This window comes from Chrysemys picta, chromosome 14, assembly GCF_011386835.1.
Source record: "Chrysemys picta bellii isolate R12L10 chromosome 14, ASM1138683v2, whole genome shotgun sequence".
Taxonomy (NCBI): Eukaryota; Metazoa; Chordata; order Testudines; family Emydidae; genus Chrysemys; species Chrysemys picta.
In genome coordinates this window covers 4460839-4518776 of record NC_088804.1, presented here as the reverse complement: position 1 = coordinate 4518776, position 57938 = coordinate 4460839, and the positions used below count along the sequence as shown (strand labels likewise).

General features: G+C 53.9%; 1 protein-coding gene and 1 non-coding gene across 8 annotated transcripts; both read right to left on the bottom strand.

The window, feature by feature from the left end:
* Positions 1–18622: 18622 nt before the first annotated feature.
* IL34 (interleukin 34) lies at positions 18623–57056 on the bottom strand. 7 transcript variants are annotated; one of them, XM_065567505.1, is made up of 7 exons: positions 56749–57056; positions 33054–33427; positions 32367–32470; positions 31447–31524; positions 30444–30614; positions 20114–20246; positions 18623–19564 (listed from the first exon to the last, which is right to left on the bottom strand). In XM_065567505.1, the coding sequence occupies exons 2-7, from the start codon at positions 33079–33081 to the stop codon at positions 19557–19559; spliced, it is 522 nt and encodes a 173-aa protein (XP_065423577.1). In that variant the 5' UTR covers positions 33082–33427; positions 56749–57056; the 3' UTR covers positions 18623–19556. The 7 variants fall into 7 exon arrangements, with proteins under 7 accessions (XP_065423577.1, XP_042716184.2, XP_065423574.1 ...); XM_042860250.2 differs by lacking the exon at positions 56749–57056 and adding an exon at positions 56301–56437; XM_065567502.1 differs by lacking the exon at positions 56749–57056 and adding an exon at positions 55926–56157.
* On the bottom strand, positions 28809–28879 carry TRNAG-GCC (transfer RNA glycine (anticodon GCC)). The gene has a single exon. It is a non-coding gene; the product is annotated as a tRNA-Gly (tRNA).
* Positions 57057–57938: the final 882 nt, after the last annotated feature.

Below are 57938 nucleotides of genomic sequence, written 5' to 3'. Positions count from 1 at the left end.
TTGGGTTTGCTCACAAGAGGCGGTGTGCACTTGAGTGCGGGGCAATCCCCAATCTGATTCTTCCCAGGCAGAGCTGATCTCAGTGTCTGTGTCTTTCTGCCGCTGGGTGTGTCCCTACGTGTGTGTGTGTGTGTGCGTGTGTGGGTGCGCACTGGAGGAGGCTTGAAGACCTGGCACAGCAGGACAGGGTGAGGGGCCCCAGGATGGTGGAACAGGCAGGTTCAGTGGGACCCCAGTACATCTGGTGGCACCCCGGAGCGGGGGGTAACCCGTCACAGGTGCTACCTCCCTGCAGCCCTCTAGGAACTCAGTCCTCTCCCGGCAGTAACAGACCCTTTTCTGCCCTGCGGCTCCCTTTGATGTGAGCCTGCTGGGCTCTAATTGGCTGCTCCCTACGCAGCCTCCCTTGGCTGCTTTTAACCCCTTCCTTGCTAGTGTGGAGTGAACACCCCATCACAGGCCCCATTCCTGGACAGTTCAGATATTATAGATCTGTTGCCCTTGTAAAGTTAACTGAACAAGCAGGACTTGGTTCGAGGTGAAATCCTTCCTCCATGATCCCAGCAACAAAGTTACCATGTTCACAAGTCATGACCTGCCCCTAAAGTCAAAGGGCTGGTTCTTTTGTCTTCTGAGGTACGAGAGAGAGAACTAGAGAGAGAGGTGACCTGGGGTGTTTTTGCCCCTCTCTTTTATAGTCCAGTCACCCTTTGAAGTGGATTCATCTAATGATTACCCCTCAAGCAATGTTTATTCAAAGAGTAAAGAAGGTGACATGGAGCCTTGTGGTGAAGGAGGTTCCATGCAGTGCTTGCCAAAATGTAAATCAATCTGCACCTGCTCCCCTTCCTGGCCAAAAACGGTCACTTGACAGGTCATTGCCAGTCAACTTTGATGACACCTGGCTGAAGGCATCAGCTTGTGCTTTGTGTTTGGGAAAGCCATTCCCCCCTCCCCAAACTTGTCTGGTAAACGCATACTCCTTGGTTCAAGATAGGCCTGTTTAATCCTTTGTGCCTAGGCAGGGTTGTGTGATTCTGAACATGTGCTAATAACACTGCTCTACAGCCAAAATGCTTCTGAAATAAATGTAGTCAAACTTTACTAATTCTGGGTGTGACGGGTTGGATCACAGAAACCCCCTTGGGAGCTGCCACCTGATGTGCAAAGACTACCCCTGCTTCTGCTTTCCCTGCCAGCTCAGGACTCCAGCACCCTGTCTTGCTGAGCCAGACACTCCCGTTTGGCTCCAGACACAGATCCAGGGTCTGAATCTCCTGTCCCAAAGCTGCAAGTTTACCTGAAAACAGCTCGCAGTAGTGCGCTTGTCTTTAGCACTCAGATGCCCAACTCCCAGTGGGGTCTAAACCCAAATAAATCTGTTTTACCCTGTATAAAGCTTATGCAGGGCAAACTCATAAATTGTTCGCCCTCTATAACACTGATAGAGAGATATGCACAGTTGTTTGCTCCCCCAGGTATTAATACATACTCTGAGTGAATTACTAAATAGAAAGTGATTTTATTAAATACAGACAGTAGGATTTAAGTGGTTCAAAGTAGTAACAGACAGAACAAAGTAAGTCACCAAGCAAAATAAAATAAAATGCGCAAATCTATGCCTAATCAAACTAAATACAGATAATCTCACCCTCAGAGATGTTTCAGTAAGCTTTTCTCAGACTGGACACCTTCCAGGCCTGGGCACAATTCTTTCCCCTGGTACAGCTCTTGTTGCAGCTCAGGTGGTAGCTAGGGGATTCTTCATGATGGCTTCTCTCCTTCTCTGTTCTCTTCCCCCCCTTTATATATCTTTTGCATAAGGCGGGAACTCTTTGTCTCTCTGGGTTTCCACCCCCCCCTCACTGGAAAAGCACCAGGTTAAAGATGGATTTCAGTTCAGGTGACATGATCACATGTCACTGCAAGACTTCATTACTCACTTGCCAGCACACACATATACAGGAAGACTCACAGGTAAATACAGCCATCTGCAGACAATGGGAGTCATCAAGATTCCAAACCATCATTAATGGTCCACACTTTACACAATTACAATAGGCCCTCAGAGTTACATTTTATATTTCTAGTTTTAGATACAAGAGTGGTACATTTATACAAATCAGATGATCACACTCAGTAGATTATAAGCTTTGTAATGATACCTTACAAGAGACCTTTTGCGTGAGGCATATCCCAGTTACTTACATTCACTTATTACCGTATTTTCTCTAAAACTATCCCAGTTACATTATATTGACTTATTATCAAGTTTTTATAAAACCATATAGACTGCACAACGTCACACTGGGTCACTGAGAATGAAAATGATGCTTAAAATTGTTGATTGGCTCTAGTTTTCAAGATGTGCTATTGGGTCAGTATATACGACCCTTGACTTGGGAATGGCAGGGGATAAGTGAGTTATAAAGGGAAGGGAACTCAATTTAAACCAGAAATGACTAAAATACATCTTTGACTGGATCTATGAATAAATCTATGACTGGGTTTGGACAGTACTTGCTTTTTAGGCAAAACAATGAATGATGCAATCTGAAGCTGGTATTGCGTCATACATGATATGAATTGCATCATGTTATTCCTAGAAGTCATGGATGATGCAATCATAAGGAAGCTTACATCACTCTGCTGAACAATTGCCCTATATCAGCTCTAGAAATCATACAGTGTCGGGCTCTCTTATTTGTCAGTGTTTGATTTTGCAAAGGGACACATTTCTGTTTAGCCAAAGTGAGCAGAGATGCTTCGTACTTGTGTGAACAGTGCAGATAACTTCTGCTATGTTTGTGGTGAAGTGACTTTTGCATCACAAAAGTGCAGTATAACCACTATGGTTAAGAAAGCCTATCGCCTTTATTTTGGCTGCAAAATTGGAGATCAGGACAAGAGGTGGGCCCCACACATATGCTGCAACACTTGTGCAACAAATCTTCGCCAGCGGTTGAACAGGAAAAGGAAATCTATGCCTTTTGCAGTGCCAATGATTTGAAGAGAGCCAACAGATCATACCAGCAATTGTTACTTCTGCATGGTGCCTCTAGTTGGGAAAGGTGTGTCAAAGAAGAAAAAGCGGACTGTGCATTATCCAAACATTCCATCAGCTATACGCCCAGTATCCCACAGAGAAGGAGTGCTGGTTCCTGATGCACCAGAATCATTCTCACTTGAGTCAGACGAGGAAGAGGAAGAGGATGAAACTTCTGGTCTTGAACCATCAATGTCACAGGACCCACATTTTCTCCCATCCTCCTCCTCTGAACGACACCTCATAACACAAGGTGAACTGAATGACCTTGTCAGGGATTTGGAACTACCCAAGAGTAAGGCAGAACTGTTGGACTCCAGACTACAGCAGTGGAATCTCCTGGCAGGTGATGTTAGGGTTTCCATGTTCCGTGATTGTCAAAAGGATCTTGTCCCATTCTTCTTCATGGAAGGTCATCTTGTAGCCTGCAACAACATCGATGGTGTGATGGCAGCCCTCAACATCATTCACGAACCAGATGAGTGGAGACTGTTCATTGATCCATCGAAGACGAGTCTTAAAGCTGTTTTACTGCATAATGGCAATGTTTTGCCATCAATTCCAGTTGGTCATGCAGTCCATATGAAGGAAACCTATGACAACATGAAACAACTTTTGAGGTGCATAAACTATAGCCAACATCAGTGGCAGATTTGTGGTGATTTGAAGGTTGTTGCTCTCTTGCTTGGTCTGCAGACTGGATACACAAAGTACTGCTGTTTTCTCTGTGAATGGGATAGTCGTGCAAGAGATTCCCACTACATCAAGAAAGATTGGCCACTCTGACAGTCATTGGAGCCTGGGAGGAAAAGTGTTCAGCATCCATCACTTGTTGAATCAAGGAAGATTTTGTTACATCAAGCTGGGTCTGATGAAGAACTTTGTCAAGGCCATTGACAAAACACAAGCAGCTTTCAAGTACCGCCGTGAAAAATTTCCAAGGTTAAGTGAAGCTAAGATAAAGGAAGGTGTCTTTGTTGGTCCTCAGATTTGTGAACTTCTTTGAGATGATGCATTTGACCATGCACTGCATGGCAAGGAAAAGACGGCATGGAAAGCCTTCCAGTTAGTGGCAATAAATTTTCTCGGAAACAACAAGGCAGACAACTACAGGTTGTTGGTGGAAAACCTCCTCAAGGCATACAAAAGCCTTGGTTGCAACATGTCACTAAAGATACATTTTTTGCACTCTCATCTAGATTTTTTTCCACTGAACTGCGGAGCAGTGAGCGACGAGCACGGCGAGCGATTTCACCAGGACATTGCAACAATGGAGAAACGCTATCAGGGCAAATGGAGTCCATCAATGCTTGCAGACTATTGCTGGACAGTGACAAGAGATGCTCCATTTAATGAATACAAGAGACAAGCCAAGAAGCGCCGAGTAGACACTGAATAGGACTAAGCTATGTACATAATAGTTTTTTGCCTTTTGTTTCATAATACATTTTATTTATATAACCCTTTTGCTGATTTTTAAAGTGTTACATAAACAGGACAGGTGAAATATTATCATGTAAAGCAACCATAAACACATGAAAAGACCTAGGTTTACAATTTATGTTTAAAACTCTATCTACACAATATACATAGACATAAAATGTAAAAACTTAAATATCTTAGAAACAGTAGCCAATCAGTTGTTTTAATTGTCATATTTGAATTCAGCACATCAAAATACATAATAAATAGCACATTTTATCTCTGAAGCAGACGACTTCTCAAAAATTGTAGACCAGTGTAACAGCATAGAGGGGATTTCGTAACTATATATAATGTTGCTACATACATGTCAACAGGATATTATTGACCTGTTGGTTGGTTTTTAAATGATACTTCATGAGCCACATTGTGTTCAAGGATTATTACAATCGTGTGTAGGGTGTGAATAGAGGGGTGTTTCGGTCACCGTTATATGGCGGTGTTGCAGTGTATGCTCACTCCGCCCCTTTTGGGGGTGGACCAGGGTTGTGAGGGCACTGCAGTTGCAGTCTACCAGACTGTCCTTGAACTCAAGATTTAGGCGCATTAAATCCAGAGTCAACATGGGGGTCCTTGGGTTCAGGACAGCGTGGCCTAATGGCCTGAGTCATTATGGCCACCCTTTGGGCTGCAAGGCCTAATGGCCAGATCCGGGGGCTGCTTCCAAAGGGGGGTAGTGGCCGGAGTAAGGGGACCTGGGCCCACCTGACTCCACTGGGTCCCAGCCCAAGGCCCTCTCAGGTTGAGTGCGTTCGCCACCCAGCCAGCCGGGATCCTACTGCAACATGCTGACCTTACATAGGTATGAGATACCACTCACTCCACCTCCCTGGGCCACTTCCTACCTTGTTTCCTGAATCTGTCGTCCATCTATCGTCGGGGTCTCGGAGTTCCCTGGCTCTGACAGCTCCATGGAACTTTGACTCCCACCAATTGACTGTAGGTAGCAGGTCTCCGGTCTGGTCCCTGGGATCTCAGGTTCCCACAGTCAGGGGCTGTAGCAGCTCCTAGCCTGGAGCCTCCACCAAGTGTGCTTCTTCCTCTGTGGCCACCCAGACTGAGCTGTTCTTCTTTATACTTACACAGCAGTTGGAGCATGCCCAGCAGAGTCTGAGGGGCGGGACTTCCTCCAGCCATAGTGTGGAATTAACCCTTTCTCGCCTAGTGCGGGATCTCCTTTCTCCTGGCACTGAGCCTTTAATGGTTCTTACACGTGCACGGTAGGCAAGAAGTAGGACTTTCTGCAAGGGTAATGAACAACCCGAAGGGCCTGGCTTCGTAGGGCACCCGTCGCACCAGTGCCTAAGGTTTACCTGATGAGTCTCTCAGGGAAACCTCTCCTTTTTTTCCTGATTCTACCACAGGCTCCCTTCCTCCTGGGGAAAGAGATGAAGGGATGCTGGTAATATACCGGTCGACACGGACAGGGTAACCAGATCCATGAAGGGTCCCAACAAGCTCCCACATAATGTTACCAGATGCTCCAAAGTCACTGGGTAAGCGAACCACTGGAAGTGTCTTCTCCCAAAATGTCACCCTTCTGCCAGGTGGAGCCAGCAGCATCAAGGGCCGGGTTCAGTATCTAGAGGTTCCTTCTCAACAGATACAACACAAAACCGTCTCCTGAGTGTAGTAAAACCTTTTAATAAAAGGAGGGAATTAACTCAGCATTAATTTGAGAAAACACCACAACTAGGGTTCATAAACACACACTGTGAGCAAAAGAGCCACCCCTGAGTAAGTTGGGCAGTGTCAGGGCCCCGCTCTCAGCCATTCCAGCTATTAATGGGGGAAGCCCTTGTAATAGACACTATCCCAAAGTAGCACCAATACTTAGACCTAGATATCAGTGATTTGAGCTCTCTATTGAGTCTAAAGGTGGAGATGGGAAATGAGGGCTACACAGTGACTAGAACCCTTAAACCAGCCCCACTCTACTAGGTACAAGTACTTCTCCCCCACACTCTTTAACTCACTAAACTTTGGAACCTATGTCCCCTGCCAAGTACGTGTCATTCAGTTCAGGTTGAGTCCCTCCATTGGGGTATGCCAGATACAGTTCTGCTGCCCTCGGTTCACACAAGAAGGCTAAGAACCCTTTAATACTCCTGCCCCAATAATAAGGAGACTGGGGATCCAACACCAGTCACAAGTGATCATTTGGGCAACCAATCCCATCATGCTGAGCACCTAGACAGGGTGGGTGTGTCCATGCAAATGAGATCAGCTTCTGAAGTCTTTTTCCACAGCTCACCACTAGATGTCAGGGGAGAGCTCATTCAGACTCTGCCGACACTGGTAAAATACCGGTCAACACAGGCAGGGTAGCCGGATCCACGAAGGGTCCCAACAAGCTCCCACCAGATGCCCCAAAGTCACTGGCTAAGGAACCGCTTGGCAAATCATGCCTCTGCATGCAAAATTCCAAGGGCAGAGGAGGCCAAGGCACAAGCCTCTAAGAGGTGACTGGCCTAACGCCTCGAGCTTGCCCAAGCTGATGCAGAAGTGCGTTCTGTCCCCACCCTCTGTCATTGGGGGGGCCTAGGCATAGGTCAGTGGTAGAAGGAAAACCGCCTTCCAGGACAGCAAGGGGAGCCGCAAAAAATGAGACACTGTTTCTCCCCAGTTTCGATGGGGGCCCTTTTGCGTGCCAGGCAAACGTGATAACCACTACAACACAGAAACTCTACTGAGCTCTTCTGCCATTCCCCTGAAATTCCACCCACTTGGGTGGCACTTGCTCTGACACGCACAGATGGGCCAACCTGGAGAGAGTGGCGGCCGCAGCGGCCAATAGCTGCCCTTCGATAGCTTAGCTGGTAGAGCGGAGGACAGCGAGATATCTCAGCAAGATATCCTTAGGAGGCTGGTTTGACTGTGGCTCGAAGGCGAGCTTCTTTTTCCACCCCTTCCTGAGGAAGAGCAAGAGAAGAAAGGAAGGGCATCTTGGCACAGCAGAGAGTCAGGCAACGTCCTTCCATGGAGGAACTGAAGATGAGGAATTCTCTCCAACTCAGAAGACATGGGGCACAGCTTTACCCTCGCCCCGAAAACCCCCCAGTGACAAAGGGCCCCGCTAAAGCTCAGATCTTCAGGCTAATGCTCTCCCAACCGAGCTACTTCAGCAGCTGCTGAATGCCCACCAGGCCAGCCGCATCTCTCCTGGGGATGTTTTCGTCAGCCATAGCGCACAAGAAGGAAGCTATTGCAAGAGGCCCATCAAGGCAAGATTAGTTTTGCCTGCTTGACTTGCTTCTTTGCCCCATTCCTGCCTTAGTACCCGGGTTGACCTGGTGGCCGAAGGGGACTGCAGCCTGCTGGAGGCAGGGAAGAAGGTGGGCAGCAAGACCCAGGCAGCAAGAGGGTCCGGCTGCTTCCTGGCTGCTTGGCCCCGGGTGTGACAGGTTGGATCACAGAAACCCCCTTGGGAGCTGCCACCCGATGTGCAAAGACTACCCCTGCTTCTGTTTTCCCTGCCAGCGCAGGACTCCAGCACCCTGTCTTGCTGAGCCAGACACTCCTGTCTGGCTCTAACACAGATCCAGGGTCTGAATCACTCGTCCCAAAGCTGCAGGTTTACCTGAAACCAGCTCACAGAAGTGTGCTTGTCTTTAGCACTCAGATGCCCAACTCCCAATGGGGTCTAAACCCAGATAAATCTGTTTTACCCTGTATAAAGCTTATGCAGGGCAAACTCATAAATTGTTCGCCCTCTATAGCACTGATAGAGAGAGATGCACAGTTGTTTGCTCCCTCAGGTATTGATACATACTCTGAGTAAATTACTAAATAAAAAGTAAAAAGAAGAACAGGAGTACTTGTGGCACCTTAGAGACTAACAAATTTATTAGAGCATAAGCTTTCGTGGACTACAGCCCACTTCTTCGGATGCATATGCATCCGAAGAAGTGGGCTGTATGACGAAAGCTTATGCTCTAATAAATTTGTTAGTCTCTAAGGTGCCACAAGTACTCCTGTTCTTCTTTTTGCGGATACAGACTAACACGGCTGTTACTCTGAAACCTGTCATTAAATAAAAAGTGATTTTATTAAATACAGACAGTAGGATTTAAGTGGTTCCAAGTAGTAACAGACAGAACAAAGTAAGTCACCAAGCAAATAAAATAAAATGCGCAAATCTGTGCCTAATCAAACTGAATACAGATAATTTCCTCACCAGTTCCAGAGTGCTCCCTTTTACAGGCTAATCTCCTTTTAGCCTGGGTCCAGCAATCACTCACACCCCCTGCAGTTACTGTCCTTTGTTTCAGTCTCCTTCAAGTACCCTGGGGGTGGGTGGAGAGGCTCCTTCTTTAGCCAGCTGAAGACAAAATGGAGGGGTCTCCCACAGCTTTAAATAGACTCTCTTGTGGGTGGAGACCCCCCTCCTCCCTCCTATGCAAAGTCCAGCTCCAAGATGGAGTTTTGGAGTCACCTGGGCAAGTCACATGCCCCTGCATGACTTAGTCTTTACAGGCCAACGCCATTGTCCACATGGTATCTTGCATGTCTCCAGGAAGACTTCTCATGTGGATTGGAGCATTCCAAGATACATTGTTCCCCAAGTGTTTCCTGATCAGGTACTTAACCTGGAGAATTCCTTCCTAAAGAAGCTGACCAAATGCCTCACAAAACTTACTTAGAAATCAAGCCAGCATACAGCCCATATTCTTACCCTCAAGTAGAAAATGATATATGTGTACAAATAGGATGAATAGATATAGTAGACCATAACCTTTACGGAGATATGTTACGTGGCACAGGCGGCACAAAACATATTCCAGCTATGTCATCCATACATTTATAAGCACCCCCTCCCCATAAAGCCTTATGGGGTACACTGTCACACCAGGGTCCTGGCTGATGCCTGGAGCCGCCCCTGGGTTAGGGGCACAGGAGGGGACAGGTGTTCTTACGTTATCTCCCACCAGACATTAGGAGACTTTCACTGCACCTTTCTAGATTTCCAGTTCTCACTTGTATCCAGTCTGCTAGTAGCTCGAGCTGAGGTAGATGGAAGCATGGTTCCTTTTGACTAACTCATCAATTCATCCAAAAATTACTGTAGTCCCCAGGCAAGGGGAGGACGGGGGGGAAGGAAAAAGCAAAAAGAACAATTGCAACAGGAAGAAAAAATGATAAAGAAAATCTGCCTATACCTCCTGGGATTCCCAGATGGTCTCCCAACCAAGTACTAGGCAGGCCCACGAGAGTTCAGCTTCCGACATCAGACAAGACCGAGCGCATTCAGCCTGGTATAGCTGTAGGCCCCTGACTCCCTCCCTCCTTACCAGCTTCCCTGTACTGACACACAAGTCTGCAAAAACCCCAACTAAACCAAACCCCACACACCCTGCCAGGCTGGGAGGGTGGGATTGGCGCCCCCTTCGGCTGGTCAAATCCCGTTCTCCCCGGGGAGCCAGGCGTGCAGGTTGTGGGAGAAAATACAGACTTCCAGGGGCCCGATCCTGGCTGAGAGGGAGGCTCCCCATTGTTGCTGCTGGGGAGGGAGAGCCCTAGACAGCTTGTTGGGTGGCAGGTAGCCTGTCCCAGGGGGCTTGACCTTTTTCCCCTTTGAGTTCTGGGGCTCCCCTGGCTCCTCCCCCCACCATCAGGCCAAGTGCCGCCAGCCAACAGGTCAACCGCAGAAAAAGGTGAAAACATTTTCTATGTCCGACTGGCCAACAGGTCAACCCCATTCTAGTCGTCTGGTTGACGTAATGGCTGGTAATATCACAGCTGTCCACAGGAGGCCACTCAAATACTGTTTGTCACTTGTTCAACCCACACAGGCAGATTCGTCCCCCTGCACATAGGGTGACCAGATCACCCAACTCAAATATCGGGATGCGGGGGGGGGAGGGAAGGAGGGGCGTGGCAAAAACAAAAAGCAAAAAACACACCGTTCCTCCACAAGCGCTGGAGGGAGGCCCCAGAGATGCAGGGAAAGCACGGGGCCGGGGTGAGTGAGAGTCCGGCCTGGCCCCGAGCGCAGGCAGGACTCCGCGGGGCCAGGCGGTGGCTGTTCTCCCCTCCGGGCAGCGGGACTCAGAAGCAGCCACTGCTGCAGCTCCCACTGCCGCGGGGGAGGAAGCGGCCAATGGCCAAGCTCGGCGGCTGCGGCTCTGGCGCCTGGGCCCGCTGCGAGGACCTAGCAGCGTGCACGCTGCGCCCAGCCCCTGGTCAGTTGCGTCTGGGCTGCTGCCCAGCTGGTGCAATCCCGCAGCAGCCCCGGAGTGGGGGCAGCAGGCCCCAGCCCCCCCATCCCGCTCGGGTCCCGCAGGGGAACAAATGGGCCTGGGCTGCCGATGCCCCCACTCCGGGGCTGCTGCGGGATTGCACCAGCTGGGCAGCAGCCCAGACGCGACTGGCCAGGGGCTGGGCGCAGCGTGCGTGCTGCTAGGTCCCCGCAGCAGGCCCAGGCTCGGGGGGTTCCGGCCCGGGCGCCAAAGCCGCAGCCGCCGAGCTTGGCCATCGGCCACTTCCTCCCACCACGGCAGTGGGAGCTGCAGCAGCGGCTGCTCCCAAGTCCCACTGCCCGGGGGGGAGAACAGCCGCCGCCTGGCCCCACAAGCCGCCCCCCTCCTCTCCCTACTGCCCGACTGAGTCCTGTCTGCTCAAGGCCAGGCCGGACTCTCACTCACCCCGGCCCCGCGCTTCCCTTGCGTCCCCCCGGGCCTCCCTCCAGCGTTTGTGGAGGGAGGAGGAATGGTGAGCCTGGGGAAGAGGCGGGGATTCGGGGAGGGGGTCAATGGGAGGAGGAGGGGGCGGAGTTGGGGCGGGGGGGGGCACGAGCACTTCCGGGCTCCGGAGCATTTCCTTGTTTGTCCAGTGTCCCGACCGCACATCGGTCGGGACGCGGGACAAACAAGGAAATATCGGGACAGTCCCGATAAAATCGGGACGTCTGGTCACCCTACCTGCACAGCTCCACTGTGCCATTCCTATTGTAACCCTTCTGCCCATCTGAGTTGGCAGCAACAAGGGCCGGGTTCAGTATCTAGAGGTTCCGTTTCAATAACACAAGGCAAAACCGTCTCGAGCCCCCACCCAGTGACCTGGGACAACTACATACCACCTCTTCTTCCCCTCTTGCAAGCTCAGAGTCTGAGTGTAGCAAAATCCTTTTAATAAAGGAGGGAAACAATGCGGCATTATGTTGGGGAAACACCACAAACAGGGTTCCTAACACAAACCATGAGCAAAAGACCCATCCCCAAGTAAGTTTGGCAGTGTCCTTTTCCCCTCAGGGTCTTAAGTCTAGCAACCCAAAAGTCTCTGGTCAGTGCAGCCCCCGAGTTCAAAAGTGTATCTGCAGAGTTTTACCTCCCAGCCTAGATGGAAATGGGGTGTGTGTGTGTGCGCGTGTGCAGGGGTGTCTTACATGGCCCCACAAGCCACTCTGCTCCACCTATTCTGTGAACTGCTCTGCCAGCCACTCCACTAACCATCCCAGGAGCTGCTCCAGCCACCCCACAAACATTCTCCACTCTACCAGCCACTCCACACCCCCACCCCCAACAACTTCAACTCTTATTTTAGCTCTTCAGCAATTCCAGCTTGTAGTAAGGGAGCCTCAATACTGGTACACTATTAGCCCAAAGTGAATTCAGTACAGCAGTCTATAATTAGACTCCTAATGAAATCAAAACCAGCTCTGATATTTCACACTAGAGAAGGGGGGGAAAAATGCAGTTAGGACACTCAACAAGCACCCATATCATCAGGTACACACACCTATCCCCAACCTCTTTCAATTCACTGGCTTTTGGAACTCATGTCCCTTGTCTAGCAAGTGCTACTTAGTTGATGGCGAGTCCCTCTGTCATAAAACAGTTCCATTGTCCTTGATTCACATAATCAGGGTAACATCACTTTATTCTTCCTGCCCCAATAACAGAGAAACTGGGGATCCCACAGCAGCCAAAGTGACCATCTGGGACTCATGCCAGGTGAGTGGGTGTGCCTATGCAAACAAGATCAGCCCCTGAAGTTCTTTTCAACAACTCACCACAATTTGCCACCAGACGTCAGGGTAGAGCTCATCCTGACTCTGCTTACACCAGGGGTCAGCAACCTTTCAGAAGTGGTGTGCCGAGTCTTCATTTATTCACTCTAATTTAAGGTTTTGCGTGCCAGTAATACATGTTAACGTTTTTTAGAAGGTCTCTCTCTATAAGTCTATATATTATATAACTAAACTACTGTTGTATTGTAAAATAAACAAGGTTTTCAAAATGTTTAAGAAGCTTCATTTAAAATGAAATTAAAATATTGATCCTATGCCACTGGCCCGCTCAGCCGGCTGGTAGTCTGGGGTTCTGTTCACCTAGGCCGGCAGTGGGCTGAGCCTGGGGTCCCGGCCCTCCCCACATACAGTGGGTACCTACCTTCTCCCTGGTTCTGGCCATTCTCTTCCTCTCTCTGCACTGAGCTGAGGGTGGCAGTGCACTGAGCACAGGGCTGGGGGTGAAGGGTTGGGCCAGGAGCTAAAATGAGGGAGGGGGCTCAGGGTTGGGGCAGGAGGTTTGAGTGTGGGGCACTTACCTGGGCAGCTCCCATTTGATGCGAGGGGTGCAGATGGGAATGTGGGGGGGGGGGGTGCAGGAGCTCCCGTTTGGTGCTCCGGGTGGGGGTGGGGATGTGGCAGGTGCATAGGGTGTGGGGGGGTTGGGGTTGTGAGGTGGTGCAGGTGTCAGGGCATAGGGGGGGCTGGGGATGTGTGGGGGTGCCAGAGTCAGGGCTAGGGTTGTGGGGGTGGGATGAAGGAGTCAAGCAGAGGGCTGGGTGTGTAGGAGGGAGGTACAGGGCTCAGAGCAGGGGTCTGGGGTGTGTGCGGGGCTCAGGGCAGAGTGTGTGTGTGGGGGGTCAGGGCTCAGGGGAGAGGGCTGGGTGACTGCCTCCCTAAGAACTCCCAACCCCCCAGCTCCTTGTCCCCTGACCACCCCCTCCAGAGACCCCCCACCCTAACTGCCCCCCCTGGACCCTCCTTGCTCTCTGTCCCCTGACCCCTATCCACCCCCCGCCCCCTGACAGACCCCGGGACTCCCATGCCCCATCCAACCCCCCCTGCTCCCTGACTGCCCCCTCCAGAGACCCCCCCCCATCCAACCCACCCTGTCCCCTGACTACCCCCACACCCACCCCTTATCCAACCCCCCCGGCCCCGGACCCCTTACTATGAGGCTCCACGCACAGCCTAATAAGCTGCCCCGCGGGAGTGCGCACCCTCGGCCCCCAGAGTTCTGCGCGCGCGGCGGCAGGGCTCCGGGTGAGCGGGGAGCGTCTTTCCCTCCCCGTGGAGCCAAACACTGCCCTGCAGGAGCGCGCAGCCCCAACCCCCAGAGCACTGCGTGTGCGGCGGCAGAGCTCCAGGGGAGGGGAGAAGGCGCGGGAGGGGCCGGCAGTTTGCTGCGCTCCGGCCCAGGAGCGCGGACCCCGCGGCTTGCCGTGCTGGGAGACCGGGGTCATTTGCACACCCCATGCGCATGGCTATGCTTCTGCTCCCTGCCCCCACGGGGGAAGCAGAGGGCAGAGGAGAGTGGGCCGGGCTGAGCAGGATTTTTAAGGGCACGCTGGAGTCCCGGCAGGCTCCAGCGTGCCATTAAAAATCGGCTCGCGTGCCGTCTTTGGCACGCGTGCCATAGGTTGCCGACCCCTGGCTTCCACTATTAATTCCTGTGCAAAAAGTCCATGGAGACTTTGGGGACAGGGTTTTCAGCACCTGGTGAGAACAGAGCTGAGCCTAGGGGCCCAATCCCAGTGTGGTTCCTGACCCATATGAGGGGACAGCAGACAGTTAAAGGTGGGAACCAGCCCTCTGGTGCTCCTCTGAGTCAGTGCCATTTTCCTGGCTCTTTGTCTCTGGTGACACTGATGTTTTTCTCTGCTCTCCAGAGCCATCCCAGTGGCCCAGACTTGAGATCAGACAGTGGGTGAGCTTGCCTGGGAGGGCCCTCTGTGCGCTGCTCCCAAGTGCCAGTGCACAGGTGGAATGGGGCCCGGCCCCTCTTCCTTTTCTCCTGCAAGACCCCAGGACACTGACTCTGTCCTCAGGGAATGGGTGTGGGCGTCACTCAGGGAATGGGCGTGGGGGCCCCTCAGGGAATGGGCGTCCCTCAGGGAATGGGCTTGGGGGCCGCTCAGGGAACAGGCGTCCCTCAGGGAATGGGCGTGGGGGCCCCTCAGGGAATGGGCATGGGGGCCCCTCGGGGAACGGGCGTCCCTCGGGGAATGGGCGTGGGCATCCCTCAGGGAATGGGCGTGGGGGCCCCTCAGGGAATGGGTGTGGGTGTATGCCTTGGCTCCTGTCTCTCTCTGTCTGACCAACATGGCTCTCACCGGAGTGACAGGGAGGGGGGCCCTCCACGGGCCAGCACCTCTCCCAGGGTGCCAGTGTTGAAGCGGATTGGGATCCGCCTCCTTTTTGTATACCATACCCAGGGACAACCGAGGGTCTCCTCAGGGAACAGGGTCTGGGTGCATGCCCTCCCCTTCCAGGGGGCTGGCCGATTTGTGCCAAGCGAGGCTGAGCTGCTGTGTTAGCCCATCCGGGATCGGCTACGACCCAGAGATGTGAGTGTTGGCAGGGCAAAGCAGTTGCAAAAGTGAATAGGGGCCTGCTGTGGAGCCCACCACACTCGATGGCTCAGCCTTGTGCATGCCGGAGTGGCCACTCCCCTCTTGGCGGGACCCTCATAGCCCCCTCTTGCTGGATCTCCAGCCCTGTCTGTGTTGCTGCTGTGTTCTCTAGCAGTTGCCTTGAAGGCATGCATGGGCCCCATGCCACGTAGCCATGTTGTCTCAAAAGGCCTCTGGGAAAGCAGGGAGAAGGGGGTCTCCATAGCCCACCTTATATTCTACTGTCCTTTACTGGTGTGACCCAGGGAGCTGGGGGAAATGGGGAGAAGGGGGGCTTGTTGGCCTTTCCTCTCTTCTGCCATCCTATCCTGCTGTGACCCAGATCAATCTTGGGGGATCGCCATCCCTGTCAGTCCACGTGTTGCTCTGCAGACCCTTCTCCTTCCTCCTGGGGAAGCCTGGCGGGGCCTGCCAGGGGTGCCCCCTGTCCTTAAGGTGCGGCCTGTGCTCTCCTTCCTAAGCGTTGCTACCTGGTTGTTCCTGCCAATAGCATATGCTTGTCTCAAAGATTAAGCCATGCCTGGCTAAGTACACATGGCCAGTACCATAGGCACCAACTTTTTCCGGCGCTGGTGGGTGCCCCCCCCCCCAGGGTGACAGCCTATGTGGTGAGTGGGGTGCGCGGTTCACAGCAGGGAGCCAACCAGCCTTTCTTGTGTAAGCAGAGTCAGGCTGAGCTCTACCTGACATCTGGTGGTGAATTATGGCAAGTGTGGAAAAGAACTCTAGGGGCTGATCTTGTTTGCATAGGCACACCCACTCGCCTGGCATGAAACAACAGCAACTCAAAGTGGTTACTTTGGCTGGTGTGGGATCCCCAGCTTCTCTGTTATTGGGGCAGGAAGAATAAAGTTTTGTTACCCTGATTCTGTAAATCAAGGCCAGTGAAACTGTTGTATGACAGAAGGACTGAGTGAGTCCTTCACCATTACCTAAGTAGCACTTGCTTGACAAGGGGCATGGGTTACAAAACCCAGTGAATTGAGAGAGGATTGGTATTTGTACCTGATGGTATGGGCCTGCTCTGAGGGTGTGAAACACCCATTGCACTATTTCCTCTTGCCACTGTTGAATGTCAGAGCTAAAAGTCTAGTTACAGACTGCTGAGCTGAATTCACTTTGGGTTGATGGTGTACTAGCACTGGGGTTCCCCTATGAGCTGAAATTGCCAAGAGCTGGAATCACAAAAGAGCTAAAGTTATTAAGAGCTGAGATCACTGAGTGCTGTGTTAACTAGTGTGGGAGCCTGAAGCTATATTGCTAAGCAGCTGGTGGAGCAATTTGTGGGGACAACTGGAGGAGTGGCACGAAGCCTTGTAGGGCCAGTTGGAGTGGCCCAAGGAACGGCAAGCAGAGCTGTTTGTGTGGACGGCTGGAGCGGGTCACAGGTTGGTGAGCAGAGCAGTTTGTGGGGACAGCAGGAAGTGGACTGGCTCATGGTGAAGGCTGTGGTGGAACCCCATGGGGCCTCGGATCATGTAAGGTGTCCCTTAACACCCTGCATGCCCCCCCCTTTACTCTGGGGCTGCATTGACCAGGGACAGAGACTTCGGGGTCTGTTGGACTTGGACTTTTGGGACTTTGGGTGGTTGCTGGACCCAAGAGACTTTGGGGGTGTTGGACTTTGGGGACTCTGGGTGATTTTTGGGTTGCTGGATTCAAGAACCAAAGGGAAAGGACACAGCCCAATTTGCTGGGGTGGGTCTTTTGATCATGGTTTGTGTTATGATTCCTGTTTGTGGTGTTTTTCCAATTTAATGCTGATGTCGTTTACCTCATGTTATTAAACATTTTCTGTTACACTCAGACTCCGTGCTTGCGAGAGGGGAAGTATTGCCTCTTAGAGGCACCCAGGGGGTGGTATGTAATTGTCCCAGGTCACTGGGTGGGGGCTCGAGCCCGTTTTGCATTGCGTTAATGAAACGGAACCCCTAGATACAGAACCCGGCTGCCTATCTTGTTGCTGCCAACTTAGATGGGCACTTGTCAATCAACAAGAGCGACCCCAACAGCTGATGTAAGTAACTGCGGTGTCTACTCGGACACAGCACCGACACAGGCCCAACGCCTCTCCTGGAGGCGTTAGGACGTTGGTGTAGTGGCACTTGCATTGGCAGGGGCAAGGCTGGAGCGTGGTTGATATAAGCTGCCTTCCGTCAACCTGACTGTCATGTAGACCAGACCTTAGACCCGCTTTGTTCCCCTCCTCCCCACCTGCTCTTCCATGTGTAACTTACATCCACTACACACATGGCGTTTGGACTTGGCCCAGGGGCTCTACTCTGGAGTTATTTGCTGTGTAACCTATTTGCTTCTCTAGAGAAAGGGTAACGGGAAAGCATCATTGACGCCTGTGTGAGACTCCACTGGGGGTCACAACCCAGGGAGAGATCACCTAGGTAATGAACACTGGCAGCTGAATCATGCTAGAGGGTCATTCCAGGATGGCCCAGTGGTCTGGGTGCCAGCTTGTCATGCAAGAGAAATGAATGGAATTCCCTGCTCTGCCACAAACTCCTGGCGTGACCCTGGGTAAGTGCTTTAGTCTCCCTGTGCCTTAGTTCCCCATTGCCCTGCCTGGTGGTGGTGGGGGGGGGCGATAAATGCATTCCAGATTGACAGGTGCTCTGATTCTCCAGCAGCGGAGGCTGTCTAGCATTGCAGCTCCAGTCGCTCTCCTGAACCATTTATTGCTACGTAATTCTTTGCCAACGGGCTGCATCTTACTCTTTATGTTCAACAACAACTTGAAAAATTCCCCCGCCCAGCCCCATCCATTGTTGAATCCGTTCGCTTCTCCACGAGCAAGGCGAGCCCCGGCGTGGCTCTGTAGTGAGACTGGGGCCGTGGGAACTGTCCCTGGATTTGGGAGAGAGACGAGAAGTCAAGGCGTCAAGTTTCACTCCTGACTAGTGTGGGGTGACCCACCCTTTGGGGGACCGATGGAGATGTCTTAAAGAGATCAGGGTGTGGTCAGCCCTTCCTGAACTTCTGGCTCCTTCAAAGGCAAATGTTGACATCATTCTCCACCAGTGGTACCTACGGTGAAAGCTGCAGTAGAGAGAGGACTTGGGCATTTCTATCATGGTGTCCTCTATCCATGCTCAAGGTGGGGTTAGACAGCACAGAGTGCAAAGCACCCCTGCGCCATCTACACGCCAGCTTCCACTGTTGCTCCAGTTGGTGGAGAATTCCAGCTACAAAGTCGGCTGGAGCAGACACAGCCCAGTCCTCCCGCATCTACAGATTTCCCTTTGAAAAGCACTTCAGCTTCTGGACACAAAAAGCTCTGTGTGACGGGGGGGGATCAGGGCATCCCTTGTCACTTAGCCTGCACAGAAACCGTTCAGCCCCAGCACATAGCCAACGAGTCTCCCAGGGGGCAGGAGGGAGGACACATGACATCCAAGGGGTTCCCAGACCCCACAGAATCATGAGACTTTACATTTAGAGTTGGGTTCACTTGCTATTTATTGTGTTTATTGGCATTGGAGTCTTTAGGGGACACGTGTACAAGCGACCAGGAGAGCTACAGACCAGCTTTTTTCGTTAACGCAAGCTGACAAGGTGCAGTTATATGGTGATTCCAGGGCTTGGGGCTTTAAAGAAAACACCAAATGTCATAAGATTTGTGATCAAAGCACATGTGTTGGAGCGGCTTTGTGTTAAACATTCAGGGGTTGGAACGTCCCTGCCGCGAAGCTGCCAGTCCAGTCACAGCAGTGTCCAGGGAGCATCCACCAGAATCCCTCCAGCGGCTCTCCTCTGCGGGGGCTGCCGTGCACCACCTGGGCGTCCTGGGGCGGGAGACAGCGGGCGGCGTTTCTGACTCAGGCAACACACCCCAGGCCAGGTCACATCGTGCTCTCTCCTCAACAACCCTGGTGAGAAAATCCCCCACTGGGGCAGGCTCGAATGTGAGGCAAGTCTCCATTGCTGCCGCAGAGCGGGCCCTCGGACACCTACTCTGGTGGGGAGCAACCCAGAACCGCACCCTCAGAGCAACAGAAATGCAGCCTGTTCATGGCAGGAGAAGCCACCACCTTCCTTGGATTCCCCGTGCCCGAAAGATTTCCTGAGCTTGTCCTGTGGCACCGGTAGAGAAAATCCACTCTTCTGCGCTCTCCATCCTTCACCTTTGCTCTCGTTCTTCCCTGCGAGAGCAAGGCAAAGCTCCCGCTGCCGGGCACCTTGGAAGATGCTTCGTAGGGCGCTGGCTTCCTCTGGGCCCCAGGGAGATGGCAGGCACAACGCAACACGGAAGCCGGGATTGTGGAGCACAAGCAGACAGGCAGCACGACAACAGAGACCACATGCCGAAGCGGCGCAGAGGGCACGGAGAGAGGGACGAAATGGCTACGCTCCCTTCCTGATCATAGGCAGAATCCTATTTACCTGAGGCAGGAGAGAGCCGAGGCGTCCGTCACTAACACGGCCCCCCATGCAGCCGCTCAGAATACCTGGGCTAGACCCATTTTCCACAAGTCTCTGTGCCCAGCTCACGGAACAGGGAACATGAGGGGTGGGCCGCTGTCCCAGCATGCAAAGGGCCTTTGGTACCCTGCAGATCTGCTCTCCTGGTGCGGTCACAGCTTCTCTGCTGACTGCACTGCCCATGGCCAGGGTGCCAGGACAGGGGGGCCAGGGCCCTCCCACTTTTACTGGCCGTAAGGGCGAGCAGTGGGGGGCGGAGCCTCCAGGGGAAGGGGTGGTGCCTTGGGGGAAGCATGGCACTGGGGGCGGGGCCACAGTTCAGGCACCTGTGGCCCCCCACTTTTAGGGCATTTCCACTGCCCTCGCCCATGGCCTGGGAGCAACGCCAGAGCGATCTGCAGGCTGGGATTTCCCGTCCCGAGCGCGGACTCCCGCCCCCAGATAGCACCCCCGTGAGCTGGGAGCGGTCTCCGGTCCGGCTAAGCTGCCCTGGAAGGGATCTCTACTCACACGATTCGCTGTATAGCATCCGCATGACCTTGGCGCAGTTATCCAGCAGGGCTTTGGGGCGCACGGCCTTCCGGCTGCTCCCTGCGTCGCTGCTGAGAACCTGCTCTACCACTTCACAAACGTTTATGTCGTTCTGCAGAAACAACACACAAGCAGGGCAGTAAATGGCCTGCTCCCCGGACACCTTCTGCCCCTCCCCTGCTGCTCCTCTCCACACCCCCTCTCCCTCACGGGCCGGAACTGCACAGCTCCCAAACCTCGAGGGGATTTAAAGGTGGGCTGTTGGATTGAGTCACCCAGCTCCATCTCGTTAGCACCTTCCCCGGCTCTAGTCAAGACAGGGCAATGGCACTTTGGCCCATGCTAAACGGAGCTGACACCTAGGAGGGAGCATATGGTGCTAACCCAAGTCACGCTGGTGCTAAGTGGGGTTTCCAGACAACTCCGGACACGGCTCCATGTGAAAGCTTTTCCGGAATGAGGCGGGGGAGAGCTCCTGCGGAGTGACTTCATGTCTGGGCAGGCCGTTCGGTTGGCTCGACTGAGCTAACCCAACTGAGAACAGCACTGGGGGGCTAGATCCCACCCTCGGGACGATCCGTCCACCCCCTCCCCCATGAAGGCATCTGGCCCCGTGCCATTCTGCTCTATCGAATGGCGTCCTCCACACGGCATGACCTCACACGCATGGTACAAGCGAGGTCACACTGCGTGGGAGACGCCATTTCGTTTCTGTATGTTGCCTATGGAGGCGTCGCCTAACTATGCATGTCACTGAAAAGGTGAGACCATCCTAGCCTAGCAGCTGTCTATACACAAGTTGTACCACTTTACCTGCACTGGCCTAGGCAACACAGTACAACCCCTAGTGTGGCTGCAGCTGTAGGTACACCGGTGTCTACTGTGTGTAGATTATTCCTGTATGGAGAGGGGAGCCATACTGGGACAAGGCACCTACCCCATGGGTTATACTGATATAACTACACCAGTCATACATCACCCCCCCCCGCCCACCACCGACACAGTTATACCAAGACAAACTCTGTGTAGACCAAACCCTAATCTAGTCCCAGCCTGAAAGAGCAACAGAGAACCACCAGCGCTCCAGCTGTGAGCCGACGCTTTCAGACATACTTTGGCGGCTTAGCCACACAAGCCAGCAGCATTGCTTCAACTCTCTGCCCAGGCTCCTTGTCATTCCAAAGTCACCTCACGCTCAGACATTGGCAGAGAAACTCGCCCGAACAACAGGCCTGGAGCTTTCATCGCAATCCTCAGCCGCTAAACAAACACCCACACAGACAGACTGGCCAAAACAGCAGGACTTCAGGTCAGGCTGACCGAATTTTTCCACCACATTTGAAGATGGAGGGAGGGGAAAGTGTTTCTTAATCGGCTTGTTTCAGCTTCTTTTTGTTCACATCTAGGTGTTTGCTGGCTTTGCTCAGGCATTTTAGAAGTGACTGGATACATGGCTCCTGAATGACAATTCTGAGTGTCCCCTCACTTCCAAAACACAGATAATACCCCTACAGTTTAGGGCAAAGATAGCTGCCACGTCAGTTCTCATCCAAGGCCTCCTACAGAACCAGGAGACGCCAGATATGAGGTTCACGATACTAAGACACAAGAACCCTCTAAGGAACCCAAGTCCCCTCTTGGTCTTTCTCTATAGACACACAATGAAGGGAACATGTCAGCTGATAGATCTTGCCTTAGAAGTCATCTTGAGAGCGACGCTAACCTCAGTGACTGTGAAGCCCCCAGGCCTGTTGGAGTTTTCTAGTTTAGACATGTGGGTGAGCTCCCGTTCTAGTTTACCCTGGCCTAACCTCGGTCTCTGTTCCTAACCTAGACAATCCTGAAAAGAGGGAATCACGAATCCACCACTGAATGGTAGAGTCCGAAACAGACCAGGTATGTGTAGCAGGAAAAGAGCAGCTTAAGGGTGCCCAGCAGGAGGGTGTGTGGGAGAATTCTCCCCTGCCACACAGGAAATGCAAGAGGAAGGCCCGGGCAGCAGAAGGCGCTCACCCACACTGTAATTCAGCCAGGACACCGAGGTTCCACGCTTGTGAAATGGGCTGTGGGATCTTTAATCAGCACCCCCATTTCCCCTCTCCCAATGGCCAGAACCTGGTCCCTGAGCACTAGGCTGTGGCACTGGCTCAGGGCTGACTCAAAGGGGAAGCTGCCAGCTGATCCCGCCCCGCCCTGGCTGGTCCCAGCCCACCTGAAGGGGGATCTGACAGCTCAAGGGGCTACATTGGCGGTGACACCAATTACTGGTGCTAGTAGGACTTGTAGGTGAAGCACCGTTTCTCTTTGAAAGTCAGTTCTGCTGGAGGGTCAGTGACAGCAAAGGCAAGTCCCTGAACAACAGGCATTTCCCGAAAGCAAAGACAATGCTTGTATCTTCGCCATGGTCCTGCAGCAGGACTGTAGAGAGAAAGGACACTAAACAAAGTCATCTGCATCAGCTGAGAATCAAACTGAGGCCTCCTATGTAGCAGGGGACAGTATTGCCACAGAAGAACCAAAGCGGCAGCTGGGAAGTTTCTTTCACTTGTGATTTGAAGTTTCGCTCACATGAGTCACCATCATCTAGAATGTCAAAGATGACCTGCCAAAAACTCCAAACAAGACGGGCTTTCTGCCCTTCTTTGCTTCTGGCTGATGGATAAAGGAGGGCTGGCAACGAACATTTTCCTTTTCCCTTCTTCTTTCCATTAAAAATTCAGTGGCGCTCACTGAAAACCAGAGCACAATTTGGGCAGAAATTTTCATGACAATTACATGAGTTTTTGTTTGTTTTTTAATTGGGTCAAAATTTCAATGAACATGTGAGTCAGAATTTTATCATCTCTTGAGCTGATCAAATAATGGGGCAAAATATTCACTATAACTTCCATCAGGAAGGTCACCCTTTTATGACAACGGGTTGAAACGTTGATGAAAAATGTCACTGAAATTGCGTATTTTAAATGGTTTTGACCAGCTGTGTGTGACACTGCAAACCAGGTACTGACTCATGCCAAGGCCCCCACACCTCACGTGAATGCTGACAGATACCTAGCTGGGATCCGTCCGGCTCGCCTGCGTGTTAGTATTGTTAAGAGTTATAAAAAATGTGCTTAGTGTTTAGACTTTATTGAATGCTTGTGAATTGATGTCTGCATTCATCTCCCTTATAACATCTGTAGCCCATGTTATAAGGTAAGCTGCATTGTGAGCCTCTGTGACTGCGTAAATCACCAGACAGGAGACATTAATTAGCGTGAAAACATGTCCTGTTGGAGGCTGCATATGTCCTGCACCACATGGAAGGTCCATCCCAAACTATTGTGGAACATCAAAGAGGACAAAAAGACTTTGTTGATTTCTCTTCCCTCCCCTCCCCTCGCGCTCCCCCCCCCCCACTGAAGAGGAGACTTGCAAGTGAATTCCTCCCAACCTCAGAGTTTGCAATTTCAAGGGGGCTGGAAGAGGGGGAGGCTAACAAAGGGGAACTGTGTCTGTGCTGCTGGGACTCAAAGCGACAAGGGTTACTAAGCAGAAGCAAAAGATCCCCAGTGCGTGGCCGGGGTCAGCCCTAAAGGACGGATACAGTTTGCTTATCACAGACCTTTTCGTACTTTTTGAAACTTAAGTTTGGAACTCATTTGAGTGCACACAGGTTTACCTACTTTAACCTGTAAACAATTTATTTCCTTTTCCTATATAATAAATCTCTAGATAGTTTGTTATAGGGTTGGGTACAAGTGTTGTTTGTGGTGTGAGATCTAAAGTGCCACTGACCTGGCGAAGTAACCTGAATATTGCTGTGATTTTTGGTGTGAGGGACACAACGGTAAGCTTACCGGGGGGGCAAGACAGATCGCATACCCAATGGGACTGTCTGTGACTCTAGGGGTAGGGTGGTAGAACGTCTGAGGAGTTTACATTCGTTCACTCAAGCAGTGGGGCGAACAGCCAGCCCCGTGAATCAATCAGCACCCAACCCCTTCAGCCAGGGCCGGCTCCAGGCACCAGCCAACCAAGCACGTGCTTGGGGCGGCACCTTGTAAGAGGCGGCCAATCTTCGGGTGGTGGGGCGGCACTCGGGTTTTTTGTTTGTTTGTTTCAGCGGGGCAGGGCGGCGCTCGGGTTTTTTGTTTGTTTGTTTCAGCAGGGCAGGGCGGCGCTCGGGGGGGAGGTTTGTTTGTTTCAGCGGGGCAGGGCGGCGCTCGGGGGGGAGGTTTGTTTGTTTCAGCGGGGCGGGGCGGCGCTCGGGGGGGAGGTTTGTTTGTTTCAGCGGGGCGGGGCGGCGCTCGGGGGGGAGGTTTGTTTGTTTCAGCGGGGCGGGGCGGCGCTCGGGGGGGAGGTTTGTTTGTTTCAGCGGGGCGGGGCGGCGCTCGGGGGGGAGGTTTGTTTGTTTCAGCGGGGCGGGGCGGCGCTCGGGGGGGAGGTTTGTTTGTTTCAGCGGGGCGGGGCGGCGCTCGGGGGGGAGGTTTGTTTGTTTCAGCGGGGCGGGGCGGCGCTCGGGGGGGAGGTTTGTTTGTTTCAGCGGGGCGGGGCGGCGCTCGGGGGGGAGGTTTGTTTGTTTCAGCGGGGCGGGGCGGCGCTCGGGGGGGAGGTTTGTTTGTTTCAGCGGGGCGGGACGGCGCTCGGGGGGGAGGTTTGTTTGTTTCAGCGGGGCGGGGCGGCGCTCGGGGGGGAGGTTTGTTTGTTTCAGCGGGGCGGGGCGGCGCTCGGGGGGGAGGTTTGTTTGTTTCAGCGGGGCGGGGCGGCGCTCGGGGGGGAGGTTTGTTTGTTTCAGCGGGGCGGGGCGGCGCTCGGGGGGGAGGTTTGTTTGTTTCAGCGGGGCGGGGCGGCGCTCGGGGGGGAGGTTTGTTTGTTTCAGCGGGGCAGGGCGGCGCTCGGGGGGAGGTTTGTTTGTTTCAGCGGGGCGGGGCGGCGCTCGGGGGGGAGGTTTGTTTGTTTCAGCGGGGCGGGGCGGCGCTCGGGGGGGAGGTTTGTTTGTTTCAGCGGGGCGGGGCGGCGCTCGGGGGGGAGGTTTGTTTGTTTCAGCGGGGCAGGGCGGCGCTCGGGGGGGAGGTTTGTTTCGGCAGAGTGGCGCTGCTTTTTTTTTTTTTTTTTTTTGCTTGGGGAGGCAAAAAAGTTAGAGCCGGCCCTGCCTTCAGCGTAGGGCTGGAAGAGCGGCCCGGTCTTCTATGAGGCCCTCACAGGACATTCCAGCTGACATTCCTGGCACTCCCATGGTAAGAACACAAGAAATGAACAAACCACAGTGACCGACCCACCCTCGGCATTCCCGCAGAGGGAGCGCATGAGACACCCTGGCTGCACTTACAGACAGGGCCGGCTCTAACTTTTTTGCCGCCCCAGGCAAAAAGGAAGAGCACTGCCCCGCCATAACACCCCTCCCGCCCCCCCCCAGGCGCCGCGCCGGGCTGCTCAAACCCCCGCCCTCCCCCCAGCATCGGGCCGGGCCAGGCCGCTGAAACCCCCGGAGAGCCGGGCTGGGCCGGCCAAACCCCCGCCCTCCCCCAGCACCGCGCTGGGCCGGGCCGGCCAAACACCCCAAATTTGTACCTCCAGTACCCAAGACCCGTGTTTGATTCCTGTCCCGCTTGCTCTCCGTTCAGCCCTGGAGTCACCCTGGCCACTCTGCCCTGGGAGCGCCGCCTGTCTGCTCTGCAGGGGGGATGGCGGGGTGTCCCCCTCCCCTGCACCCGTGTAAAGCTGGGGGGACGGGGCGGGACGGGGGGTTTCTGTGCTGCTGCCTCTCTGGAGCCGAAGCTGCGGGCAGCTGCCTGTGTCTGAACGAGCCTAGTTCAGGCTCCTGACCCAGAGTGATTTCTTAAAGAGACAGCGCAGTCACTCACTCAGGCACACACACACACACTGCCCTCAGCACAACACACACACACACACACACACACACACACACACACACACACGCGCGCCAGGGCTCCCTGCATCCAGGTCCCTTTCCCCACCTGGGCTGTGCTGAGGCATCAGGAGCTGCCCTTACGCAGCCGGCAGGGAAAGTGCCCTGGGTGCAGGGAGCCCTGACAGCTCCTTGCTCCCCCCTCCCAGCCCCCCAGGCGCAGCAGTGCCAGCTGCTTTGTGCATCCAGGTCAGGTTCCCCACGTGGGTGCAGGAGGGGGATGCAGGGGCTGGGGGCACAGGAGGGAGGGGGAGGGGCAGGGGTTGGGGTGAAGGGGCACAGTGCAGGGGTTAGGGGCACAGGAAGGGACAGGTGTTGGGGTGCAGGAGGGGGCAGAGGTTGGGAGTGAAGGGGGTGTGAGGATTAGGTGTGCAGGAGGGGGAATAGGCATTAGGGGCAAAGGGGAACAGTGCAGGGGTTAGGGGCACAGGAGGGGGCAGGTGTTGGGGTGCAGGAGGAGTGCAGGGGTTGGGATGAAGGGGCACAGTGCAGGGGTTGGGGCACAGGAGGGGGCAGAGGTTGGGAGTGAAGGGGGTGTGGGGATTAGGGGTGCAGGAGGGGGAACAGGCATTAGGAGCAAAGGGGCACCATGCACGGATTAGGGGCACAGGAGGGGGCAGCTGTTGGGGTGCAGGAGGAGTGCAGGGGTTAGGGGCACAGGAGAGGGCAGGTGTTGAGGTACAGGAGGGGGCAGAGGTTGGGAGTGAAGGGGGTGTAGGGATTAGGGGTGCAGGAGGGGGAACAGGCATTAAGGGCAAAGGGGCACAGTGCAGGGGTTGGGGGGAAGGGAGGGTGGGGAGCCTGGGGAGCCCACAGGGGCCAGGGGCAATGGGGAGTGCCACGTGCATGGGGGCCAGGGGCACCAAAATGCAAGTTCTCCCTGGGTGCCATTTTCCCTAAGGCTGGCCCTGTTCCTGAACAATGCAAAAGTTGGCCCCTGGGTTGCACACAGAGCCCTGCCGGATGGGAATGGCTATTAAACCTCAACATCTCCCATAAAAGCCATTAAAAAAAACAACAACAAAAAACCAGACTCAAACTTCGCAGCTTAGCTTAGGTACTAGGAGAGAATTTTTCTACCACAGTAGAAGTGAATTGGCTACAGCATTGCTGAATGATGATATCCTGATTAGAGAGGCATCCTCCACACCTCTCATCTGTATAGACACACACCCAAAGGCGTTAAGGACAATAACAGATTTGTCTAAACCAGGGTGCTCAGCTCAAAAAAGCTGAGGATTTCTACTAAAATGATCGGCAGTGAGATTAGCACTGACTCCTGATTGTCATCATTAGGCTTCAGCGTTAACAATGCATTGTGATGACTAGGCACAGTTCACACATCGCTGAGAAGTGTTAGAGAGCCTGTCACTATGCCATGACTGATGTCCCCAACTGCTTAACTGTCACGCAGGAGGATCTCAAAATTACCAAGTACTTCACCCAGCACTAATACGCAGCCACTTCTGGAGCGGAATGCAGCTGCTAGCTAACAACAGCAGCAGCAATGCCACGAGGAAAACAGTATCTAAACCCACTGAATGTGCAGGAGGAAATTCCTGGGCTGCCGGAGGCACTCACCCACACTGGAATTTAGCCATGACACTGAGGTTCCCATAGCTATGCTTGTGAAACAGGCTGTGATCTTTAATGAGCACAATTGGTCAGCACCCCCATTTCCCTTCTCCCAACCCCTGCCCCTGAGCATTAGGCTGTCCTGCCTCGCCCTGACTGGTCCTTGGTACAGACCAGCGTCAGCCCTCCCCACACTGTCGATCCGAGAGGATCACAGCTGCCAAGTGGTGACACCAACAGGACAAATGGGTGCGGCACCGTTTCTCTTTGCAAGTCAGCTCTTCTGGACTCTGTCAGTGACAACCAAGGCAGGTCCCTGAACAATGGGCGTTTGCCGAATGCAAAGACAATGCTTGTAGCTTGTCAGTCAGCTCCATTGTGGTCCTGCAGCGGGGTTGTACAGAGACACAGACGTTAATAAAAAGCCACTTGTATCAGCTGGGAATCAAACCCAGGCCTGCCAAGGAACAGAGCAAGAGTTCTACTGCTGAGCCACCAGCTAGACCAGACCTCAGCCGAGGGCTCACTGACATGAGAGCGAGGAGTACATTGCCTGTGGGAGACCCAGCATCTCCCACACCGGAGACAGCGCAGAGAAAGCGGATCCCTGTACAGCTTGGAAGCTCTTTGAAGCAGGGACTGTTTATTTTCAGTTTATCCCGTGTCCTGGGCCCCAGTCCTGGTCTGGCCACTCTTCTCCTATAAACCATAGCAACAGCTCCACGATTGGATCTAGACCAGGGACAGCAACGGTGGGGAATGTTTGCGAGGGGATTTGGCCAGGAATAATTGCCTGGGAAAGTCCCTGGGATTTTTAATGACAAATGCTCAGGGTTTTCATTTAGCTGAAGGCCACAGAGCAGAGCAGCACGCTGCCACGTGAATACGATGGGGAACCTACTCAATCAGCCAGGCCCGTGAGCACAGAACCTGCGTTTCCTTAGGGGCTAAAACAGCCCAAAGCTCTGGGCAAGCCTGGGCTCACAGCCGTGATGGAACAGAGCCAAGTTACAGGATAACAGCATGTGATGTCAACAGCCCTTAAAACTCCTGTAAGATTTCTACAGGGGAATAACAGGGGGTGAGAAATATCCCTAAAGAGGGACCTTTATTTTAAAAGATTGCAGTTCCCTTCCCGACTGCAGTTCAACAGGGCTGCAAAAGAGAAGGCAAAAAGAAAGACACAGCTGCATTGGCCGGGAATCGAACCCGGGCCTCCCGCGTGGCAGGCGAGAATTCTACCACTGAACCACCAATGCTCAGCCTGCCCAGGGCTTCCTCACAGCTGGCTGAACCCTCCAAAAAGTGGTGCTGGAAACCCCGCCCGCATCTCCCCGTACAATTAGTGCATTGCCGCACGGGCAACAAGACGCCGGCTGTGCCACAAGACCGCAGTGAGCCGCCCTCAGGGCGCCAGCAACTGGCCCAGAGAGAGCAGCAGCAGCTCACGGCCCAGGACAGCACTGCAGAGGCTGCAAGCTGCCCCTCGGGCTGGCTGCTGGGTCCACCCAAGGAGCCGAGGGGAATCCACCGGGCTGTACCGGGAACCAGCTCGCTGCTCCCCTGAGCTCCTCTCACTGGCAGAGAACTCGGGGGGTGGGGGGGAGGGCTCCTGCAGTAGGGAAATCAGACCCCCCAGGCAGCAAGCCCACTATCAGGCCAGGCCCCTTTGGAGGGCACTGGCCCCGCCCAGCATGTGCCTTGCAGCCCAGGGCCAGGGTCAGGCTCCTTCCAGACCGTACAGACACTAGAGGGCGCTCCAGTTCACTGCACCCCCCAGCAGCTGCCCGCTAGAAGGGAACAGGCTGGGCCGTAAAGCGGCCGCCGGGGTTAGGGCCGCAGGGAAGGGTAAAGCCCAGCAGTGAGCAGCGTGTGGCTGCAGGCTCCCTCCTCAGGCCTGGCTCTCTCCCATGCAGCTCTCATGGACTTCAAGGCTGCCCCTGCCCCAGGGCCTGACTCCAACAGTGCTGCCCCCTCCCCACCAGCCGCCCAGCACCCATTTGCTGGGGAGACCACCAGCCCCCCGAGATGTTCCTGCCGGGGGTGTGTCATTAATGGTGTTGGCTGCAGTAGTACCTGGAGATCGGGGCCCTGTCGTGCTAGGCGCTGTACAAACAGAGCAATAGAAAACCCCTGCCCTGAAGAGCAGCCAGACACATGGAGTGTGTGTGTGTGTGTTTGTGTGTGTGGCGGGGGGGGGGTGCTCATGTGGGCCAGCTGCCATATCCACAGTACAGCGTGTGCATGCAGCCCATGCGGGTGCCAAGTGCACAGGGTGTGTCTGGCCCATAAACAGCATCTCAGCTCCCCCATCGCCCACGGCCTCCCCGGGCACAGCCCTGGTGCTGGGACCCTGTGGGGGGAAGAGCGGGAGGGGTTGAGCCCCCTTTGCCGGGGGCTGCTCCGTGTCTGGAGCCCAATGCAGTGATCAAAACCCGCCTGCAGCCCCGTGGGGGAGGGAGGGGTAATGTGGGATCTGCTATCTGGGGTGACGGGAGCCAAGGGAATGGGGTGAGGAGGGACTGAGGGGCCAGGAGCCCCAACGAATAACCTCACTGGGGGCCTCCCAACCCGCCAGCCACCCCAGGAGGACACAGCCACAGGTGGGCTGGGGCAGGCCTGCCCCTTTCCAGGCTGCCCGGTCACAGCAAGAGTCACCCCAGGGCAGCTCCTCACCTGGGGCTGGCCCCAGGGTCTGCCCTGGCTCCCCGCTTCACCCCGCCCTGCTGTTTGGCCCCCGGGCGGGTATTCGCTGAGCACTGCACGAGACACGGGAATCGAACCCAAAACGGGGGGGTCCTGGGGCCCCAGGAGGTTCCCCACCTGTTCGCAGTTCTCGTACTCAGCCAGCTGCTCAAAGAGGAGGCCGAGATCTCGGGTGTACTCCCAGGCCGGGTGCTTCTCCAGCAGCACAGCTTGGATCTTCAGCAGCACCTGGGTGTTCACATTGAACCACAGGAAGCGCAGGGACGGCTCGCTGACGTTCTGATCCCGCTGGGGAGCACGAGGGGACAAGGGTCACGCACGGCCGCCCTCTGGGGGAGCCTCCTAAGGGACTGCTGCCTGGAGAGCACCTGAGTCCACACCCAGCCCTGCCCCCGGCTGCTTTTCCATTTCCACTGCAGCCTCCAAGCACTTCTGCTCAGCAAGTGCCCCCGGCTGGCATGTGCCTTGTTCTCTGCACTATCCGGATTCAGTGGCCCTGCTTGCCAGCTCGCTCCTGGGATCAGATCATCCCTAAGCCCTGGGGAAAGCCAGACCCAGACTTGGCAGCTGCCCCCAGATCCCGACCCCCCGGGCGTGAGCAAAATTCAGAACCCAACACCCCTGGCCTCTGCGAAGTTTGATTCCTCCTCAAAGCATCCCTCCCTCTCAACCCAGCATTTAACCTTCGCAGCTGCTCCCTAGCGGGAAACTGGGGAGAACCGAGCCCTAGATGGCATCACCCTAGAAGTTCACGCTGCTCTGGGACTGTTCGATTCCTGCTTGGGGCCCAGTGAGAACGAGGGATAGCCACGGCTGATTGCCGAAGTGTCCTGGATGAAAAGCTCCAATGCCCAGGCCAGGTGTCAGATGCCATCCACGCCTGGCACAGATTTTCCTGACCCTTACGGTACCTCCGCCAGCCCAGAGGCAGTGAGGTATTTCTAGAACGCATGGGCCTTGAGGCTGAGAACCGGGGTCTCGGCCAGATGAGCTAAGGGAGCAGTTGTTCAGAGCTCCCGTAGAAAGACCACGGAGCTGACAGCAGAGCTGTTCCCAGGTGAGCTGGGACACCGGGATGGTAAACAGCCTGAGGATGGACAGGGAGCACCGGACACCTTACCAGCCTGGTAATGTTGGCCACCCTGAGAACCTCTTCAAACTGGACATTCACGGTGTAGTTGATGGGGAAATAGTGTTTCTGCAAAGGCAAGAAAAATAAAATCCTAGCAGCGAACTGAAAGCTTCTCTCTTCCCCGGATCCTCCTGGGCTGTGCCCCCATCAGCAACTGCTCCTGTCCCCTCCCCCTGCCTTGACGGGGAAGCGCATACCCTGCTAGGCACCTGGGGCACGTTTCCTTGTGAGTAAACAAATACTGAAAACTAATTTGGGCTGTAACACCTGGAACAGGTGTGCAGCCGCCTAATGTCGTGACACTGTCACTATACGCCACGGGGACCTTCCTGCTCCAAAAGTCCCAACCACTTGAGTTAAAGGAGAATCGTCAGGAGCTGCCTGCAGTCTAGGGCCTGTGACACACAGCTGGGCAGTTCTGACTCAAGGCAGCATTGCACAAGTCAGCTCAGCACCAGTTTGCTCTCCTCGGGGGCTGCAGCACCTTCTTGGATGTTTGAAAATGAGCGCCAAATAGTTCGCACTTGGGTACCTGGTCATGCACCTAAACCAGGGCTTGGAAATTAACCCACCGGAAGCCCCAGGAGGGACCCTGCTCGGCAGGGCAAACGTCGGCAGGAACTGCTGGGGCTCTGCACTTTAGAAAACCAGGGCTTGGAGTTGGCGTCCAAGATGGGCAGTTAGCGGGTTGGCGTCGGGCTGCTCGTTTGGAAAATCTTGGCCCCGGAGAAGCCGAAGGGGGATGAAACAGGAGACGGTTCCAATTCCATGGCCCCCACCAAGCATTCAACGCGCTATGGGCAGAAAGGCAGAGGCCGCACGACTGCCAGAGACGCGTGTCTGGGCCTTTGGAAAGGGAGTCACAAATCAACTGGTAACGTAGCCTGAGCCTAGGGGCGAAGAATTACCATGTACTGGAGCCGTTGCTGATACGTCAGCTTGTTCTGGAGAGCCTCGATAATCCTGCATTCCTCCTGCACTGCAGCCTCCAGCCCCAGGACAGCCACGAAATCTGCAAATCACCGCCCCCACACCCGAGGGCGAACAAGAGGTGTAAGGCCATGCACCAGCTGGCTCCCGTCACACGCTGGGGGCCAGGGGGAACAGGCTTAGGCTGCAGAGCAGGGCTCGGGAGAGGAGGGCAATCGGTCAGGGTTTCGAAGCAGCAGCCTGGGGAGGGGAGGGCGAGACAACTGGCCCCACAGCTCAGGGTCATTTGAACGAAGGGGAGAGCGGAGAACATTCCCCCGCCCGGCTGCGTCCCTGAACAGTGCGTTGGGTCCCACCCGCTGGGCGCATGGACCAGCGCTGGGACTTCGGCCCTGGGTGGCTGTTATCCAGATCCTCCCTTGCATCCCTGCGTGGGCCCTCTGGCCATCCCGGCTTCTCTGGGGCAGCCCCCGTGGGGCCCACAGCAGGTCTGAACGCGCCAGCCAGTGGGAGGCACAGCCATGGGCTGCCTGGGGAAAGGGGCTTGGCCTGGTGCTGTTGGGAGGGTGTTGGTCCTGGCGCTCTCCGAACCAGAACAGGGCCACAGGCGCGTCCCTCCCCCCGCTCTGGATGTGACGGGGGAGCGAGCACCCCATCGTACTCACAGAGGAAGGGTGCGTAGCCCCGCTGCATGCTGATGGCGTGTGTCCGGGCAGCGAGCAAACGGACAATCCGGCCTACATGACAATGACTGCGTCAGCGGGAACGGCCTCCCACGTGCCGGGAGAGATTCCAGTGGATGCCCGGGACGCTGCTGCCAAGGAAGGCCCTGCAGGCTCCCTGCAGCCCCTGCTCTCTAGGGTGCCGTGCGTGTTCACTGCAATTGGGCAAAAAGCTGCTGCCAACCTGCTCCCATCGCAAGGTGCCAGGAGGAAGGAACAACCCAGACCCGGGTGAATGGCTGGAGGCGGCGGCTCCCCGAGGCTGGTGGGGGTGGGCAGTGCTAGTGTTCTCCTCCGTCTGCCCCTGAAGCCGGGCTCTGTAACGGGAGACGGGTGATAAACCACATGGAACCAATGAGAGGCCGGCGCACTGAGCGGGGGTAGAGCGCCTCGGAGCGCTGAACTCGGCTGTTCGCTAATAAACAGAGCCCCAGAGAGCTCTGCTGTGGGCCAGCTGCCCCCGGTGCTCACCTCCACCCACAGCTGGCTGCATTTCCGGGGCACTGTACATCGACGGGACCAATTTGTTTGACCTACTTCTACCAATCAAACCATTTTTGCCGGTCCCTCAGGTGGTGGCTTAGACAGATCTCAGCGCGCTAAGACCAAGGAGAAGCGCACAAACGACAAACGCTGTCTTTGACGGCTGGATGCCAGCTCCCGCTGTGATGCTCCGCACGTGCCTCATCACCCCAGATCCCCTAATGTCTGTGCCCAGGGCGAAATACCCCCCTGAACGCCCCACGGCAGAGATCCCCAAATGTTTGAGGGTCGTGCCCCTCCTTATCCCTGTCCGTGCCCTGCCAGAGCCGGGCCGCGGCTCGGGGGGTGGGGAGGGAGTAAAGGGGCCAAAGCTGGGGCTGGGGTGGGGCTGAGGCCGGGAATGGAGCTGCAGCCAACAGCCAAGGCTGGGGGCGGAGGTCGGGCCAGGAGCGTACCTGCGCCGAGGCCGGGGACAGGGCCAGGTGCGGGGTTGGGGGTCAGGGACATGGCTCGGGGAAGGACAGGAGCAGAGCTGGGGGCAGGGAGGGGCTGGGTGGCGCTCCCTCCCCACCCCCGTGGGGGCTGGCCCAGGCCCCGCTGTGCCCCCAAAGATATAGCTCAGTGCCCCTCTAGGGGATCATGCCCCACAGTTTGGGGACCTCCGCCTCACGGATTTCCAGTGCAACATCTGCACTGGCGCCATTTGCACCCCGATCATACAGCAGAGATCTGTGCGGCTGATTAGAGCCAGGAGAAATCTGCCCTCGGTGGGTCCAGACACAAGCCTTGTTTTAATGCGCTATGTGGCCATGTGCAGCTGGGCACGTCTTCTCGGCAGCAGAAGGGCAGGGTAAGAGCAAAAATGTACAAATACACAACCGAGTCAGATGACCTAGATTAGCTAATGCTGTGTGATCTGGCCCTGAGCCAGAACTACTGGAGTGAGTTCCAGGGATGGGGCCTTTTGACCGGTGAGTGTCCAGAAAGGAAATCCCAGAAACAGGCAATATGCTAAGTGGAATCTATGCTACTGCTCCAAGGACCTTGTCTGGGAGGAGGTAGAACAAGCAGGATGCACCCCTCAACACCGGATACACTGTGACTTGCTTCCTTCCCCTAGCCACAGAATATCTGGACAGACAGATAACTCGGGAGCCTGACTGGCCACCGGGGAAGCCCTCCTACTAGTAACAGCCCGTTCGAAAACGGCCACGTTCTTTAACGGCCTTGCTGCTTCAGTCCATTGGTTACTAGAAAAGGCTGCAGTCATGACACCAAGTTCTCACAGCCTGTTGGACTGAGAGCTGGCAAAGTCCCATCCAGCGCCACCCTGCACGTGTCTGGATCGTCACTGGAATGACTTGGTCAATTTAAGCTACTCAGACAGGGCCCCTGGGCTACAGAAACGTGCGCCGGGCTCAATGGCTTCAACCACGTAACAGGGCATTTTCTTGTGGACAAACAACAAGTTTCTCATCCAGCCCAACAGCAGCGAGGATTGATCCCAAGTGACTGAGCGGAGTCCCTGAGCTGAGATCTTCAAACTTGTTCCATGCAATGTGAAAGCTGAGATAGTAGCTAGTTATTAGGTGGCTCAGTCCTGGGCATAGAGGAGTATGTGCCCTTCGGGCCGGATCAGAGCTCCAGTATAAAACTGCAGAAAAACCTGAGAGTCTCTGGATTAAGTTGAGAAGTGTGAGCAACAAGGGTGATGTCGTGGTTGGAGTCTGCTATAGACCACCAGACCAGGGGGATGAGGTGGACGAGGCTTTCTTCAGGCAACTAGCAGAAGTTACTAGATCGCAGGCCCTGGTTCTCATAGGGGACTTCAATCACCCTGATATCTGCTTGGAGAGCAGTGGTGCACACACAATCCAGGAAGTTTCTGGAAAGTGTAGGGGACAATTTCCTGGTGCAAGTGCTGGAGGAACCAACTAGGGGCAGAGCTCTTCTTGACCTGCTGCTTACAAACCGGGAAGAAATAGTAGGGGAAGCAAAAGTGGATGGGAACTTGGGAGGCAGTGATCATGAGATGGTTGAGTTCAGGATCCTGACACAAAGAAGAAAGGAGAGCAGCAGAATACGGACCCTGGACTTCAGAAAAGCGAACTTTGATTCCCTCAGGGAACTGATGGGATCCCCTAGGAGAATAACTTGAGGGGGAAAAGGAATCCAGGAGAGCTGGCTGTATTTTAAAGAATCCTTATTGAGATTGCAGGAACAAACCACCCCAATGTGTAGAAAGAATAGTAAATATGGCAGGCGACCAGCTTGGCTTAACAGTGAAATCCTTGCTGATCTTAAACACGAAAAAGAACCTTACAAGAAATGGAAGATGGGACAAATGACCAGGGAGGAGTATAAAAATATTGCTCAGGCATGCAGGAGTGAAGTCAGGAAGGCCAAATCACATTTGGAGTTGCAGCTAGCAAGGGATGTTAAGAGTAACAAGAAGGGTTTCTACAGGTATGTTAGCAACAAGAAGATGGTCAGGGAAAGTGTGGGCCCCTTACTGAATGAGGGAGGCAACCTAGTGACAGGGGATGTAGAAAAAGCTAATGTACTCAATGCTTTTTTTGCCACTGTCTTCACGAACAAGGTCAGGAGGAGGTGACCAGCCCTCTGTGGAGAAAGAAGTGGTTCAGGACTATTTAGAAAAGCTGGACGAGCACAAGTCCATGGGGCCGGATGCGCTGCATCCGAGGGTGCTAAAGGAGTTGGTGGATGTGATTGCAGAGGCATTGGCCATTATCTTTGAAAACTCATGGCGATCAGGCAAGCTCCTGGATGACTGGAAAAAGACTAATGTAGTGCCCCTCTTTAAAAAAGGGAAGAAGGAGGATCTGGGGAACTACAGGCCAGTCAGCCTCACCTCAGTCCCTGGAAAAATCATGGAGCAGGTGCTCAAGAAATCCATTTTGAAGCACTTTGAGGAGAGGAAAATGATCAGGAACAGTCAGCATGGATTCACCAAGGGCAAGTCATGCCTGACTAACCTAATTGCCTTCTATGAGGAGATAACTGGCTCTATGGATGAGGGGAAAGCAGTGGATATGTTATTCCTTGATTTTAGCAAAGCTTTTGATACGGTCTCCCACAGTATTCTTGCCAGCAAGTTAAAGAAGTATGGGCTGGATGAATGGACTGTAAGGTGGATAGAAAGCTGGCTAGATCATTGGGCTCAACAGGTAGTGATCAATGAATGGCTCCATGTCTAGTTGGCAGCCGATATCAAGCGGAGTGCCCCAAGGGTCGGTCCTGGGGCCGGTTTTGTTCAATATCTTCATTAATGATCTGGAGGATGGCATGGACTGCACCCTCAGCAAGTTTGCAGAGGACACTAAACTGAGAGGACTGGTAGATACGCTGGAGGGTAGGGATAGGATACAGAGGGACCTAGACAAATTAGAGGATTGGGCCAAAAGAAATCTGATGAGGTTCAACAAGGACAAGTGCAGAGTCCTGCACTTAGGACGGAAGAATCCCATGCACTGCTACAGACTAGGGACCGAGTGGCTAAGCAGCAGTTCTGCAGAAAAGGACGTAGGGGTTACAGTGGATGAGAAGCTGGATATGAGTCAACAGTGTGCTCTTGTTGCCAAGAAGGCTAACGGCATTTTGGGCTGTATAAGTAGGGGCATTGCCAGCAGATCGAGGAACGTGATCGTTCCCCTTTATTCGACATTGGTGAGGCCTCATCTGGAATACTGTGTCCAGTTTTGGGCCCCACACTACAAGAAGGACGTGGAAAAATTGGAAAGAGTCCAGCGGAGGGCAACAAAAATGATTAGGGGTCTGGAGCACATGACTTATGAGGAGAGGCTGAGGGAACTGGGATTGTTTAGTCTCCAGAAGAGAAGAATGAGGGGGGATTTGATAGCAGCCTTCAACGACCTGAAGGGGGGTTCCAAAGAGGATGGAGCTCGGCTGTTCTCAGTGGTGGCAGATGACAGAACAAGGAGCAATGGTCTCAAGTTGCAGTGGGGGAGGTCCAGGTTGGATATCAGGAAAAACTATTTCACTAGGAGGGTGGTGAAACACTGGAATGCGTTACCTAGGGAGGTGGTGGAGTCTCCTTCCTTGGAGGTTTTTAAGGCCCGGCTTGACAAAGCCCTGGCTGGGATGATTTAGCTGGGAATTGGTCCTGCTTTGAGCAGGGGGTTGGACTAGATGACCTCTTGAGGTCCCTTCCAACTCTGATATTCTATGATTTGACAGTGTGCCCTTGTTGCCAAGAAGGCTAACGGCATTTTGGGCTGTATAAGTAGGCGCATTGCCAGCAGATCGAGGGACGTGACCATTCCCATCTATTCGGCGTTGGTGAGGCCTCATCTGGAGTACTGTGATTAGGGGGCTGGAGCACATGACTTATGAGGAGAGTCTGAGGGAACTGGGATTGTTTAGTCTCCAGAAGAGAAGAGTGAGGGGGGATTTGATAGCTGCTTTCAACTACCTGAAAGAGGGTTCCAAAGAGGATGGAGCTCGGCTGCTCTCAGTGGTACCAGATGACAGAACAAGGAGCAATGGTCTCAAGTTGCAGTGGGGGAGGTTTAGGTTGGATATTAGGAAACACTATTTCACTAGGAGGGTGGTGAAGCACTGGAATGCGTTACCTAGGGAGGTGGTGGAATCTCCATCCTTAGAGGTTTTTAAGGCCCAGCTTGACAAAGCCTTGACTGGGATGATTTAGTTGAGGATTGGTCCTGCTTTGAGCAGGGGGTTGGACTAGATGACCTCCTGAGGTCCCTTCCAACCCTGATATTCTGTGATTCTAGGACAAAGCAGTGTATCTGAAGTAGCACAGCGCTCAGAGAGTTCCTCACTGCAGTGAGCTCAGACTCGCTGCCAGAAGAGAAACAAGCAATGACATGCGGTAAGCCCCGGTTCAGCGAGGTACTTCAGCGTGTACAAACATAGGAACGGTTGTACTGGGTCAGACCAAAAGTTCATCTAGCCCAGTATCCGGCTTCTGAAAGTGGCCAATGCCTGGTGTCCCAGAGGGAATGAACAGAACAGGTAACCATCAAGTGATCCATCCCCTGTCGCCCATTCCCAGCTTCTGGCAAAAGATGCCAGGGACACCACCCCAGCCCATCCTGGCTAATAGCCATTGATGGACCCATCCTCCATGAACTTATCTAGTTATTTTTTGAACCCTAGTATAGTTTTGGCCTTCACAACATCCTCTGGCAAACAGTTCCACAGGTTGACTATGTGTTGTGTGAAGAAATACTTCCTTTGTTTGTTTTAAACCTTCTGCCTGTTAATTTCATTGGGTGACCCCTGGTTCTTGTGTTATGGGAAGGAGTAAATAACACTTCCCGATTTACTTCCTCCACACCAGTCATGATTTTATAGCCTTCTCATATCCGCCCTTAGTCGTCTCTTTTCCAAGCTGAAAAGTCCCAGTCTTATTAATCTCTCCTGATACGGCAGCCGTTCCATACCCCTCATCATTTTTGCTCCTCTTTTCTGAACCCTTTCCAGTTCCAATATATCTTTTTTGAGATGGGACATCCAAATCTGCACACAGTGTTCAAGGTGTGGGTGTACCATGGATTTATATAGAGACAATATGATATTTTCTGTTTTATTCTCTATCCCTTTCTTAATGATGCCCAACATTCTGTTCACTTTTTTGACTGCCGCTGCACATTGAGTGGATGTTTTCAGAAAACTATCCACAATGACTCCAAGATCTTTCTTGAGTGGTAACAGCTAATTTAGACCTCCCTCATTTTATATATATATATAGTTGTGATTATGTTTTCCAATGTGCGTTACTTTGCATTTGTCAACATTGAATTTCATCTGCCATTTTGTTGCCCAGTCATTAGTTTTGTGAGATCTCTTTACAAATCTTCGCAGTCTGCTTGGACTTAACTGTCTTGAGTAATTTTGTATCATCTGCAAATTTTGGCACCTCACTATTTACCCCTTTTTCCAGACCATTTATAAATATGTTGAACAGCACTGGTCACAGAATCATAGAATATCAGGGGTGGAAGGGACCTCAGGAGGTCATCTAGTCCAACCCCCTGCTCAAAGCAGGACCAACCCCAACTAAATCATCCCAGCCAGGGCTTTGTCCTTAAAAGCCTCTAAGTGTAAGCGGGGGAATGGTCCTGCTATTGTGGGGAACTTTCCTGGCTTCTGCACTACCCTGGTGAAGTGGGCTAGCGAAAGGATCTGAGTCCTCGCTCCCACTTCCTTTACCCAGAGACCTCCCTGCCCTTGAGGACTCCCCTTCCACTCTCCTGTCTGGCAGAGTCCTCGTAACCCCGACAAGGCTGCGCCCAGGATTCCTGGGGGGGCTCAACCCCCAACCCTGCTGTGGTCACCCAGGACAGGGGCTAGGGTGTCCCCACTCCGGGGTACTCTCTCTGCACTGGGCACCTCCCTGACCCACTGATCATTTCATACAATTTAAAGCAAATACAAGTTGTTTAATTAACAATTAATTTTAAAAAAGAATAAGGAAAAATGGGAAAGGTTAAAGGAAAACACATCACCCTGCTCTGTGGCAGGGAACATTACAAACAGTGTCTCTGGAACGTCAGGGCAGTTCAGTCTGTTCCTTGTAGGTCCCAGGCTCCTTCTCAGGCCCTGTCTGTGCTGCAGAGACGCTGCGGGTTGGACACTTGCTCTGGTGGTGGCCACACGCTCTCAGGCTCTAGGTGGCAGGACCCTTCTTCCCAGTGTCCCCCCCGCCCGGTCGGGGTTATGATCCCCCTGCAAGTCTGGCCTGCAAGGCCTCTTGGCTGAGGCGTCTCCCTGCGCTGGGCCCACTGCCCAGGGTCCCCCTCACTCTCCCCAGCTGCTCACCACACTCGGACTGCACACGGCTCCGGACTGCCCCAGCTCCAGCCCCAGCTCCACTCGGCCTCAGCACGGCTGCTGCTGCTGCTCTGCCTTCAGCTCCCTGGGCTGCTTCTCTGGCCCCTCTGGCTCTGGTTGCTACAGCTCTGCTCCCAGGACAGCTCTGCTCTCTCTGGGCTGTGCTCTGGCTTTGGGGCTGCAGCTCTGCTCCCAGCAGCTTAGCTCAGGCCCCTGCTCTCTCCTTAGCTCGGCCCCACTCTGTCTGACTCAGGCCATTCCAGTTCACACTGAGGACGGGACCCCCTCTGGCCTCCTGACTCCCTGATTAGCTGCCCGCCCTGTCAATCAGGCTGATCTGGAGCATTGGCCTCTCCCCATTGTTCCTGGGGACTGTCAGTCTCAGGCTCCTGATTTGCCATCGACCCCTCCCCTTTTAGTGCTGGGAGCTAGCAACACCCCCACTGAGTGTTAGTGAGGGGATAACAGTCCCCTTACATAAGGAAGGAGATTCCACCACCTCCCTAGGTAACCCATTCCAGTGCTTCACCACCCTCCTAGTGAAAAAAGTTTTTCCTAATATCCAGCCTAAACCTCCCCCACTGCAACTTGGTCCCAGTACAGACCCCTGGGTGACACCACTATTTACCTCTCTCCAGTCTGAAAAGTGACCATTTATTCTGACTTTGTTTCCTGTCTTTTAAACAGTTACTGATCCATGAGAGGACCTTCTCTCTTATCCCATGACTGCTTACCTTGCTTAAGAGCCTTCGGTGAAGGCCGTGTTAGGATATAGATATTCAGGCCTGTCTGTAAAGGCCTATAAGAATTTAGGTGTATTCTTATCACTTAGCTAGTTATAGAGGTATAAAAGAGAGAATCAAAATCACTGTCTGTCTGCGTAAGGGACTTCTCTTACTGTGACAGTCTGAGGCCTGGTTCTTAGGCTAAGGCCTTTAGCTAAGCAGCAGAGGCCAGCCATAAACTGGGCAGTGTACAGTCACATCCTCACATTCCAAATTAGTCACACTGAAATAAGGTGCTATTGGGCTGTTAGGAATACAATCCTGTCCTGATATTCCTGTCACCTCCAGAGAAAGGGAAGAGCCTAGAAGATGTAAAAGGAAACTTAGTGTGATACATCCTGTCTGGCAAGAACTCACTTATCAATAGCTGGGATGTGAAATCCTCATTTCTGTATTGTTCCATCACTGTAGTCTCCACTTCCTTATTGTTTGTCTGTATAATCTCTCTCTGGTTCTGTGATTGTTTCTGTCTGCTGTATAATTAATTTTGTTGGGTGTAAACCAATTAAGGTGATGGGATATAATTGGTTAAATAACCATCTTACAGTATGTTAGGATTGGTTAGTTAAATTTCAGTAAAATGATTGGTTAAGGTATAGCTAAGCAGAACTCAAGTTTTAGTATATAGTCTGCAGTCAATCAGGAAGTAAGGGGGGGGAATGGGAATAGAGACTGGGGGTGGGGGAATTGGAATCATGTTTTGCTAAGGGGGGAAATGGGAACAGGGATGGCTCTGTGGTGTCAGAGCTGGGAAGGGGGACACTGAGGAAGGAAACTGGAATCATGCTTGCTGGAAGTTCAGCCCAATAAACATCGAATTGTTTGCACATTCGGACTTCAGGTGTTGTTGCTCTCTGTTCATTCGAGAAGGACCAGGGAAGTGAGAGGGTGAAGGAATAAGCCCCCTAACAGGCTTTTTCAAAGGCTTTCTGAAAGTCCAAGTACACTATGTCACCCTTGTCCACATGTTTGTTGATCTCCTCAAAGAATTCTAGTAGATTGGTGAGGCATGTTTTCCCTTTACAAAAGCCGTATTGACTCTTCCCCAACAAATCATGTTCATCTATGTGTCTGATAAGTCTGTTCTTTATTATAGTTTTGTTGGTGTCATTAGGCATAACCCTAGGTAACTCGGGAGGGTGGAAGACCACGAGTGTCGATGAAGCCTTCCCTGCACTAGGCCTAAATGAACCAAAGTTCTTCCATATTTAAACTCTAATTGACCTCAAAAGCCAGATTCAGAAATTGGAATGTGGAACAGCCAGTTATCGGGTGCAAGAGGCTGCATACCAGTGCCAAGCGGTAATAATGAGGCCTGCATGTTTCTGGCTGAAGGGGAGATAATAAATCAAAGGGAAAAAGGACGAGATAACGGTTTAAAGGAGCTACTAAAAGGCTGGACTTATAGCCGCCAACATGACTTAACTGCTTAAATGTAATTGCTTGTTACTTGCTTAAATGTAACTACTGCAGAGGGAGGAAGGGGGGAAGGTAGGGAAGGAAAAAAAAAATAAAAAGGGAAAACTGCTTGTCTCAGTGTGCTTGATCTGCGATGTGCCAGTCTCCTTGCACTGCTTTGAGATCTCAAATAAACTTTGTTTGCTTCTCCACCCTGGTGTGTTCATTGGCGCAAAGCACACCGGGCAACGAACCCCGCTGTTGCTTTCCTCGGGCATTCTGTGCCGGCAACAGTTTCAACCAATTTGCCTGGTACTGAAGTTATGTTTACTGGCCTGTAATTGCCAGGATCACCTCTGGAGCCTTTTTTTTTTTTAAATTGCATCACATTAGCTATCCTGTATCCTCTGGTACAAAAGCGGATTTAAAATGATAGGTTACGTACCACAGTTAGTAGTTCTGCAATTTCATATGAGAGTTCCTTCAGAATGCTTGGGTGAATACCATCTGGTCCTGGTGACTTATTACGTTTAATTTATCAAATTTATTCCAAAACCTCCTCTACCGACACCTCAGTCTGGGACAGTTCCTCAGATTTGTCACCTAAAAAGAATGGCTCAGGTGTAGGAATCTCCCTCACATCCTCTGCAGTGAAGACTTCATTCAAAGAATTAATTTAGTTTCTCCACAATAGTCTTATCATCCTTGAGTGCTCCTTTAGCACATCAGCCATCCAGTGGCCCCACTGATTGTTTAGCAGGTTTCCTGCTTCTGAAGCACTTAAATTTTTGCTGTGGGTTTTTGAGTCTTTGGCTAGTTGCTCTTCAAATTCTTTTTTGCCCTGCCTAATTATACTTCATTTGCCAGATTTTAGGCTCCTTTCTATTTTCCTCAGTAGGATTTAACTTCCAATTTTTAAAGGATGCCTTTTTGCCTCTAATCGCTTCTTTTACTTTGTTGTTTAGCCACAGTGGCACTTTTTTGGTTCTCTTACTATGTTTTTTAATTTGGGGTAAACATTTAATCTGAGCCTCTATTGTGGTGTTTTTTTTTTAAAGTTTCCATGTAACTTGCAGGCATTTCACTTTTGAGACTGTACCTTTTAATTTCTGTTTAACTAGCATCCTAATTTTTGTGGAGTTTCCCATTGTGAAATTAAGTGCTACTGTGGTGGGCTTCTTTGGTGTATCCTCCCCACCCCCACTGCAGGGATGTTAAATTTAATTCTATTCTGATCGCTATTACTGAGCAGTTCAGCTATCTTCATCTCTTGGACCAGACTGTGTGCACCACTTCGGACTAAATCTAGAATTGCCTTTCCCCTTGAGGGTTCCAGGACTAGCTGCTCCAAGAAAGACATTATGTTGTCAAGAAACTTTATCTCTGCATCCCATCCTGAGGTGACACGTACCCAGTCAAAATGGGGATAGCTGAAATCCCCCATTATTACTGAGTTTTCTATCTTTATAGTCTCTCCAATCTCCCAGAGCATCTCACAGTCAAAATCACCATCCTGATCAGGTGGTCGGGAATATATCCCTACTGCTATATTGTTATTATTCAAGCATGGAATTACTATCCATAGAGATTCTATGGAACAGTTTGGTTCATTTAAGATTTTTACTACATTTGACTCTACGCTTTCTTTCACATATAGTGCCACTCCCCCACCAGCAGGACCTTCTGATCTGTCCTTCCTATATATATATATATATATATATATATATATATATATACTGTACTCTGGTATTCCAGTGTCCTAGTGATTATCCTCATTCCACCAAGTTTCTGTGATGCCTATTATATCAATATCCTCATTTAATACCAGGCATTCAAGTTCACCCATCTTAGTATTTAGACTCTAGCATTTGTATATAAGCACTTGTAAAATTTGTCACTTTTTAGCTGCCATTATGTGAGGTAATTGAATGGGAATCTTTTTCATTTGACTGTTTCTCATCAGATCCTACCTGCACTTTATCATCTTCCATCCTCTTCTCCTTACTAGGATATAGAGAATCCCCATTATTAGACCCTCCCTTAAGGGATGTCTCTGTCCAAACCACGTGCTCTTCCATCCTTCCTATATAGGCTCCCCCTTTCCCAAAAGGTTCTCCAGTTCCTAATAAGCCCCTCCTCCCTACCATAGGTGCCAACTTTTCCAGGCACCGGTGGGTGTTTGGCCCCGCCCCTACCCCTGCCCTACCCCCTCCTGCCCCTGCCCCGCCCCAACTCCACCCCCTCCCTGTCCCTATTGGACCCCTTCCCCAAATCCCCAGCCCCGCCTCTTCCCTGAGCGTGCCGTGTTCCCTCTCCTCCCAGGGGAGAAGTGGAGCGTTTAGGGGAGGAGGCGGAGCAGAGGTGAGTTGGGGAGGGGGGGACAGGGAGCTGCCGGTGGGTGCAGAGCACCCACCAATTTTTCCCCATGGGTGCTCCAGCCCCAGAGCACCCACGGAGTTGGCGCCTATGCTCCCTACACCATTGTCTCATCCACGCATCCTGCAGTTCTGCCTGTCTAATTAGCCCTGCGTGTGGAACGGGAAGCATTTCAGAGAATGTTGCCATGAAGGTCCTGGACTGTAATCTATGACATAACAGCCGAAATTTGGCCTCCAGGACCTCTCTCCTACCTTTCCCTGTGTCATTGGTACCCCACCACTGCACATAAGCCTGTCTAGTTGTCTCGACAGATTTGCAACCTTCACACCCAGTAGGCAATTCACCATGTGGTTCTCCCGGTCATCGCAAACCCAGCTATCTATGTTTCTAATGATCAAACCCCCCATTACTATTACCTGTCTTTTCCTAATAACTGGAGTTCCCTCCCGCAGAGGGGTAGCCTAAGTGCGAGAGGATACCACATCATCATCTGGAGGGAGGGTCCCAACTGTGGGTTCATTCCCTCTGCTCCCGTTGGATGTTCTCCTTTCCTGAGACTTTCATCCTCCTCAACAGCACAGAGGCTGTCAGCCTGGGGATTGGCTCACTCCACTGTGTCCCAGAAAGTCTCATCTGTGTACCTCTGTGTCTCCCTTAGCTCCCCCAGTTCAGCCACTCTGGCCTCCAAAGTCCGTACGTGGTCTCTGAGGGCCAGGAGCCCCTTGCACCGAATGCACACGCATGCACCGAATGCACCCACCACAAGGCAGGTAATCCTATATGCTGCATTCAGTGCAATAAAGTGGATAGCCCCCACGTTGCTACTGGACTTCTGCCTGCATTTCTTTTCACTCCTGCAGCTTTTTTTGGGGCAGGGGCGGGGGGTGTTGGGTTTTGGTTTTGTGCCTAGTGTTATGCACAGAGACGAGCCCCAGGGAACTCCATGGGGTCAGTCACGTGCGGACAGGTAGGCGCATGCCTGGATACTTCGCTGACGGGGCTCCAGTGATTTAGGGTTGATCCATTCACGGACTTCACTGAGCTTTGGATCAAGCCCCTGCCCTGATCCTGCAAACTCTTAGCCACACGCTGAACTTTAAACACAAGCAGCTCCGTTGCCTTTGATGGGGCTGGTGGCGGGAGCGAAGCCAAGCGTCAGGGCCGGCTCCAGGCACCAGCCCACCAAGCATGTGCTTGGGGCGGCGCCTGGAGGGGGCAGCGCGGCGGGGCGCTCCGGCCCGAGAGCGGGGCCGCGACTGGGCTCGCCGCCCTCCCCGCGGCGCTCCTGCCGCCGGGGGCTCTCCGCCCTCCCCTTGGCACTCTGGCCGCCAGGGAGAATGGAGAACCGCGGCCGGGCTCTCCACCCTCCTCCCGGCGCTCTGGCCACCAGGGGCTCTCCGCCCTCCTCCCGGCGCTCTGGCCGCCGGGGAGAGCGGAGAGCCCCAGCCAAGCTCTCCGCCCTGCTCCCGGCGCTCTGGCCGATGGGGGATTGCTCGACGACCTCCCCTGCCGCGCTGGCTGGGGTGGGGTGGGCACGGCGGGTGGCATTTTTTGCCTAGGGCGGCAAAAAAGCCAGAGCTGGCCCTGCCAAGCGTGACTGTGCTGAGAATGCCGGGGGGGGGCTGGGAGGAAAAGGTTAATCTGTGGTTCTCCCTGCCTGGGGAACTGCGGAAAAGCAGTTTTACTCTCAGCCAAAGCACAGCAGAGGCTTGGCTGGAGTCGGTGGGGAACTCTTTTACCAACACCTGGGGAAAGTGTTTCTAACGAACCTGAGCGTAGCCCGGCCGGCTGGCCGAGTGGCCTAAGGGGCTGGCCCCACTGGAGGGGATCTGCTCTTGAGCAAACTCCTCTCCAGTTAGCCAGAGGGTGTTAGCCCCGCCGGCATCCGCAGCACTCCAGCTTCGACCCTCCCCCGCCAGGCTGGCTTGCTCAAGTTTAAAGCCCCCCTTACTGGACCAAGAGACATTCGTGTGGGGACGCGAGTCAGGGCAGGAGCTCCACTGAGTTACAGCTTGAGCTGACGCTGCGGCGAAGACATGCTCTTACGTCCTGCCTGCAGGTCATTGTCCCCCTCTGCGGGGCAGGAGCCATCTCCTTGCTCTGTGTAGAGACAGCACCTAGCACCATGGTGCCTGAACCCAGAGCATCGTCACAATCACAGAGGCACTGTCAATAACTCCCTGGCAGTCAAACAACCAGACTGGCCAGCCACAGCTCTGGATTAAGGGTCCCTGCTTGGACACAAATTGTCTTCCCAGGCCAGTCAAGAGAAGCTGCCCCTTGGGGACAATCCCAGGAGGAATCAAATGGTCTGGTAAACTTTAAACACTCTCACGCACTACAGCCAGGCTGGTGCCAGTCACAGCTGTGGCCGCGTTTTACCGCCCGTAACTTTCTTATAATTGCCTTTACGTGTGATTTCCACTAATAAAACTCAAACCCAGCAAGAGCCTCACAGCTACTGCGGGCTGAGCTGTCTGGCTTGGGGAGAGCAGTCTGAATGGTTCGCTCTGGGTAGACCCAGCTACCTGATTTCAAACGGTGCAGATCCAGGTCTTTCTACTGAAATGAATAATAATCCTTAGCTCGTATCTAGTGCATCTCATCTGCAGAGCTCAGGAGCGCTATAGAAAGGAGGTCAGTATCATTATCCCTACTGCACAGGTGGGGAAACTGTGGCACAGGGACAGGACTCACCCAAGGTCACCCAACGGGCCAGTACAGAGGCAGGAATAGAAGGCAGGTCTCCCGAGTCACAGCACAGTCACAAGGCCACACTGCCAGCCTGCGCTGGTCAGGAAGAGACGAAGACAACCTGTCCCATAGCACCTGTGCTAGCTCTGCAACTCAGGCTGTTCCCAGCTGCCCCCACGGTTTCCAGGCACTGCAGATGCTGGAGCTGGCTCCACATCCCTGCGCTGTGGCCATGATCAGGGAGGAATCTGGGGCTCGAGACAGGCAGGGCTTGGCACCCGGGGGCACAGGAGGCTGCGTGAGTTTTTGGCACACGAGGGGCACGTGAGGCTTTTCCACCTGGCGAGAGAGGGGCGCATCTCTGCTCTCCCCTCCTCTCACTGGGCTGGGACAAAGGAAGCTGCATTTTTGGGAGGGGACTTGATTTCACCACTCCCCCCACACCCAGCACCGATCTACCCCAATCCCATCACTGGCTCCAGCAACAAGGGGTAGAGGAGACGGCCTCGCTGGGATGTGGGGGCAGACCGACCCTCCATTCAAGTTCTGACGAGACAGCGCTCTGCGCACGCGCCTTGATTCCACAGTGCAGCGGTTACAGCCACCGCAGCAGGCGCCACCAGGGAAGCAGCTCCAGGCGCTGCTTGTTTCTGTAACTGCGCATCCAAGATCCTCCCCTCGGGCCTTGTCTCCGCACCACCATGGCACCTGCTTGACTCAATCGGCTTCACAGCCAAGGTGCTTATGCTGCGAGGATGCTCTGGCCAGGGTGTGATCTGGGCCTTCGCTCCAGTTAGGGGAAGGGAGCTGCTCCCCGGCATCAGCTGGGTTCAAACATACTCTCCACTAGCTCAGTACAAGCGTGGGGGTAGATCAGGCCTGGGGAGGTGGAGCACAGGGTGGATCCCACAGCACAACCCGCGACCACGGAATCACGAAGCACAAGGGCTCCCTGCTATAAACCCGTCCGCGGTCATCAGCATCATTGATACATTACAGTAGAACCTCAAAGATACCAACATTAGAGTTACGGACTGATTGGTCAACCAGACACCATGTGGAACTGGAAGTAACCAGACAGCAGCAGAGACGGGAAAACAAAACAAAACGACCCCACACAAATCTTGTGCTGCAGGATCTCAATCTTTTTCTTTCTGAGGCCTTCCTCCAATATACTATAAAAACTCCAGGGCCCAGCGGGTGGCCTCAGGGCTGTGGGGCTTCAGCTACGGAGGGGAGGAGTGCTCAGGACCTCAGCCCCATGGGGGCTTGGGGCTTCAGCTATGGGGGGGGGGAGGGGGGGAGAGCACGCTGGTTTCAGTGCCAACATTTCCCCTGTAGCTAAAGTCCTGAGCCCCAGTGCGCTCTCCCCCCCTCCCCAGCTGAAAACCAGGACCAGAGCCATGGAGAGCCCCAAGCCTCCCACCCCGAGGGTCAGAAGCCTTGACCCCCCCCTTGCAGCCCCAAAGCACCCATGGCTGAAGTCCATAGCGTCTTGTTCAGAGTTACAAACAACCTCCATTCCCGAGGTGTCCGGAACTCGGAGGTTCTGCTGAACCTCGAAACCCACGTGGAGGTCACTCCAGGGAGCAGCTCCCCCTGGTGGCGACAGCAACACGTGCAGCCACGAGCCCTCACCAGCACGAGGCCCGCACTCTGCGTCCAGCGTTAGCTCAGAAAGCTGAGCGCCCAGTAAGGCGGCCCTCCCCTCTCCTCTCCACCGGCAGAGCTGCCTGCGCTCCGTTCCCCTGCTCCTCCTCCTCTCTCTCAGGGCACCGGCTGGAGACCCCAACACAGACACAAACTCCAAGCTGCAGGTCTTCTCTTGGGCAAAACGACACTGAACAATCAGCATCAAACTTCAGCCCCAGACTCGGCCCTCTGGGGACCGGCCCTGGCCAGTCACACGGTCAAACGGATTAAAGGTGTTTCCAGCTGCGCGAACCTGGGAGCTTTTGTAGGCAAGTCTGAGCTGAAGGATTCGCTCCAGCCCTGCCCCGGAAGGAGCCAGATGGCTCCGTTGATTTCAGCAGAGCTCAGGTGATGGAGGCCAGCAGAGGCCCTAGGGAGAGGATTCCAGGCTACCTTCTGCCGGTTTCACGCCATGCTCAGCAACTGCCCTCAGGGCGGGCACCCTTTGACCTGGGGGCAGGGGGTTGGCTGGAGCTGGGCTCCAGTTCCCCTTCAGAGCGGGGAGATGAATTCATTCGTATTTATTCTGTGCATGACAGCAGCACTCGGAGCCGCGCCACCTCCTCCAGTCTCTGAAGACAGAAGTGATTTGGCTGCGACATCTGGCAGGAGAGCGCCCGTGTCCCACACTGATTGCCAAGCTGCCGTCGCATAGGGAACCTCGCTCCCAAATGAAACACCTTCCCAGACAGCCCCAAACTGGCGCGCTCCCCCACCCGCTGAGCAAAACCCAGGGAGATCCCCTGGGGCAGACTGAAATAACCATGATGACCCCCAGCTTCCTACCGCTGTGGCATCTAGCAACAACTCAAGGTGTGCATGACAGACAGTGTCCTCCAGCAAACCACGGCCTGGAAAAGCAAAGGGACAGGATCATGGGCTAGGATCAGGGAGCCTATTCCAGGCCTCAGCCTTTAATCTAGCTGCAAAGAGCTGGATTAATGGGTAAGGTGACGGATTTTACCCGTCAGTACCAGGTGCAAGAGCCTCTCAGATGGTGGGACTGACATGCCAGCAGGTAAAGCAACTCCCAGGAGTGTACAAGCAGGGTCAATTCAATGAAGAACCCTTCCCCCACCCCACTGTAATGTCTGCATTCCTCCTCCCTGCTGCGTAACTCCCATCGCTGACATATTGCTCTGCACTGGTATTTCATCAAGGCTGGAGGCAGCTCCTGGCACCCAACGTGTTTGCATCTCTAATGGCTCTCTGCACTGCTAACTCACTGCCCTGTTGAGAGTGCGAAGAGCTCAAAATCGCCAAGGCTAAACAAGGAGCCGTGCTAGTCAAGTCTCTAAGCCCTGGCCCCCTCCTCAAGCTCACATTGTGATCTCCTCTTCGTTAACTAGTCTGCCAAGTTCCACATGGCCCTTTGGCCCTCAAATATTCTAGCAATAATGGTCACTGAATCAGGGAGCTAGATTAGCGTATTGATTGTCTGTACCAGCCCTGGGAAAGTAAAACAACAACCCTAGCCAGGAACAATAGCGTACACCACGCTCCTGCACTCAACGGACAGAGCAAATCTCGGCACAGATAACACGGGGCAAGGAAGGGAAGTAATCTGGGTTAAACATTTACCACCAGGGTATCAGCACGAGGAAATTCCAGCTCCTGCTGCGTGGGCACAGTGTGTGTCGGGGGTGAGAAGGATTGGCACAGCAATGGAGTGGGTTCATAGGGCGCATTAAAAAACAAAAATAAAGCCTGTGATAAAATCCTAACCAAGCTGCAATAAATTTAGCAAACAGCCTTGGCTGCATCTGTACCGGTGAACTGAGGTGCTAAAAGTTTTTTTTCCCTCTTATTTAATTGGCCTCTCAGAGTTGGTAAGACAACTCCCACCTGTTCATGCTCTCTGTATGTGTGTATATATCTCCTCAATATATGTTCCATTCTATATGCATCCGAAGAAGTGGGCTGTAGTCCACGAAAGCTTATTCTCAAATAAATGTGTTAGTCTCTAAGGTGCCACAAGTACTCCTGTTCTTTTTGCGGCTACAGACTAACACGGCTGCTACTCTGAAAGCTGTGCTAAATTATGTCACTAGTAGCACACACGCGCACACGCTCTCTCTCTCTATGCTTTACAAGCCCAATTTCCTGGCTCCTTCAAGGCACCTATTGAAATCAATGGGAGTTAGGCCTCTGAAGACCTTTCAGCACCTCGGCTGCAGCATCGGGCTGAGCCCTCCTGAAAACCTGGCTGCGCCCCTTGAGCAGCCGGCCCGGAGCCATTTGTCCACCCTGCCGCAAGCTGGTCTAAGCTGCCATTGCCCTTACTTGTAATACACAGAGCTGGCGCAGAGGGGAGCCCTGGTACGTTGGCAAGAAGCTCCCCACATCGCCCCTCAGTGCACAGGACCTGGGGGCTTTGGGATGCCCTGGTTCTCTCGCTCTCTACCCTGGGCACAGCAGTTGTGACACGCTCTCCCTCTCTGTGGTGCTCCGCTTGCCCTTGTTCCTGTAGTACCTGAGTGTGACGGGTTAGATCACAGAACTCCCCTTGGGAGCTGCCACCTGATGTGCCAAGACTACCCCTGCCAGCTCGGGACCCCAGCACCCTGTCTTGCTGAGCCAGACACACCTGTCTGCTCCAACACAGACCCAGGGTCTGAATTACTTGCCCCAAAGCTGCAGACTTAACCTGAAAGCAGTTTACAGAAGTGTTCTTGTCTTTAACACTCAGATGCCCAACACCCAATGGGATCTAAACCCAAATAAATCCATTTTGCCCTATAAAGCTTATACAGGATAAACGCATACATTGTTCACCCTCTATAACACTGATAGAGACATATGCACAGCTGTTTGCCCACCCAGGTACTAATAAGTTAATTAATAAGTAAAAAGTGATTCTATTAAGTACAGAAAGTAGGATTTAAGTAGTTCCAAGTAGTGACAGACAGAACAAAGTGACTTACCAAGTAAAATAAAATAAAACATGCAAATCTAGACCTAATACAGTAATACAACTGATTACAGGTAAAATCTCACCCTTAGAGATGTTTCAATAAGTTTCTTTTCTCAGACCGGACACCTTCCTAGTCTGGGCACAATCCTTTCCCCTGGTCCAGCCCTTGTTCCAGCTCAGGTGGTAGCTAGGGGATTTCTCATGATGGCTCTCCCTCTTTGTTCTGTTCCACCCATTTATACATCTTTTGCATAAGGAACCCTTTGTCCCTCGGGGTTTCCACCCCACCCCCCCCCACTGGAAAAGCACCGGGCTAAAGATGGATTCCAGTTCAGATGACATGATCACAAGTCACTGTAGGACCCCAAGCCTTCATTCCTCCCAGCCTGCTGCAAACAGAGCCATCCACAGTCAATTGTCCTGGTTAATGGGAGTCATCAAGATTCCAAACTACCATTAATGGCCCACACTTTGCATAATTACAATAGGCCCTCAGAGTTCTATTTCATATTTCTAGTTTCAGATACAAGAGTGGTACATTTATACAGACAGGATGACGACACTCAGTAGATTATAAGCTTTACAAGAGACCTTTTGCATGAAGCATATTCCAGTTACATTATATTCACTCATTAGCATATTTGTTATAAAATCCTATCGACTGCACAACGTCACACTGAGCACCTCTCCAGCATCAGTGTGTTTACCTTCAGGCACCCCTGGGGGGAGGGCAGTTCTCCCGTAGGTTACAGAAGGGACCTGCAGCAGACAGACAGACAAAGTGGCCGAAGTACCCAGAGCTGTGCAGCACCTTACCATGAGGAAGCCTGTCTGTGCCTGCCACGGCTTGGCTCCCTGGCTCTGCCAACCACGGGCAGCACAAGCCCTCCCCTCTCGGCCCACACTAGCTCCACTGTCCCTCTGGAGGGTAGCGATAAGCAGGCCCAAAGCTCGCCCCCTCTGAGCATCCAGCCCCTGCTCCACTGGACTGTCAGAATTACCTGGTTCCCAAAGAACAGTACCCGCAGCTAACTCCTGAGATCCCAGCTTCGCCAAATACACACCACTTCGATTAGCTAATCGTGAAAACCAGAATGAGTTTACATAACAATTCAAGTACTAGCAAGTAGGTAGAAAGTAGACATAACCAGTTGTTTCTGATAATGCCAAATCATAATACACCTTCTAGCACCTAGACTTAACTGCCAAGACACGTCCTGTCTCATAAAGGTTCTCCCACCCTAAGTCTTTCTCCCAGTGTTAACCAGACCAGCTTCAACCATCTGCTGGAAGCTTTTCTCCTTGGTGAAGGATCCCGGGGTCTTTCTGCATTCTCCTGACACAGACTAATTCTTTGATCTTAGCCTGAACCAGGCCACCTGGCTATGGTGTGCTCCTTCCTGTAGATTTTGTGATCTCGTCGACTTTGCAATAAAGCTGCTGGCTCCGTATGCAACAAGCTTTACATTGTAAGCCACACATCATAATGGTCAGCCAGGGAGATAAGCGTCTCCTGCCCCCTGCCTGAACAGAACCTGCCAATTACCTCCAGGCGACCTGTCTTAACTCACATACCTTAAGAGCATAGTTTTCAGTATAGATACTTAACTCCTTACAGATCATCCAGACATCCCTCTTGCAATGATTAAGACAACAAGTGTGTACCTGGAGGTTGGTAGAGACCTCACATGCCACCCTTCCGCACACTGTTATGTAGACGTCAGACCCAGGGGATCCCTATAAGCCCTATGCACCCCTACGCCCTCTCCTAGTTGTTCCCAAGGGATGTCTGGACCATGGCTGGCTATACAAGAAGTCTGTGACAGAATAGGTTATTGAATCCAAGTCCCCGGCAAGCATCCCAGCCACTGGACCATCCTGAGGCACGTTCCCAGGAGGCAAAGCGCTGCTCCACTCAAGCATGCTGCTGTGGGTGGATGCAGAGACAAACACAAGCAGAAGAGGCTGTTGGTATGGATGAATGGGCCAGGTGTGCAAAGGCCAATACTAATATTGAAATTACACGTGGTTTATACAGCCACAGTTTGTCCAAAACTGATTTTTCAGGCGGTGCTGACAGATGCACGGCTAAAAGACACCGGCACGTTTTTGATGAGAGGTGCTTTGGGGGCATGTGTCATGATAATGACTAATAATTCTTCCGTGCTCATGTCTGCCACCAGCTGGGAGCTCCGACACACCTGCCACCAACCTCACCACAGCCACGCATACTGGGCAGTCAGCGGGGCGGGGGAGGGGGACTTCTCAATCCATTTGCTAATTGAGGATCAGGGTGGGATTCAGACAGTGGGAAGGGGAGGGGAACAGATGCAGATGGAAAAGTTTCGGGGTAAAGGGTTGAAGGCTGGATACAGGACTCAGAGTTAGTCTCCAAATCTGCCAATCTGCTCTATTATGAAAAGTTCCTGGAAAAGGTTCAGTTTTAAATCTCTTTTTCATGCTATTTTTAATCCTTCCCAGCAGAGCCCCTGGCCGCCTCACCCAAATACACCTGGGGGAGGGGGACTTGTTTTTGCAAAGTTCTGCATTTGTCCACAAGAGCCCCAGCCGCATTAGCCACCTGGCCTCGGAGGGGGAACATGACCCTCCGTCTGTCACAGCGAGTGACAGGGTAGACGCCAAGGTGCAGAGCTGCCCAAGTCACAGTGGGATGGCATCTAAGCTTTGCAATGCAGCAGTTCCTCTGGGCACACAGTCCAAGCACTCACTTTAAGGCAGTTGTTTTCAAACTGTGGGTCGCAACCCAGCACTGGGTCGTGGCGGCTCTGCTCAGCATTGCTGACCGGGCCATTAAAAGTCCCGGCGGTGCTGCCCGGCTGAGGCAGGCTAGTCCCTGCCTGTTCTGACTCCACGCTGCGCCCCGGAAACAGCCAGCAGCAGGTCTGATTCTGGGGGGAATGGCTGCGGGCGAGAGCGGCGCAGAGCCACTTGCGTGCCTCCTGCTAGGAGCTGGACCTGCTGCTGGCCACTTCTGGGGCGCAGCACGGTCCGTGGTGCCAGGACAGGCAAGAAGCCTGCCTTAGCACCCCTGCTGCACCACTGACCGGGAGCTGCCCGAGGTAAGCCTGCACCCCAACCCCCTACCCCAGCCCTGAGCTCCTCCAAACCCAGAGCCCCTTCCTGCACCCAAACCCCTCATCCCCAGCCATACCCCAGAGCCTGCACCCCCAGTCCGAAGACCTGACCCCCTCCCACACCCCAACCCCCTGCCCCAGCCCAGAGCCCCCTCCCACATCCTGAACCCCTCATTCCCAGCCCCACCCTGCAACCCCACACCCCAACCCCCTGCCCCAGCCCAGAGCCCCCTCCCACATCCTGAACCCCTCACTCCCAGCCCCACCCTGCAACCCCGCACCGCAACCCCGCACCCCACCCCCTGCCCCAGCCCTGAGCCCCTTCCACACCCCAAACCCCTCAGCCCCAGCTCCCTTGGGTCGTAGGCATTAACAATTTTCTTCAACTGGGCCGCCAGAAGCAAAGTTTGAACCCCACTGCTCTAAGGCACTGTCTAAAGACTTCAAGCCAAGGGGTTTTCCAGTGCGTGTCAATACAGCCCCATTCCCTGGGCTTCTGGCTGCGTGTGCACCAGCCCGGGCTCCTCCGCCATCCTACCTTCCTGGCGCCCCCCCAACGGAGCAGACCCTGCTCTGGGGGCCACACTGGCTCGCCCGGGGCGGGGGGCGCAGCATTCAGCCCGGCCGCTCCGGGGGCGCAGGATCGGGACCCTCAAGTGGCCGGACAAGGCGAAGGTGCAGGCGGGGAGCCGCCTGGGAGCAGCGGTCACAGAGCTGGAGCATGCACGGGAGTGTCGCACTTCAGCGGAGCGCACCCCCCCCCACCCCGCCCCCCGGCTGGCAGCGCCCCATGCACAGCCCTTCCCTGCCCCCCTCCGGGGTACCCTGAGCCCCCTTCCCAACTTGTTCACGCTGCTAAACCCGCCAGGTGCAACTGCCCCCCCAGCGAGCCGCTCCTGCAGCCCCCGGTTACCTGCGCGGCCGCCTCGGGCTCGGGCCGGGGGGTCTCGCGGCGGCCGCCTCGCGCAGGAAGGGACCTCGGGACGGTCTGCGGCGGCCAGTCCCGCTCCCACCGCCGGGGGCTGGGCTCGCGCACCGGGGGGTGGGGGGGGGAGCACGCGCCTGCAGCTGGCTGGCAGGAGCACGTGGATTCCGGGAAATCAGGGACTTTCTCCTCGCTCGCTCCACGCGCCCCCCGGCACTGGCTGCACGCGGCTTGGGCGACGCGCACTCGCTGGGAGCGGCCGCGGGGCATTGAAACCTCACGCGCGGAGCCGTTCGCCCAGCGCCCTGAATCCCCCGCACCGCGGGTCGTGCAAAGGCGAAGGGCCTCCCGCGCTGCGCCTTGCGGCCGGTCGGACCAGGGGCTGGACGCGCGCATGAGTCTCCCCTGTATTAACCCCGAGCGACTGAAAATGCACCTGCCCCCGGGCCTCCCTGTCCAGCCTGGAAACGGGCCCTTCGCCCGGGGGCAGAGTCCTGCAGCCCCGCACTCGTGCAAAGATTCAATCCTCCGTCCTGCATCCAGTTAACCCCAGGGGGAAACTCCGCTGGACTTGAGCAGGAACAAGGTCACGGCCGGAATTTCTGTCTGTTGAAAGTTTCTTGCTACCGGGAACAGCTGGGCCCCAAGCCCGCCTCGCAGATCCGTGGGCGAGAGCGGCCGGGCCGGCCGTGCGGATCCCATAAGGGAGCTGGGGCCTCGCTCGCTGTGCCCCGCAATAGCCACGTGTAAAGCGCCGCACCGCACCGCACGCCGGCAATGCTGAGCTGAGCTCACCGCTGGCACTTGGGGGGCTGGGGTGGTGGACGCTGAATCACAGAGCACATCCTAGGGCCAGGGACTGGAATCCACTCCCCGCGCTGGGGCCCTGGGATCCCAGAGATTGGGCACAGATTCCTGGCCAAGCCCAGGTTTTTTCCATTTCTCTCCCTCTCATCCTTTGCCCTATAGGATCCAGCAACCCTGACTCCACTCAGGCTGGCCAGCAAAGATGACCTGACTCGTTCTTGGGGGGAGGAGGGGAAGAGGAGCAGAGGTGGCTGCTCCGGCCCCAGTGATTAAGGGCTCTTTCACGGCAGCCCTGCCTGGAGCCTCCTCCTGCAGCAGGCCACGTCAGGAGAGTCATGCCTGCCTCAGTTTCCCTCCTACAGTGTCCCCAGCAATAGTTCAACCAGTCTTCCCTGGTATAGATATAGCCCTGGTGGGGTTCATTTGTTATAAAAGACCCATGTACATAAACCATAACAAAAGGGACAAGTCCCCATGGTCCATCAACAAATCAGCCCCACTGTCTCTCATCGTCTTGTTTCTTCTCAAGCCTTCAGCCCTCTCTGGCACTGAGCGCCAGCTGCATTCTCCCTCTGCTGCTCCCTGCCTTCAGCCCTCTCGGCCCTGGCTCTGGGAGCTGGCCAGCCGCTCCCCTCAGCCCTTTTCAGCCTTCCACCCCACCACTGGCTCTTGAAAGTGAGCAGGCTAGTCCGACCACTGGCTTCCAGCTAATTCCTCTCTCTTTCCAGGGGGGGCCTGCACAGGGCTCTGCAGCTGCCACAGGGACCCTCTCCAGGCTCCCCGGCAGCTGGCACCGGCACCTGCCCCTTTTCCTGGCTG

What these genes read in the sequence shown, in the direction of transcription:
- IL34 (XM_065567501.1), bottom strand. Translation starts at nt 56,708, where the DNA reads ATGCGCGCGTCCAGCCCCTGGTCCGACCGGCCGCAAGGCGCAGCGCGG. An exon ending in AGCCCGAGGCGGCCGCGCAG is followed by an intron (nt 20,247 to 56,300) that starts GTAACCGGGGGC and finishes TTGTTTCTGCAG; the next exon opens with AACGACATAAACGTTTGTGA.